The sequence below is a fragment of the Glycine max genome, chromosome 17 (genome assembly GCF_000004515.6).
Source record: "Glycine max cultivar Williams 82 chromosome 17, Glycine_max_v4.0, whole genome shotgun sequence".
Lineage (NCBI taxonomy): Eukaryota > Viridiplantae > Streptophyta > Magnoliopsida > Fabales > Fabaceae > Glycine > Glycine max.
In genome coordinates this window covers 32,080,330-32,140,060 of record NC_038253.2, presented here as the reverse complement: position 1 = coordinate 32,140,060, position 59,731 = coordinate 32,080,330, and the positions used below count along the sequence as shown (strand labels likewise).

General features: G+C 34.6%; 3 protein-coding genes and 1 pseudogene across 4 annotated transcripts in view; 1 reads left to right on the top strand and 3 right to left on the bottom strand.

The window, feature by feature from the left end:
* Positions 1-7,593: 7,593 nt before the first annotated feature.
* LOC102669354 (glucan endo-1,3-beta-glucosidase 5-like) lies at positions 7,594-12,009 on the bottom strand (annotated as a pseudogene).
* Positions 12,010-24,347: 12,338 nt separating this feature from the next.
* LOC100775918 (glucan endo-1,3-beta-glucosidase 5) lies at positions 24,348-29,752 on the bottom strand. Its single transcript, XM_006601046.3, has 2 exons — positions 28,796-29,752; positions 24,348-25,627 (listed from the first exon to the last, which is right to left on the bottom strand). The coding sequence occupies exons 1-2, from the start codon at positions 29,134-29,136 to the stop codon at positions 24,526-24,528; spliced, it is 1,443 nt and encodes a 480-aa protein (XP_006601109.1). The 5' UTR covers positions 29,137-29,752; the 3' UTR covers positions 24,348-24,525.
* A 26,956-nt stretch (positions 29,753-56,708) lies between these two features.
* Positions 56,709-57,565, top strand: LOC100820288 (uncharacterized). The gene has a single exon (XM_003549177.5). The coding sequence runs from the start codon at positions 56,736-56,738 to the stop codon at positions 57,039-57,041; it is 306 nt and encodes a 101-aa protein (XP_003549225.1). The 5' UTR covers positions 56,709-56,735; the 3' UTR covers positions 57,042-57,565.
* Positions 57,566-58,520: 955 nt separating this feature from the next.
* Positions 58,521-59,731, bottom strand: part of LOC100819754 (protein ACTIVITY OF BC1 COMPLEX KINASE 1, chloroplastic) — a 9,351-nt gene continuing 8,140 nt past the window's right edge. For both annotated transcript variants that reach the window (XM_003549176.5, XM_006601044.4), the window contains exons 12-14: positions 59,707-59,731; positions 59,553-59,622; positions 58,521-58,854 (exon numbers count right to left, since the gene is read on the bottom strand). The exon at positions 59,707-59,731 is cut by the window's right edge and continues 123 nt beyond it. In XM_003549176.5, coding sequence (XP_003549224.1) covers positions 58,790-58,854; positions 59,553-59,622; positions 59,707-59,731 — 160 coding nt within the window. In that variant the 3' untranslated portion in view covers positions 58,521-58,789. The remainder of the gene's footprint in view (positions 58,855-59,552; positions 59,623-59,706) is intronic.

Sequence of the window (59,731 nt, the reverse complement as noted above, 5' to 3'; positions counted from 1 at the left end):
ACACAAGAAAAAGAAAACACAAAGGATAGATAATACCGAATTTCAATAACCTAAATTTGATACCAAATGATAAGAGAACACTTAAGATTGTCTTGAAAATAGGTATAAGAAGAAAGGAACTTGACTCTAATCACGATTTGACGGTAGAACCAAAGTTATCAAAAGGAGTGTGACCCTAACTGTTGTGTACCGGTAGAACCAATACTATCAGTTCTTAACCCAAGAACAAAGGAAAAACTCTCACAATAGAGAAATTCTCAAATTTCATTAATCTTCAAAATCTCCCAACAAAATGTTTAAGGAGTCTATTTATACTCCTACTAATAACCCTACTTTAGGCTCAATAACTAATCTAATAATTAAAAGATTTTAAAATAACAATAAAAGGTCATGGTAGCCCATTACAAGTTCGAAAATAAGTGCAAAATACAATTAAAAATGAAAATAAATCCTATCCTAAAAGTTGGCTAAAATTCATGAGCTTTGGCTCTCCTCGAAATTTTTTATTATCTAATCAATCCAATATTAATAGTCCACCAAAATTTACGAGCTTTGCCTCTTCTTGAAATCTTGAAATATGAGCTCTAGTGATTGGATCCATGTTGGACTTAATTATTATCAAATCAACCCAATATTAATAGTCCAACAAAATTAATCAAATTAGCTCATGGATGCTTCTTATCTTGTAAATTAAGCTTTCCAAAGTGATTCTTCAAGTTGGACTCAAAGCATCTTCATCAATTTGTAGGAAAGTGACCTAATTAGGTGCAGTCCTTAATTCACATTGGTATTCTATCTATTTCTATTTGATCTTTAGAATCAGGTCTTGCAATGCTTGTTTCATCCTCTTAGTCTTTGACCTTGTCATAGGATCTTCAATCTCATGTAAAGGATCATTAGACGGGCTGGTTGCAACTCCATCATAAATCTACAATGGTCATTATCAAATGATAGAGTCTTCAAATCTTTAGGAAAACATGCAATTCCCAGCTCTATCACTCAATTGAGTAGCTTATGCTTCCACAATACAAAACTAGCGTCCAAACGTGAGTTTTGCCAATAAAATATATGAAAATGACACAAAAATTCAAAAGATTACTCAAAAAGTGATTTATCAATGGGTATTTATGGATTTTTGTAATGCCTACAAGTATCCGCAGATACTAAAAAAACCAATAACAAAAAAATAAATAAAATTATTAGAACAAGTTTTTTTTATTTATAGAATAACAATTAAGTGAATTGATATTACCACTATTTACGTATCAATGTCAATTATTGTAGAAAACTAATAATTATTACAACAAGTGTGTTTATTGAGATATTATGGTAAAATATATGTAAGTTCAATCTAGTCTAATGATGTATAAAAGAGATTTTTTATTTTAGTAATTTTATTGGGTAAATACTTTTATTCATGTAAAAAATAGGCATAATTTATTTATATATAGGTAAGGATAGCGGATAGCGGGTATGAATAGTATAATATCCTTCTGCGCCCATTAACATACAGGTAGGAAAAAATCTGCTTAAATTACCAATGGGTATTTGGGGATACGGGTAGTATGATATTCGTAACAGATTTTTTCCGTGGATATCCGCTGGTGCAATTTTTTTTTTTTTTTTTGTCATTCCAAGTTGAGAGTTAATTTTTCCTGTTATAAAAGTCATATATTATACATATGATATGATATCTATAGTAATATTAATGCTAAAATGTCCTTTTAGTCCTTTACGTTACTTTGATCCTTTTATGTTGTAAAATTTTTTATTTTGGCTTTTTTTCTCTTAAATTTGTCCATTATAGTCCTTTGTATGATAACTAAAGAGTTGATGTGATATTGACTTGTCCTGTAAAGGGTTTTGAAGTCTTACGTGACACATTTATTCTCAGGTTCATTAGGAGAAAAGAATCCAGCCTAATTCGAAATTTGATTAGAAGATAAGTAAAGTCCAACAAAAAATTATTTATGTCAATAATCAAACTCTGATAATATCCAAACAATTTAACCTTAACTTCAACACATTAATCACGTGTGCATATTTAGTATAAGGACTTTGTTATGGTCTCATTTGTGGGTATGCCTTGCAAATTAAGAAAGGTAATCGAAAAGGCTGCTTCTACAAAGGAGTTTGTGAATCAACTCCTTCACAAAGATAGCTTTATTGCCTCTTGGCTTTGTTTTGGCAAGCAACCATCTATTTTTAGCAAATTAATTAAACAATTATCTCTTATGTATGAAATAAAATTTATATGTATTTTTTTCAAATAAAAAATCTTTTGGCAGTTGGGCTCACTCATCCCATCTCTATTTGTCTTTGGGGTATTGTATATGCACTCTCATTATTATATCATGCACCTCCTATTATTTTTCAAAAACCTCATTCTAAAATATAAATTTGTATTCCGAAATGAACTTTTCATAATGCAATGAGAAGTGCCCAATACAATAATGAGAGCATAGGATATAAATGCCTTGTCTTTGTTCAAAATTGATGCGGAAGATGACTAAATGCTGGGACACAGATGGACCTACTGGGTTATGAGGACAATTGCCTCACTAATTTTTTTTTACTCATGTGTAATAAAAAAAATTACTCCTATAAAAAATAGATATTTTCATTATAAGATAATTTTTAAAAAAATATAAGAAATAAAAAAAGAGAAATTGATTGATACTAATTTTAATATTTTATTCTTTTAATTTTAAGATTTAATTACTATTTTAGTTATCTAATTTATTTTTTCGATTCAATTTGGTTCATTTAGTTAAAAAGGTTTAGTTAGGCTCTTTATTTTTTTTTAAATGACTTAATTTGATCTCAGTTTTCTTCCACCATCTCTGAATATTAATAAAAAATGAGACCAAATTAAACACATTTTAAAAATTAAAGATCTAATTAAAAATTTAAAAAATAAAAGGACTAAGTTGAATTTAAAAAAAGATCCACTTACTCTAAGATTAAGAATTTAAACTTACTCTCAATCCTCACCCTTGATTATTTTAAAATCTAACGGTGTCAAATAAAAGAGAATTTTATCTCTTGCATCTTCTCCCTTCCCTTCTTTGTCGATTCCTTTTCCTTGCCATATGCAAGATGAAAAATAGGGAAATTGGATTTACGTGAGAGAAAGAGAAGAATTGTGATTCTGGATTCTATGGCATTTTGAGAATGTAATCAAAATAGAAGATGCAATTTCCCACCGTGTAATTTGTCCTACTATGGTTGGTTATTTCTTGCGGCATGACTCTGGTTCTGCAAGTCTGAATGCAACTTCGTCCACATAGGCTCTTTCTTTAAAACCTTGAGTAAGCATTTTCTTGTGTAAGATTGAGTTTTTTTCCTATTAAAAAACGCAACAATCAAACCTAAGTCAGACTCTTTTAACAAGATTGGATGTTTTATTGATACATATACTATTGAAAAAAATCCAACTAGTAGTTTTCAATGGTATAAATTTATCAAAAATAAGATAGCAATACAAAAGCAAACATTATTGATGTATAAATGCATAAGGGGTTGTGTTTGTGGCCTTCACTTACGAGAAAGACGAATAAAAAGTTGGTTCAATTTCATTTTGTAAATCAGATGACAAGGAAAAGGAAACAACAAAGGAGGGAGAAGGCACGTGAGATAAAATCCCCTTTTATTTGACACGGTTAGATTTTAAAATAATCAGGATATATATATATATATATATATATATATATATATATATATATATATATATATATATATATATATATATATATATATATATATAAACAATGAAACAACCATAAAACATTTCAATGAAAATGCATGCAAATAATTGTAATTTTTATAAACTTTAGTATTTTTTTATTATTCTTTTGTCATGACATTATATATTTTGTAAAAGCTTATGATATTTTTTTTTTGTAAAAATATTATAAGTTGTTTCTTGTCCCCACTAAGAAAAATTTATGAATCTGTCATTACCTGACTACGAAGGCACTGATAGATTATAAGAGCGTGATGGATTATAAATTTTAAGATGAAAAGTGAAAAGAAAAGGAGTGAGTAAGGGACACGGAAGAGCATGAATGACAAGAATAATTGCAAAATACAAATGAATGAAATGGGCATTAGAAACATGGTAGAATTTTGTTAATTTTTAACAAAAGAATTCATTGATGAACTAGCCCTCCAAAAACAAGTTGGGACAGTTGATATGCTCAGACTTGACGGGTTGGACATGCTGGTCCACCCCACTTAAAGGTGAGTTAACCAACCCTTTGAAAAAACTCTTACCAAATAATTGACAATACAAAGTATTTATAGTAATAGTCTTTAAACCATACAAAGTATTTAAACCACACAAAATACTAATAGTCTTCAATAATAACTTATAATAATAAGTCTTTCAAGTAGCTAAATCACAACACAAAGTCATAAACACTAAAACTAGTCTTATAATTTTAAACAATACAAAGTAAATAAACACAAACCAAACTAAAAGACTCTTCTTACCCCCTTTTTTTTAGTAGTCTCATATATCAATATAATTATTATTTGTAAAAAACAATTAATATTACAGGCTAGCAGGCCAACTTGTCGTGCCCTGCTTCTGGCCTGACAAGCTGGCAGGTTAGGCGAGACGGGCCATAATGGGCTAGTAGGCCAAGATTTCCACCCCATCCAGCCAAATTGATAGTCGACTAGTGGGTTAGCCCACCTAGCCCGGACCATTTTTCCATCCCTACGAATGTCATAAGACTAGTGCCTGAATGTTAAAGATAAAATTTTCTACAACTCTCGTGAAGACATTGAAAGTCAGTTTGGTCATTCAAAAATTTAAAGAAATCTAAAATAGAAGCAAGCATAACATGTTACAACGAGCTCACACCATAATGTTTGGAATACAAGTTTGTCATATCATCTCATCAAAGTATTCCTATAAGAAGAACATTTAGTAGCTTTCCATCTACGTCAGAGAACTCTATGAAAGAAGAACATCATATACAGGAAAGCTATGTAAGCCAACATATTTACTAATGGTTTAGTGAAAGATATACAAAGAACATATCAAAAGAAAACATTTTGATGAGTTGAGAACAAACTCAGAATGAATGTCTTAACTATACTTTCAAGTGAGAAGCTTCAAAATATTTGAAAAAAGTTCATCTGTTGATGAAGTGAGTGCTTCCCTCTAAAGATGTTAATCTTATCATGTTGCAAAAACATCAAGAAGGTCTTACACAAAAAATTTATCAAAGGCTACAATGAGCATACAACATTAGAAAGAAGTTGTATCAAAGTTTATATCAGAATGATAAAGATCTTGACTCTGAAGACTAAAGTTCAAAATGAAATTCATAATGGTTTCACTAATTCACCTCAAAGACAACATCATGTCTTTCATATGTTGTCACACATACAGAGGGCACATTAGAAGACTGAAGTTGATAACATCTCACTTTTCATATGTTGCTACACAAAGAAAACACATCAAAAAGTGAATGTTAACTGCATTAGAAAATACATAAGTGGAAAGTTGAGAATGCCCTTGAGAAGATCTGGTGTGCAACATCAGAATGAAGACTGAAAAGACTTTGTGAAGTTTGAACCAAGGACAAAACACTAACACAACAACAACAACAATCACCTTCACATGTAACCTATGTTGAAGCATTTTACTTTAGAATGACCTATGTTGTGATGAAGTGCTTGGATTAATGAAGTTGAGCTATCTATATTATCATATTATGTTATATTCGTCAGAAGAAACCTACATCAAAATAGGTCATTCCTCAACAACATCAGAATATATTTATGAGAGACCATCAGAAAGATACTCAAAATTTGATCATCAAAATGGACTGATTAGAATGGACATTGACAATTGTAAAGTTAAAAGCAGTATGTCTATTTCAAAAAACGTCAGTCAATTGTCATAATAGTTAGATAACCACTAGTTTGACATATGGAGCCTATAAAAAGATAGAGGATAGCTATTTAAAAAAATAATAAAGAAAGAGAAGGTAAGAGACAACCTACATTATGTAAAAATACGATTCAACTCCTATCCTCACTTCAGATGCATTCTAAGTTCATAATGGTTATAGCAGGAGTGCTTACAACTTAGAGCTACAAAGAAGATTCACTTCAATGAGTGTTGTAAAGTTGTAAAACCTTCTCTAACCTTTCTCCTAGTTTGTAATAATTATGTATCTCAAATTAACCATGTGGGTTAAGTTTGGTTATGAGAGAAGTGATAGGAAGAACCCATGGAATGTGGGTAGCTTGGAAAGAGTTGCTAAGGGTGTAGCCTGAAGAGGTGAAATTAAAAACTTGTATTGCCTCTCCCATGACAAAGTGTAGTGTTGTGGTTAAGATGGATTGCTTCCCAAGAATGAGGAAAGTTTTGTGGAGAGAAACACCTAGTGAGAGGTAAAGGTTGTCTACCAAGAATCAAGATGGTTCTATGGTGAGATGTCTTCCCTTCTAAGAATTAAATTACTCTGTGGATTAAGTCCACCTGAAGATGTGAAGAATACTTGGTTTGTCTCTCCCATGAATAAGTGGGTGTTGTGGTTGAGTGAGTGATCTCCAAGCCAAGACTAAGGGTGATGTTGTGATGAAAAGATGTTGAAAGTCCAACAGGTGGCTGGCAAGGAAAGTCCAATAGAGAATTGACAAGGAAAGTCTAACAAGAGTGTCGACAGTTGTAAAAATCAAGCCAACAAAATCCAACAGTTGGCTGGTCAAACACGTTGATTGTGTTAGTAGAAAATCTCATTTTGAAGAGTGAGAACTAGACATAACACAAGATTATGGTGAACCAATATAAAATCTTTGTGTTGAATCCTTTGTTCCTTTCCTCTTTACATTGGTATTTGTTATCATATATACTACATCTACCTCAGAACATTCTGAGCATTAGAATGACTTTCATTAGAATGCATATATAAGAGAACTTTCATAACAAGCATAGTTGTTTTGTACAATGACATATTTGTACTAAATCAAGTTTGTGATATTAAGATTTATTTTAAATCACTTCAATTATATGCATTAGAGTATGAATGCTTTCATAAAAAATGAAAACAATTTTGTGTATGAAAAACTAAAGATATTCTGAACAATAACTTTCTGAACATAACATTTTGAGTACTGCATTTGCATAACATAATCTGAGATTTTTCATTATAACAATATTATGATAAATATTTTTTATTTAAGTAATTATCTTCTGAACTTGAACAAATGTGCATTGACATTAGGTTCACATAATCATCTCAAACATTTAACAATGAAGGTTATGTCTAACCACTTAACAAGCTTGGTTGTCTAAGTGTTTAAACCTTTATGTCAAGGCTTTTTGAACACCAAGATAATCTTGAGTAAAAGTTCAGAAAAGTTAAAATTTCAAGAAAAGTTGATAAAACCACAATTCAACCCCTCTTCTTGTGACATTCTGATCACTTCATATATCTCTTTAGAAACAATTGTCCACCAAGTAAGGAAAGTGACCTTAGAATCCTTATCCACCACGCAAATAGTTCCTAAGACTTTCTTAAATGTCTTATCCACACCCATTTTTATTACTTTCATACAAAGAGTACTATTCTAAGAACCAAATCCACCCATTCCCATGTAGGCCCACAGAAAATTTGTCTGAATCATGATTCTAAACTTGTAATCTCTAGTTGAAGGATCTTCGTCGGTGACAATAGAAAGGCCTCAGAATTTGCATGCACTTTGAATATGGTCATTCACTTGGTAATAGTTGTTGAATGCATAAGAGATGTTACCACGAGCATCTAACCCACCACATGAAGTTTGATATCCAAGACTTGTGCAATCTGCATTTTTTTACTAGCATAAGACACACTTGGTGCCACTTGATCATCATTGAGGTTTTTGCTGGGGTTTTCATAATGCACCACTTTTGGGGCATATATGCCACCCCAATAGCACCAATAAGAAATTGACTCTTGATCTATGTTAAGTTGGTACTTTGGTTTCCCATCATAGTAAAACAACCTCTGTGTCTTTCAAAAATTAACTAGCTAAATGCTTTTGTTATCTTCATCTGTGAGACTAAACAAGTAAGCATCCATAGGACCATGCCTCATTGGTGTCCCCTTTCCGATGTAGCACGACATGAAGCCTTGGTTAAACCGTTGTCCATATCGAAGGTTTGCAATTCTCTCTCCATATGCAGGCCACCCAACTTCTCTTACAATTATGTGCATGTTTCCAAAACCATTCTTCCATAGTGCCTGTACTAGAGTATCATGGTTGGTATCAAAGACATTGTCATAAATCCTTCCATCTTCATTTATGGGAGATTGAAAGCCATTGAAGAAGGCATAGTCAATAGGAAAACTACGGTCTGAGTAGAGGCTGATGAAAGGATGTCCTAACAATATGTAGCATTGCTCTAGCTCAAGAACTTGACAATATGCACCATGATATCATGGATGTCTTGCCTAAAGTCACCATTAGAAGGTACTTCTGCTACATGTTGGCTTTTAGAGGGACTGTGACTTTAACCTGATTACCTAAACCAGCTTTCACAAGGGCTGATTGGATGATTTGAAGATCTGGAACTATCATAGCTTCAAAGGTACCATTTTAAGTTGACAAGGTTCATTTCCCACTGCAACATACCTTGAAAAAATTACAAGAAATAATGTTTTGTTGGGATTTAATTCCAAATATAGGGATTTAGTCAATCAACCTAATTTTATTCTATCAGACAATCGTCAATCCTAACCACATGCTTTCTATTCATGTAGAGAAAAAGTACTGTACAGAGATAAATAGAACCCCTTTGTGTTCCCATACCCAAAATCATGATTAAAACTATATGTGAAAGCCTACCTGGATTAGCCATAATGGAATGATGATGATGAAAGGTTGATCGGAAAATTGGTTTTATGATCTTCCAATTGTAGAGAGCCCTTCAATTCTTTCTCTGAATTTTCTCTTCTGATGGGATAAATAGAAATTGTACACATTGCGCTGCTCTCTATAAATGGGGACCATAACCTCTTATATTGGTAGTTGTCATCAGTTACCCCAAATTCGATAATTATAATTTGGCCCCTCATCAAATTATAATATCACTGGTATCTACACAATTATCCTTTCATGACATATATGTCCTTAGCCATACTTCTATATTGATTAGACCACTTTAATATTCTTGCTAATTATATAATGACCCTAACTCATTCAATTATGTGATATATATATGTATGACTCAAAATTGCTAACAATCTCCCACTGGTCAAATATATATATATATATATATATATATATATATATATCCTTACAATCCTTGTGAATGTGATAGACTTTATGAGCTCAAAATTTGCCATTACATGCCTTGAGCATATTCCAAAAATCTTGTCCATTGATTACATCCTCATGTAGAAGCAAAGCAGTTTTCATTGTATCAATCACAACTAAACCTATCAATGATCACTAATGTTGACAGAATCAAATGACATAGACTCATCATGAAATGTGTAGCATGAAAATTACGTGAAGTTGGTCTGTACACGTCTATTTTCAAATGGTCCTACTTTACCTCAATAAGATCATTTAATAACCTTAATGTACAAAGTGTAATAACTAAATAATAAACCATATTTATATATATAACCAAATATATCCAAAAGTCAATGTATGCATACATAAAATCTAACATAGAACATAAAATAGATAAAAGTGACTAACTCCCACTAAACCAAAGATTCCTCGAAAACACCCATGTGAGCAACATGCTCATGAAAGCCCTAGGGTGGAAGTCCCTTAGTAAGAGGATCTACTATCATGGAGTTTGTCCCTAAGTGTTCTATGGAAATCTGTCCACTCTGTACCATTTCCTGAACAACTAGGAACTTGATGTCAATATGCTTTGACTTGGTCGAGCTCCTATTGTTATTAGAATACAATACAGTTGATTTACCAAGAGTGAACTAGTTCCAACAATATCTGAATTAAAAGAAAACCTGAACACATTGTTTCCGAATGAACACAAATAACCCAATTTGTCCAAATAAGAAACTGAAATCAAATTCTGTCTAAATGACGGTACAACAAAAGTGTCTTTCAAATCCAAATAAAAACAATACATAATAATAATTTAAAGTGCCCTATAGCTTCCACTTCCACCTATTTACCATCTCCAACATAGATCCATCTTTCAGAATCAATTGGCTTCCGGTAGCTTAGGCAACCCTGCATTGAAACACTGATGTTAGTAGTGGCACCAAAATCTAACCACCAAGTGTTTCTAGGTACTGAAGCTAAATTGACCTCAGAACAGACCAAAGTAAGAAACATACCCTTCTTTGCACGCCAAGCATGATATTTGGTACATTTCTTCTTTACATGTCTAGGCTGACTGCAAAAGAAACAGTTGTCACCCTGATTTTGTTTCTTTTGTGTTGGACCCTTAGCAGCTTCATTCTTGGGCTCCTCAGTTCTTTTCCTTTTGCCCTTGTCTTTAAAGGTACTCACAACATGAGCACTTTTAGTTATTTCTTGCTTCAGCCTTTCCTCTTCTTGCACAATATGAAAGGAGTTCATTAAGAGACCATTTCTCCTTCTGACACTTATAACAGATCTTAAACTCAGTAAACTGTAAAGGTAGAGAAATCAGCACTAAATGAATAAGCAAGTCTTCTAATGGCTCAAGCTTTAGTGCCCTAAATTTTGAAGCAAGATTTGACATTCCTATAATGTATTCACTGTCATTTCCTCTGCCTTGATACTTCATGGAAATCAAGTTCTAAAGGAGAGTACTTGTTTCCGCCTTATCGCTTTTTGCATAGCGCTTTTCAATTTCATCAAGGAATTCTTTGGCACTAGTTATATCATCTGAAACAGTACCCCTAACGACCTCAGGAATGCCACGCTTAATGATCATAAGACTCATGCGATTTGAGTGATCCCACTTCTCATGAAGTTTCCTCTATTCAGAGGTACTTGAATCCGTAGGAGAAGGGGGTTTCTCAATCCTTAATGCAAGGTCTAGATCCATGCAGCCAAGAAAAATTTACATGTTCTCTTTTCGGTCCTTAAAATTTGCACCATTAAGAACTGGAACTGAATTTAGATTAGCAGATATAGAAGCAACAACTGAAAAGATCAAAACAAAAATACAATAAGCTCACATAGCAGTCATCAATGCATTTAAATAATGGTATATCTCATCTCAAGATATCTAGAGCATCGTTAATATCAAGTCTTTGGACAGTGGTATTAATTACTAGTGATATCCTTCTTGTAATGTTTAAACATTGATAATAAAAGCATGTCAAATAACCTGATAATTATCACATGCTTAACATCTCAGAGGTGTGTAGGTAACTGAGTTAAATGGTAACTTTCCTTTGTCAATCATCATTCATACAAATAATCACACACGTTAACATTTAACATTTCTCATGAACAATCTACACAAGAGAGGTCACTTTGGTGATATCTTGATTCAATTATCTCATTTATATGCTAAATAATTAAAATGATATACCTGAATTTTGAACACTGATGCACCAAATTCAATATTAAAATGTTTCTTGAGTAAATTATTTTAACTTTATTTATTTATTTTAAATTTTAGAGGCCCATGATTATTATTTTAATATACTGCAGCGACCTCTAAAAGTAAGAACAAACACATAAATGATGCATTTAAATTTATACCAAATGCTTTGTATCATTGTTCATTCTGCAATAATGTGATAATCTTATTTTGTTTCCTCAACACATTGTACCTAATGTGTGTATGTTGTCCAAACATCATACATGAATCAAGTATGAGATGCTCTTGGGATTTAATTCCAAATATAGGGATTCAATCAATCAGCCTAATTTTATTTCTAACAAACAATCATCAATCCTAACCACATGTTTTATATTCATGTAGAGAGAAAGTACTATACAGAGATAAATAAAACCCCTTTGTGTTCCCATATCCAAAATCATGATTAAAACTATAAGCAAAACCTTACCTGGATTAGCCATAATGGAATGATGATGATGATGAAAGGTTGATCAGAAAATTGATTTTATGACCTTTCAATTGTAGGAAGCCTTACATTGTCATCTGTAACAGCCGTAACTTTAATAAGTAAATAAGAAAATAATAAATTAATACATAAATAAATAAGAAAAAATAAAATAAAAATTATTAGGTCATAAATTCCCACTATATAAGCCAAATGTTAACCTAGAGCAGCTTTTTGGAAAACACATTCTGTTCCTTTCTTCTTTTCTGACGCACAAAAACCCTAACAGAGCAATCAGAGGAGGAGCTCTAGAGAGCACCAGAGACGTCACCATTGCTAACAGAGAACATTTAAGCGACTACCTCGAGGTAAGGGATGAGTTACTCACGCTTGGGGATTAGAATGAACATGTGTAGGGATCCCTAGAGGATCAATTTTTGGGTTATTTTGGGGTGTTTATGAATTTAATTATGTTTTCATGTTTAATCGCGGATTGAGTGTGTTTGATGAACCAATTGGTGTTCTGTTGCGAGTTTGTTGTAGAATTGATGTGTTCTGTTGCGAGTTTGTTGTAGGATTGATGTGTTTCTGTGTTAGGTGTGTACCTTAGGAATTAGAATTCTTTATAATTAGCATAAAAATTGTGTGGTGGTGATTTTGTTTATACCAGATATGTTGGCCTTTCAATCTTGTTCTTGTGCTAATGTATATTGTGTCCAGATAATTATTTTTACACCACAGTGTATACGTGTACATATATATTGATACTGTTTTTTTTACAAACTGTATATTTTATTTCACGTGGGTGATTTCTTGTCATGAAATTCATAGGTGTAGGGATTGTTGAATAATTGAATTGGCTAAAATCATTTAAAGAAATTAACTAAAGTTGTATTCACATTGTAATTAGGCATTTTCTTGATGTTGGCAACTTAGTTAAAATATATTTAAAATATAGGTATACATGTTGTTCATAGAAATCAATATGAGTATATATTTTATTGTTATATATAATTTGTATTTACTTAATAATATATTTGATATTATTGTGATTACTTTATATTAATATATATTTAATACTTTTTATATGTTATATATAATATGTACGTTTACGTTTACGTTTACGTTAATATATATTTTGTTATATATTTCGAATATAATATACTTATATATATATATATATATATATATATATATATATATATATATATATATATATATATTATGTGTATTTTATAGTTACTTGTATATAAGCCTTGAAGTTAAATATTGTATGTTATTATTATTATGATACATTGTTATCTAATTGTTGAGTATATTTTGTAATTAGTTAGAGTGTGAAATGTTAAACTGTAGACATGAAACATGGTTGTGAATGAGTGTGTGATTGATATTTGTAGTGATATTACTTGTCATGTGAGTTATGAGTTATACAGTAACCCGATCAGTGTGTACCTTGAGAGAACTTTTATGCGCAGTGTTAAAGAAAATTGTAGGATTCCTAGTTAGGATCCTGAATGGTTAAACTATAGCGCAATTTGTTAAATATGTTTGGAATATAAGAGTAAGGTCGTGGGTATTATATAACTCATAAACAGTGTCTGCGTGCAAATAAAAAAAATATTTTAGGGGTTGGACCTGAATCAGGAAGGTGAGGCCCAAACGGATTCTTCGGAGTCTAGGCCTTGGGGGTAAAGATACTCGGTTTGAGTGCTCCTTTAAGCCCATGTTGATCCCATGTGGTTGGGGCATTCTCGCAAAACAGAGTAATCCTGACTGGTCACCTTATGATGTTACTTAGTGAGAGTGACCGAGTATACCCATTGTGTGGTGTGCTTTGTCATGTACTCCTAAGCGCTCCAGTGTTGTTTTTTCACTGACATGGTACCACATTGCATATAGGCTTGAGTCTTAGTATAATTGTTGCATAACGCTTGTGTTTGAATTTCATTGAGTTAACAATTGTGGTTGATGTTATTTTATGGAGTGTGTAAACTTGAATGGGTGTGAATAATGTGTGCGATTTTGTACAGTAATGTTATTTATATAAATTCAGCTTTAAGTATTATATGTTTCACATGCTCTAATGTTTTATTATATACGAATGTGATAACTCACTTCCGGTGTGTGTTTGTGTTTGGGCTGATTGCCACTTTGTTTCAGGTGAGCCTTCATATGATGAGTCACATGCTAGAGATGGAGAGACTTAGTCTGTGATAGGGATTATGATTTACTGAATGATATAATTGTGTTATACTTTTCTACTTTAGTTTCTTTTTATTATTTATTTAGAGTGGACGACCTTGTTTTGAGCCGGGATAATCTTATCTTTTATTAAAAAAAAAAATATTCTATTATGTTTTCACTAAGTGGATGTGAACCTTTATCCTTTTGAATTGATTAAATTAAATGTGTTTAAAAAGAAAAATTATTAATTAATTTTGCATGTTTTTTTTCCTTCTTTTATTATTATGTGTTTATAATCTTTTAATTAAATTTTTTTATGATTTATTTAATTAGTTAGTTATAATTGTAAGGGTAGAGGGTGTCACATTTAGTGGTATCAGAGCAGGTCGAACCTTTCGGCCATGTGTGTTATGAGCTTTCTGTGTTTCCTTGTGTACTCTGATGTGTTGTGTTTGTTTTGTTTGATTAGAGGTGTACTCTATTGTGTTGGTATATTTTTATTTTATTTTTTCTTCTTCAAAGTTTTGTTTCTTGCATGACATAGGAAGTAATGGCTGCGAGAAATGAGCGAGAATGACTTCTTACCGAGGCCTTGAACAACTTGGCGCAAGTTATGGCCAATCAGGGAGGCGGTGGAGGAGCAACTATGTACCATGGGTTAGATTGCTTTCAGAGGAACAACCCACCTACTTTCAAAGGGGGTTATGATCCTGAGGGTGCTGAGGCTTGGCTGAGGGAGATTGAGAAGATCTTCCGGGTGATGGAGTGTCAGGACCATCAGAAGGTGTTGTTTGCTACTCACATGCTAGCAGATGAGGCGGAGTACTGGTGGGAGAACACTCGCCCATGTTTAGAGGGAGCAGGTGGTGTTGTTGTCCAATGGGAGACTTTCAGACAAACTTTTTTGGAGAAGTATTTTCCAGAAGATGTGAAGAATAGGAAGGAGATGGAGTTTCTCGAGCTGAAACAGGAAAGTATGACGGTGGCAGAGTATGTGGCGAGGTTTGAGAACCTTGTAAGGTATTTTCCTCATTATCAGGGGGAAGCTAGGGAGAGGTCCAAATGCGTGAAATTTGTCAATGGCCTTCGACCATAAGTAAAAATGATGGTAAATTATCACGGTATTCATAACTTTGCACAGTTGACCAACATGTGTAGAATCTTTGATGAAGATCAGCGGGAGAAGACTGCTTTTTACAGGAATGCCAATGCTAGTCATGGGAAAGATAAGAAGCCTGTGACTCACAATCGTGCTAAGCCATATTCTGCCCCTCCCGGGAAATATGGAAACCATTCTAGAGGACAGAGGACTAGTGGAGGACTTCAACCAGTTGGTGGGAGTTCTCAGCCAATTAACAGGGTGTCTCAGTCTACGGGTAGAAGTAGTGGTGGTAGTGGTGCTCCTGCTATTGTTACTACACCACTCAGGTGTGGGAAGTGTGGTCGGCTTGGGCATATTGCACGTGAGTGCACAGATAGAGAGGTGACTTGTTTTAACTGCCAAGGTAAGGGCCACCTCAGTACCAGTTGCCCATATCCGAGGAGGGAGAAGAGGAGTGGAAGTCTGAATAATCAGAGTGGACGACCAAGGACCACAGGGAGAGTGTTTGCTCTTAGTGGTGCTGATGCCGCATAGTCTGATGAACTCATCCAAGGTATGTGTTTCATAAGTCAAGTTCCCTTGGTTGTATTGTATGATTCAGGTGCGACCCATTCATTTATTTCTCGTGTCTGTGTTGAAAAACTTGCCTTGCCTGTGTCTTCCTTGAAATTTGACTTGATTGTGAATACACCTACTAGTGGGTCTATTTTAACTTCTGATGTGTGTTTGCAATGTCCTGTCTTAATTTCTGATAGACAATTTCTTATTGACTTAGTTGTTCTACCTTTGAGTCAGATTGATGTTATTCTTGGTATGGACTGGTTATCTTCCAATCATGTCTTATTAAATTGTTTTCAGAAATCTGTTGTCTTTCCTGAGTCTGGTGTGAGTGAAGGTGATATGTTTTTGTCTGCTAACCAAGTTGAGGCATCTTTAAGGGAGGATGCACAGGTATACATGATCTTAGCTAGTATGAGTGTTGAGACCAAAACCCCTGTGAGTGATATACCATTGGTGAGAGAGTTTCCAGAGGTGTTTGAGGAGGTGTCAGGATTACCACCTGAGAGAGAGGTCGAGTTCTCGATAGACCTAGTGCCCGGTACTGGACCCATATCCATAGCACCTTATAGGATGTCCCCTGTGGAGTTGGGTGAGCTTAAGAAACAGTTAGAGGAACTTTTAGAGAAACAATTTGTGAGGCCTAGTGTGTCACCCTGGGGAGCACCGGTGTTGTTAGTTAAGAAGAAGGATGGGACCATGAGGCTATGTGTAGATTATCGTCAGTTGAATAAGGTAACCATTAAGAATAGGTACCCTTTGCCTAGGATAGATGACTTGATGGACCAATTAGTAGGGGCTTGTGTGTTCAGTAAGATAGATCTTAGGTCAGGTTACCACCAGATTAGAGTGAAGCCTGAAGATGTTCCGAAGACTGCCTTTAGGACCCGTTACGGTCATTATGAGTACTTGGTTATGCCTTTTGGTGTGACCAACGCCCCTGGTGTGTTCATGGATTATATGAATAGGATCTTTCATCCCTACCTAGATAGTTTTGTAGTGGTCTTCATAGATGATATCTTAGTGTATTCTAAGACGAGAGAGGAACATGAGGAGCATTTGAGAGTTGTGTTGCAAACCCTTAAAGACAATAGACTGTATGCTAAGTTGTCCAAGTGTGATTTTTGGCTAGAGGAGGTGAGCTTCTTAGGGCACGTTATATCTAAGGGAGGGATAGCGGTAGATCCTTCCAAGGTAGAGGCAGTGATGAGTTGGGAGAGTCCTAAGTCAGTGTTTGAGATTAGGAGCTTTCTTGGCTTAGCAGGATACTACCATAGATTCATAGAGGGTTTTTCTAAGCTAGCCTTACCTTTGACTAAGCTTACTCGTAAAGGTCAAGTTTTTGTGTGGGATGCCCAATGTGAGAGTAGTTTCCGTACCCTTAAGGAAAGGTTGACCACTGCACCAGTCTTAGTGTTACCTAATCCGAGTGAATCTTTTGTGGTGTATTGTGATGCGTCCAAGATGGGTTTGGGTGGAGTGCTTATGCAACGGGGACAGGTAGTGGCCTATGCTTCTCGACAGCTTAAGATACATGAAAGGAATTATCCCACACACGATCTTGAGTTAGCAGCCGTAGTTTTTGCTCTTAAGCTTTGGAGGCATTACCTTTATGGATCTAAATTTGAGGTGTTTAGTGACCATAAGAGCCTTAGATATTTGTTTGATCAAAAAGAGCTTAACATGAGGCAGAGGAGATGGTTAGAGTTCCTTAAGGATTACGATTTTGAGCTTAGCTATCATCCAGGTAAAGCCAATGTAGTAGTTGATGCCTTAAGTAGAAAATCCCTTCAAATGTCTGCTTTGATGGTTAGAGAGTTGGACCTCTTAGAGAAGTTTAGAGACATGAGTTTGGCATGTGAGATCACCTCTAGTAGCATTAAGTTGGGTATGTTGAGAGTCACCAGCGAACTCTTGAGCGAGATCCGTGAGGGTCAGAAGTTTGACCCATTCTTGTCAGCCCAGTTAGAGTCCATAGTCGCAGGGGGAGAGAGTAGTTTTAGAGTGGGAACTGATGGAGTCTTGAGGTTTCAGGATAGGGTGTGCGTTCCTAGTGTACCCAAGCTTAGAAGAACGATTTTGGAAGAGGGCCATAGAAGTAGTCTGAGTATCCACTCGGGAGCGACTAAGATGTACCAGGACCTTAGGCAGATGTTTTGGTGGCCGGTCTGAAGAAAGAAGTTAATGAGTTTGTCTTTGCATGCCTAGTGTGTCAGAAAGCTAAGATAGAACACCAGAAGCCTTCAGGGAAGTTGCAACCTTTAGAGATACCTGAGTGGAAGTGGGATAGCATCTCCATGGATTTCGTAGTGGGGTTACCTAGGACCCCTAAAGGTTTAGATTCCATTTGGGTTATTGTAGACAGGTTGACCAAATCTGCTCACTTCATCCCAATAAACATCAGATATTCTTTAGAGAGGTTGACTAGCTTGTACGTCAGTGAGATAGTTAGACTACACGGTGTTCCTTCTAGCATAGTTTCTGATAGAGATCCCAGATTTACCTCTAGATTTTGGGAGAGTCTTCATAAAGCCTTGGGGACCAAGCTTAGGTTGAGTTCTGCTTACCACCCACAGACTGACGGTCAAACCGAGCGCACCATCCAATCCTTAGAGGACCTCTTGAGAGCCTGTGTGTTGGAGCAAAGGGGTAGTTGGGATAGTTTCTTACCCTTGATAGAGTTTACCTACAACAATAGTTTTCACTCCAGTATAGGTATGGCGCCTTACGAGGCATTGTATGGTAGAAGATGTAGGACACCTCTATGTTGGGTAGATTCCAGTGAGAGCATTGCCTTAGGACCTGAGGTAGTTCAGCAGACCACAGAAAAGGTCAAGTTAATCCAATAAAGGATGAGAGCAGCCCAAAGTAGGCAGAAGAGCTACTATGATAAGAGAAGAAAGGATCTTGAATTTGCTGTAGGTGATCATGTATTTCTGAGAGTCACTCCGTGGACTGGGGTTGGTAGGGCGTTGAAGTCCCGTAAGCTCACACCTAGATTCATTGGTCCTTTTGAAATCCTAAAGCGTGTCGGCCCAGTTGCGTATCAGGTGGCTTTGCCACCATCTCTCTCAAATCTCCATAGTGTCTTTCATATCTCTCAGCTCAGAAAATATGTCCATGATCCATCGCACGTGATCGAATTAGACAATGTCCAAGTGAAAGAGAACTTGACATATGAAACACAACCACTGAGGATCGACGATCGTATGATTAAGCAGCTAAGGGGGAAAGAGATTCCCTTGGTCAAAGTAGTATGGGGAAGTGCTTCGGGCGAGGATGCCACCTGGGAACTAGAGGGTCAGATGCGTGATGCATATCCTACCTTATTCGATACCGGTAAGTTTCGGGGGCGAAACTTTTTTTTTAGGGGGGTGGAATTGTAACAGCCGTAACTTTAATAAGTAAATAAGAAAATAATAAATTAATACATAAATAAATAAGAAAAAATAAAATAAAAATTATTAGGTCATAAATTCCCACTATATAAGCCAAATGTTAACCTAGAGCAGCTTTTTGGAAAACACATTTTGTTCCTTTCTTCTTTTCTGACGCACAAAAACCCTAACAGAGCAATCAGAGGAGGAGCTCTAGAGAGCACCAGAGACGTCACCATTGCTAACAGAGAACATTTAAGCGACTACCTCGAGGTAAGGGATGAGTTACTCACGCTTGGGGATTAGAATGAACATGTGTAGGGATCCCTAGAGGATCAATTTTTAGGTTATTTTGGGGTGTTTATGAATTTAATTATGTTTTCATGTTTAATCGCGGATTGAGTGTGTTTGATGAACCAATTGGTGTTCTGTTGCGAGTTTGTTGTAGAATTGATGTGTTCTGTTGCGAGTTTGTTGTAGGATTGATGTGTTTCTGTGTTAGGTGTGTACCTTAGGAATTAGAATTCTTTATAATTAGCATAAAAATTGTGTGGTGGTGATTTTGTTTATACCAGATATGTTGGCCTTTCAATCTTGTTCTTGTGCTAATGTATATTGTGTCCAGATAATTATTTTTACACCGCAGTGTATACGTGTACATATATATTGATACTGTTTTTTTTACAAACTGTATATTTTATTTCACGTGGGTGATTTCTTGTCATGAAATTCATAGGTGTAGGGATTGTTGAATAATTGAATTGGCTAAAATCATTTAAAGAAATTAACTAAAGTTGTATTCACATTGTAATTAGGCATTTTCTTGATGTTGGCAACTTAGTTAAAATATATTTAAAATATAGGTATACATGTTGTTCATAGAAATCAATATGAGTATATATTTTATTGTTATATATAATTTGTATTTACTTAATAATATATTTGATATTATTGTGATTACTTTATATTAATATATATTTAATAAATATATATTTAATACTTTTTATATGTTATATATAATATGTACGTTTACATTTACGTTAATATATATTTTGTTATATATTTCGAATATAATATACTTATATATATATATATATATATATATATATATATATATATATTTTATGTGTATTTTATAGTTACTTGTTTATAAGCCTTGAAGTTAAATATTGTATGTTATTATTATTATGATACATTGTTATCTAATTGTTGAGTATATTTTGTAATTAGTTAGAGTGTGAAATGTTAAACTGTAGACATGAAACATGGTTGTGAATGAGTGTGTGATTGATATTTGTAGTGTTATTACTTGTCATGTGAGTTATGAGTTATACAGTAACCCGACCAGTGTGTACCTTGAGAGAACTTTTATGCGCAGTGTTAAAGAAAATTGTAGGATTCCTAGTTAGGATCCTGAAGGGTTAAACTATAGCGCAATTTGTTAAATATGTTTGAAATATAAGAGTAAGGTCGTGGGTATTATATAACTCATAAACAGTGTCTGCGTGCAAATAAAAAAAATATTTTAGGGGTTGGACCTGAATCAGGAAGGTGAGGCCCAAACGGATTCTTCAGAGTCTAGGCCTTGGGGGTAAAGATACTTTGTTTGAGTGCTCCTTTAAGCCCATGTTGATCCCATGTGGTTGGGGCATTCTCGCAAAACAGAGTAACCCTGACTGGTCACCTTATGATGTTACTTAGTGAGAGTGACCGAGTATACCCATTGTGTGGTGTGCTTTGTCATGTACTCCTAAGCGCCCCAGTGTTGTTTTTTCACTGACATGGTACCACATTGCATATAGGCTTGAGTCTTAGTATAATTGTTGCATAACGCTTGTGTTTGAATTTCATTGAGTTAACAATTGTGGTTGATGTTATTTTATGGAGTGTGTAAACTAGAATGAGTGTGAATAATGTGTGCGATTTTGTGCAGTAATGTTATTTATATAAATTCAGCTTTAAGTATTATATGTTTCACATGCTCTAATGTTTTATTATATACGAATGTGATAACTCACTCCCGGTGTGTGTTTGTGTTTGGGCTGATTGCCACTTTGTTTCAGGTGAGCCTTCATATGATGAGTCACATGCTAGAGATGGAGAGACTTAGTCTGTGATAGGGATTATGATTTACTGAATGATATAATTGTGTTATACTTTTCTACTTTAGTTTCTTTTTATTATTTATTTAGAGTGGAGGGTCTTGTTTTGAGCCGGGATAATCTTATCTTTTATTAAAAAAAAAATATTCTATTATGTTTTCACTAAGTGGATGTGAACCTTTATCCTTTTGAATTGATTAAATTAAATATGTTTAAAAAGAAAAATTATTAATTAATTTTGCATGTTTTTTTTCCTTCTTTTATTATTATGTGTTTATAATCTTTTAATTAAATTTTTTTATGATTTATTTAATTAGTTAGTTATAATTGTAAGGGTAGAGGGTGTCACATCATCAGTTACCCCAAATTTGATAATTATAATTTGGCCCCTCATCAAATTATAACATCACTCGTTTCTATACAATTATCCTTTCATGACATATGTCTTTAGTCATACTTTTTTATACTGATTAGACCACTTTAATATTATGGCTAATTATATGATGGCCTTAACTCATTCAATTATATATATATATATATATATATATATATATATATATATATATATATATGACCCAAAATTGCTAACATGTTTGAGAACAAAACTATGAAGGCATTGCAACCATTTAATTTTACAAATGGAATAGAGTAAATAATCATATTATGATTTCATACCAGCTGACACAGTGATACTGATGGAATTTGATAAACATGTTGTACTTTTATTTCCCAATTTCATCAAACATTGGCCATGACTTAATACTAGTGGAAAGAATTTAGCATCATATTTGAATCACTCTTGTTCAACTATAATCAATTCAGTACAGACAAACAACAGCACAATAAAAGCAAGCGAGCAAAGACATGAAGTGGTCAATAAATTCAGATTTCAAATTATAATAAGTCAAAACAAGACTAGAAACAAGTTTGGCAGCAAGGGACACAAATGAACATGATAGAACCATCACAATTCATCCAGTGGTTAGAAACAATGCCAGAGCCAGTGGATTTGCTTATAGCTTCATTGGATGATCCACTTCACCTCACAGGGGTACATAAGTATTTAGCATTCCATCCATTAGCATAATTATGTCTAAACCACTCAAGTAAAAAATGATGATATATACAATCAAATCGCTCTCAAAATAGAACTATTTGCTAACCAGCATTCTGTGTAGTGTAGAAGCAGAATTTTCATTTCTGATTGCCTGATGAGAAAGTGCTAGCAACATTCTTTAATACATTCCTTGTAATACTGTACTATTAGTTAAAGTTTATTAGAAACTATTAAAACATGAGTAAAACTTATTAAATAAGAAGTGCAATCCATAAAATTGTGACTTTTATCATTTTCAGACAATAGCAGTGGTAAAAAAAAGTGTTTTAGAGTGTGTTGTTAGTGTTTCTCTTGTATGACTATCAACCCATGAAAAAAGACCAGTGACATTTGTTGAATGCTTGAGCCATGTATTTGACTGTCATTCATTTACGTTGCTTTATGTATTTGAGAAAGTGACAAGATCGGGAAGCATCATTTATTTTGTCATAAAGAAAATTCAGTAGTGTGTAGTTACAATTAGCTGGGAATTGAGTGTCATTTTCCACAGAAGTCTTGAATTTATTGTGAAAACTAATAGCTTGAGAGCATATAATGAATTCACATTTGACTGTTAGTTGAATTTACATTACGCACAAAATATTGTTTTTAGGTTTACCTTGAACATCTACAGTTTAGATTCCATATTTTAAGGAAATGTTGTCGACATTTGTTTTAAGTTGTAGCTTTCACGAGATATTTGGAATCTAGAATCCAGATTTTAAGGAAAGGGAAAAATGAAATTTAGCAGTGTGAGGTTTTTGGTCATGTGTGATTTGATCACTATGGACTTTAAAAGGGTGTTTTTTCAACGTGTTGAATAATTCTTCTGATAATATTTTTGGTTCAGAGTTGATAGAATCAATCACATAACTAGAACATGAATAATTTATTTTTAAAACTACCCTTAAGATAAATGTAAATTAGTACCTTGACTTAAATTGTGACTTAATCAGAAATTTACAAAAATGTATATTTCAGTACTTAACATTTTATAAGTGTTCAGGATAACCTATAGTTTTTTTTTTCTATTATCAATTAGTAATCGACTATGGAACTAGAACATGACTCATTTTATTTTAAAATTATTTCTATTACTTAGACTCTTTTATTTGTTGAGAAAAAAAAAACAAAATGAAGAGACACCTCCAATACGATTGGATAAGACACCAAAGGTATGTTAGGATTATTATCAGAAATTCACTTAGAAGATTACTCCATTGACCTAAACTATTCTATGTGATTTTAACTACTCAACTAGACGTAAGCGTCAAGAGATCTCTTTAGAGAAAGTTGTCCACAAAGTAAGAAAAATAATCTCATGATCTCTTTCCACCATGCAATTAGTTGGTAGAGAACTTCCTTAGATTTCTTATCCAACACATTTCTATTCACTTTTTATTTACTTTTTATCCAAAAAAATTGATCTTTATTTAATACTCTTGTTATAATTTATTAACACCTCAATAATCAAAATGCACCTTTTTAAAGTCTACGGATTGAGTCCCAAATTTCAAGATATTAATTTTACGTTTGTACAAGAATAAATGTTTCCATATTTGCTACAATAGAATAAAAATATTTCCTAAAAAGATTCTTAGAATATTTATGAAGTGAAAATTAATAATTCTCACAATAATTGAGTGAATGATTACTAAAGTTTCTCATCATAATTTCATTTATGAGAAAAATGACTATGCATTGATACAATAAAAACATTTTACATTGTCCAATCAAAAATTATTATTTATAATAAATTTGTTAACTTTATAGACAATAATTTAAATTTAATGACAGTGTAAAGCTATTTTACATCATTAGTACATTCCTAACTAACTCATTATTTTTGAAAAAGTGAAATAATAACCAAACAAAAAATCCCTATTCTAGAGAATCTCATCCCAAAAGAATAACATAGTTAGAAATCAAAGATTCATGTACCAAAAGTACTTTAAAGCAAATATTGTCAACTATTGATCACAGCAAAGAAGTTTCTGTGATCTTCAACAAGCTTTACAAATATTAGCTCCGACCCACATGATGAATATGAAAAATGAGGCACTTGTTGACACTCTCCAAAAATAAATCTAAAATCTAAAATCTTTAAATGTCACATAAGAGTGAAAAACAAAAGTACAAAGAGTACTATTCTGAGAGACCAAATTCTCCCATTCCCATGTAGACCAGCAGAATCTGTCTGAATCATGATTTTGAACTTGCAATCTCCAGTTGAAGGATCTTTGTCAGTGACAACAGAAAGGCCAGGGAATTTGCATGCACTGTCAATCTGGTCATTCACTTGGAAGTAGCTATTGAATGCATAAGAAATATTACCACGAATATCTAAACCACCACATGAAGTTTGATATCCAAGACTTGTGCAATCTGCATTTTGACAAGCATAAGACACACTTGGTGCCACTTGATCACTATTGAGGTTTGCTGAGGTTTTCAAAATGCACCACTTTTTGGGCAGATATGCCACCCCAGTAGCAGCTACTAAGCCATTGGCTCTTGATCCTATGTTAAGCTGGTACTTGGGTTGTCCATCATAGTAAAACAACCCCCAATGTCTTTCAAAATTACCCGGCTGAATGCTTTTGAAATCTTCATCTATGAGACTAAACAGGTAAGCATCCATAGGACCAGGCCTCATTGGTGTTCCCTTTCCGGCAATGTAGCGCGACATGAAACCTTGGTTAAACCGTTGTGCATATTGAAGGTTTGCATTTCTGTCTCCATCTGTAGGCCACCCAACTTCTCCCACAATTATAGGCATGTTTCCAAAACCATTCTTCTGCAATGCCCACACTAGAGTATCATGGTTGGCGTCAAAGACATTGTCATAGATCCTTCCGTTGTCACTTATAGGAGACTGAAAGCCATTGAAGAAGGCATAGTCAACAGGAAAATTGGGGTCTGAATAGAGGCTGATGAAAGGATAGATGTTCACAGTAAATGGAGCGTTGTTCTGGCTCAAGAACTTGACAATCTGCACCATGAGATCATGGATGTCTTGCCTGAAGTCGCCATCAGAAGGTACTTGTGCGCTCTGATACACGTCAGCGTTTAGAGGGCAAGTGACTTTAACCTGATTGCCTAAACCAGCTTTCACAAGGGCTAATTGGATGTTTTGAAGAGCTGGAAGTGTTGTGGCTTCAAAGGTACCATTGTAAGTTGACAAGAAAGGTTCATTTCCCACTGCAACATACCTTGAAAAAATTACAAGAAATAACGTTTGAGAAAATATAAGAATTGCAACATTGACATACGAATAGTCATAATTTGAAAATTGAGGAAATAAACATTTCTAAAGTAGAAGACAAGGTTTCCTTGATTCCTCTCCTTCAGAAGGGAAATATTTCAATCTTAACTCCCAATGAAAATGAGATCTAACTACGCTTGACCTCTAACAAAATTGCCAAGACATTGCAACCATTTATTTAGTCTTACAAATGCAACAGAGTTGTTGTTGAACATGCCTTAGATGTTGTCAAGGCAGTTTTGATTTTTAGTTTGGATTCGTTATTGTGCTGTTAGTGAATAAGTCAGTTTCAAATTTTAAATTAGTTTCTGAGTCTGTTTTTTGAATTATTAATAGGCAATAACAGTTCCTAAAATAATGGAACATGATATTTTATTCAGTTATCTAAATGTTTTTAAAGGAGGCTTATTTAATAAAAGATTGTATCAGTAGTTCCAAATTAAACTCACGTTCTTCTCTATTATTTTTGTTCTTTTCTATTATTTTTCCTTCTCTCCTACCTTTTCTTCTCAAATTAAACCCAGGAATTGGTATCTAGAGCTCTCTTCTTGAGGGACATGTGAAATGGATGTTGAATCTAGTTTCTCGCAAATTGCTCCTCTTGTCTTTGATGGGGAGTGTTATGACCTATGGAAGGTGAAAATGAAGTCCTATATGGAGTTTTTTTATTTGTGGGATGTTGTGGAAGAGGATTATGAAGTGTTTCCGCTGCCTGAAAATCCCACCATGGCCCAAATAAAGCATCACAAGGAGAAAGAAAACCAAGACTAAGGCAAAAACATGCCTAGTTGCTGGTGTTTCTCGGACAATCTTCACCAGGATCATGACTATCAATTCACCCAAAGAAATTTGGGATTATTTAAAGGAAGAGAATGAAGGGGATGAGTATGTTTGTGGCATGCAAGCGCTAAACCTAATGAGGGAATTTGAGGTGCAAAAGATGAAGGAATCCAAAACAATTAAATGGTACTCGGACAGATTGCTTGACATCACTAACAAGGTTAGATTGCTAGGTACATTTGCAGAATCCAGAATTGTTGAAATAGATTGCTAGGTACATTTGCAGAATCCAGAATTGTTGAAAAAATTCTGGTTACAGTGCTTGAGAGATATGAAGCATCAATAACCACTTTGGAGATTACAAAGGATCTGACCAAGATCTCTTTGACAGAGGTGATACATGCCTTGCAAGCCCAGGATTAGAGAAGATTGAAGAGGGAAGAATCAACAGTTGAAGGAACTTTACCAACCAAGCACCAGAATGCGATCAAATACAAGAAAAACAGGAACTTTGATGGAACGGGATCAAGTTCAACATCAAACGCAAAAGGAAATTGGAAGAAATCTTATCCGCCTTGCCAACACTGCAGAAAGAAAGGACATCCTCCATTCAGATGCTGGAAAAGGCTTGATGCTAAGTGCTATGATTGTAATCAAATGGGGCATGAAGCTATTATTTGCAAAAACAGGAATCAACCACACAGTGAAGCTGCAAAGGCTGCTGATCCGGAGGAGGAGTACCTGTTTGCTACTACATGTTTCTCTAGTATTGAATCAAGTCAAAATTGACTTATTGACAGTGGTCGTACTAACCACATGACAAACAACAAGGATGTATTCAAGGAACTGAGCAATATAAGCACATTGAAAGTTTGAGTTGGAGATGACAAGTTCATCACTATGAATGAAAAGGGAACTGCAACAATCTCAACCAACAAAGGTACAAAACTCATTTCTGATGTGTTGTATGTTCTTGAAATTAATCAAAATTTGTTGAGTGTTGGACAACTAGTTGAGAAAGGTTATAAAATGTTGTTCGAAAACAAAATTTGTTTGATTAAAGATGCAGAAGACAAGGCTTATTTAATAAAAAATTGTGCCAGTAATTCCAAATTAAACTCATGTTCTTCTCTATTATTTTTTCTTCTCTCCTACTTTTTTTTTCTCAAATTAAAACTAACAAGAATAAATGATCATATTATGTTTCTCGCCAGCTCATACTGATGGAATTTGATTAACAATGGCCATGGCTTAATGCTAGTTGACAAGAATTAGCATCATATCATATCTGAATTTGATAAACAATGTTCTACGTTTATGTCCTCATTTCATCAAACATTGACCATGGCTTAATGCTAGTTAACAAGAATTAGCATCATATCATATCTGAATCCCTCTTGAGCAACTATAATCAATTCAGCACAGGCAAACAACAGACAATCAAAAGCAAGAAAGAAGAGACATCAAGTGATCAATAAATTTAGATTTAAAATTACACCAAGACAAAACAAGACTAGTTTCAAGAAATGGAGGATCATTAGTAGTACACATAAGAAGAAAGAATATCTATGAAGATAACATGCATAATTTTACTCATCTAGGACTGCGAAATTCATCCGAGATGCCAAAAGATAGTGGACTGACCATAAAATCCTGTTCAATAAGGGCGAGACTTTATGTGCAAGTTCTCATGTTGCATAATATGGACCAAAGAAGGACAACCACTCATCTTACATTGACTTGCATAAACATAGAAACTTATTGCTGTGAAGATTATTAAAAAAGGATGGTTGAACACCAACTCCAAAGCTTTAAATAGCATGATCTATTCACACAAATATTCATTTGTAAACTAGGGGCATGCCGTGTTTTGCAGAGATTGACACTAGAAAGCCATTCATGAAGACAGAGAATAGAAAACAACCCAAATAACTCCAACTTGGTCATATTTGAGGGGATTTGATTTCTAAATCAAAGAAATTAGAATTGATTTCTTAATCAAACCAAAACAATTCTATAAAAGGAAATAAAATCAATTCTACTTTCTAATTATTCCCAACACATTGGAAAGGATTCCGTGGAGTATTCCACTTCCAGTTGCAATGATTTCTTCTAAAATTGTTCTTCTGTACCATTACTTCTCAAAATCATTTAATCAGATAATAACAGTTCTCAAGAAAACCTCGAAACTCACGGCTTAACAAAGTCCATCCACAACATGAAACGCAGAATTACATAGCTGAATCACTCAATTACATGCATTCATATCCAACATAAAGCAATGGTTGATTGAACTCGACATAAATCAATCAATAGAAACAAAAGGGTAATTTACCTGATGTCCACCGAGACATGTGCTGAAACATTCTTGGAAACCCATTTTTCAGCTGCTTGCATACTGTTAGCTAGTGTGTAGAGCATGTCATTTGGTATACCCACCATCACCTGAATCCCAGACTTCTTAAGAGCATTTAGAATATCAGGGTCAGCATCAAAAAGCTTAACCTTCTGAATACCATTGTCCTTCAGCATTTTCACTATAGTGGATGCTGGCAAAGGGTGTGTTAATTGTGTGCCCCAATTAATTCCAATTCCACTCACTAAACCCACCAACAGTGCACCAAATAACACAAGAACAAGGCACCCCCTAAGCTTTCCACACCCCATCAACTCCATAAAAAACTGAACCAAGATAAACACCAATAGAAAAAAAAAAAAACAAATCTATGCTCTTTTGTAAGAGTATATATCAAATCTAAACCTCAAAGGTGGTTTTTTTATTCCTGGGTTTCAACAAGTTTGTTGTTTTATTCTGCAACCAGGCATGCATACTGAAAATAGCAGACTCTGAATAATAATAGTTCAACAACCACACAGTGATTTGATAGCAGAAGATTACTAACTCCACAGGTGAAGAAGTTAGATTAGAAAACAAAGGGTGAAACAGTGACACAAAAGCAAGATCAACAAGTATGGAAAGTGCCAAAGAGAGACCCTCCCCCCCAAATGGAAAATTCTCAGAAAGTAACAACCAAAAGATGAAGCGGTTAAAAGGCAAGCAGAAAGGAAATTAAGAAAGAACAGATCGGTTTGGATTGCAGAAACTTTTTTGCTATCCTAAGCACTTTACTGTTCTGTACAAGCAGCAAAGAGAATGAGAGAAAGAGATGAAGGGGTGAGTGAGTAGTGAGAGAAAGGAGGAGAGAGAAAGTCGCATTATTGAATTATGTATGAGAGAGAAGAGTTTTATGGTGGAGAATCTTTTTTTTTCTTTGGGTGAAGAAAGTAGCCAAGCATGCACGGCAAAGTGGTACACCACACTTTGTTAAGAAAAACTACAGAAAATCCCACGTAGCTACTCACTTATTACATGTAATAAATGAATGTTATTATTTTTTTCTCCTAAAACAAAATTCACATTGACTTTTGAAACTGTTTTTTTGTAACTGCAATTAAAGTCCCTAGGTGTTGAAATTGTTTTTGGTAGTAGTATAAGACTAATTTTCATACTAGACTTAGATCTGTTTAAAGTGTTTCGTCCTTCTTTAATGGAGTAATATGTTTTGCTGAAAAAATTTATTATCTCACACAAATTATAAAATTGATTTGATGATTAAAAGAAGAAAAAAAAATATAAATTTGAATTCATTGTACTAACAAAAACTAATAGTATTTGTTAATAATAAAACTTTATAATTCTGTAAAAAAAATATTATAACAAAACTAACATTGACTGATTTAAAAAACATAAACTTAGTACATATGTGTTATTAATTAAGTCACATTTATTAAATTGTTGATTAAACTTTCCAAAAATTAATAATGAACCAAACTAGATAAGCATTAAAAATTTGAACCATTTTTAACCGTATAACAAACTAAAGAAATAGATTAATACTACCAACTGTATAAAAAAACATTAATACTACCAAAAACAATTTCAATTTAGATAAGGTAAATTATTTTTCATTTCTTTTCAGGCTGAGGAGAACAATTTTAAGGGTCCTCCTAACCCATACCTTTAGAAGTCAAAAACTAAAAGAAATATATTTATTGTAAAAATCATAAGAAAATATAAAAAAAAGTCATGAATAACAAAATTTTGGGTGTTTCAATAAAAAAAATTTCTCTTTTTAATTTCTTAATCAATATCTCAATGACACCGATTAAGATTTGTTTTTTTTTTCTTGAAAAAAATTGATTTGAATTGATTCAATTTTGTTTGTTAAACCTAACTATAAATAAACTCAGCCAAAATTAATGAGCTTTTCTTTTAATATTTTGTTTTTCTCATTTCTTGCTCAATTCAATTCAAAAGTACAAAACCAAATTGATTTAGTACTAGTAATAAACTCATTCAATTAAAAAATTAGAATATAATACAGGATGATTGTGGTCTTTCCCCAAAGAACCAGTACTTTCTTTCACTCAAATGTTGTTGACAAATGTTATTTGTCAAAGTTGTTCATTTAACCAATCATTTTTTTGGCTCAATGACTATTTATTCATCAACAAAATTTTCACACTTATAACAAGAGTTAAACTTTTTTTTTTATATAAGATATGAATTTGTTCCTTATCAACTAAACTAATTTTTAAATGATTATTCTATTATGTTTTATCAATGGGTTGTTATGGTGAAGTAAGCAAGTTTACTAAGCATAGAAGAGAGACAAAAGAAAGATCACGAAGCTGGATGACATACTTTCCATTTTTTATCCTAAAATAGTTAGACATACCATGCGTATGTAATAAGAGTATAGGACTTAATAATCTTAACGTTTAAGGCTTTAAGGAATTTGTCTCCCTCCTCGATCGTTGTCGAAAGCCTCTCTGTCCTACTGTCATGTTCCGCTTATCCAAACAAAAAGTGTCTTACTCTTGAGCTAATCCAAATTCCAAAACAACCTCATTGGGTTGTTTTTCCCACAGTCATATATGCTTTATTTTTTTTTCTCTCTCTACTATTAAGATGTAAAGATAATAATTATGTTCCAATTCTCAAATTGAACACTTTATTTTCTTAATCTTTTTTTAAAATAAAAAAGGTTAATAGTCATTTTCTTCTCTAAATGGGTAATTTACTGATAAATTCATTTCTAAAATATTAAAATTTATTCGACTGTTACCGTTAATAAAATAGTCTACGTAACACATGGACGAATTTGTCATAAAATTAATTGTCAACATGGTCATGCTGAATAGATTTGATGGAAATGTTAGTAAACTACTATTATTAGATCTATATGTCAGTAATTTATTTATTGGACGAAAATATCAATAATTATTTTTTGGACCAAAACGTACCAAAATGTCAGTAAGTTATCATTATTAGACCGAAATGTTAGTAATTTTCCATTGTATCGAAATGTTAGTAATTTTTTATCGTACGTAAATGTCAATAATTTTTTATTGGATGAAAATGACAATAATTTTTTGTTTGAGAAAAATGTCAGTTAATTTCTTTTTTGAACCAAAATGTCAGTACATTTTCATTGGACCAAAATGCCAATAAGTTACAATTGTATCAAAATGTTGGTAATTTTTTATTGGATGTAAATGTCAACAATTTTTTGTTGGACCTAAATATGAATATGTTTCTATTTGACTAATTTGTTAAACCCCAAATTTCGTTTCATTTAAGGGTAAAATATAATTTTAGGGTAAATTTTTGCCCTTTTTTATCTTTTATTTTTAGTAAATTGTGACTAATTATTATAATTTGGATAAATTTGTAATGATTGATACATTGTTGTAATGTTTATTTTGGTAAACTGGTAGAATGTTTATTTTGGATAATTTCTATTGCGACAGATAAATTATGGTTATTATTATGTTTGTTTTAAATTGTTTGCCAAATTTTTTTTTTAAATGATTATTGTAATGTTATGCTTGTAACGATAAAAAAAAGGGCAAAAATTTATTCTAACAAATTAGTCTAATAGAAACATACTCATATTTAGGTTCAAAAAAAAAATTAGTGACATTTACGTTCAATAAAAAAATCACTAACATTTTGATACAATGAAAAATTATTTACATTTTGGTCTAATAATGATAATTTACTGTCATTTTAGTCCAATGAAAATGTACTGACATTTTGGTCCCAAAAGAAATTACTGACATTTTTCTCCAAAAAACATTACTAACATTTTCATCCAACAAAAAATTACTAACATTTAGATCCAATAATGGTAACTTACCAACATTTTCGTCCAATCTATTCAGCATAATGGCATTGACAATCAATTTTGTGACAAATTCATCCATTTCACGTAGGCTATTTTATTAACGATAACGGACGAATAAATTTGTCGTATTTTTTATACTTTCGAGGACTAAATTTAGAATTTTAATCTTTCAAAAATGAAATTGTCCGTGAATTACATATTCAAGGACGAAAATAACTTTTCATGCATAAAGAAAAGATGCGACTCACTTTATTTTTCTACTTCTAATGGAAATTATTGTGAGGATGTCAAAGTTAGTTCCTAGATCAAGATCTTTGTAGCGAAAAGAAAAAATTAATTATAATTAAAAGTTTAATTTATTCTTTCAATTATTGGAAAATTAATTTAGATCTTTTAATTATTTAAAAAATTCAATTAGGTTCCTCAATTGTTAAAATATTCAATCAGATCCTTTAATTGTTTTAAAAATATTCAATTAGGTCCCTCAATTATTAAAAAGTTAAATCAAAATTTCTATATTTCATTATACAAAATGACCTAATTGTATTGTTTTAAATAATTAAATAACCTAATTGAACTTGTAAATAATTAAGGGACTCAATTGAAGTATTTTAAATAAATGAATGATTTAATTGAATTTTTAGTAATTAAGGGACCTAACTGAACTTTCGATTATAATTATGGGACCAATTATATAATTAAGTCATCAAGAAAAAAAATGTGAGAGCATTTTTTTTAAATTGTTTAAATTTTAATAGAAAATAAAAGTTCATATTTTTTTATTTAATTGTGTAAAAATAAATAACAAAACATATATAAAATAAGATACTAATTTTACCCTATGATTTAATTATGAAGTATAAAGTATGATAAGTCTATTGACTTTTATAATAATTATTTTTAAAATCATTTCAATAATAATTGGGTCCCTTAATTATTAAAATATTCAAGGTCCCTTAATTGTTAAAAATACCACAATTATATCCTTTTTGTTAGAACTGTTAATTTGAATGTCTTAGAAATTGGTAATTTTAAATAAGATAATAATACAATCGATGTAAAAAGTTGTATTTTTTTAAATGGGTTACTATATCAATCAATGCAAACTTCTTTGTTTGTATTAGTAAACAGTTCCACACCAAGATCACCCTGGAATCTTTTTTTTTTTTTGCAAATACCTTCAAATTTGTAAACCAAAAATAGTATTTTTTGGATTGATTTTGTTTGAAATTAAATGATCCTCAAAAATCCACAACCAATTTCGCAAAAGACAATTTCAATAGAGCAAAATCAAGAGTTAGGTCTATGGTGGAGGTTGGATCTGGATTCGTGGAGGAGGTTGGTTGCACAATGGTGTCTATGTACGGTTAGATCTGGGTTTGTGGGGGAGGTTGGTGGCGTGACGATGCACGATGGTGGTGGTGCTTGTTTGGATTGAATTTATGGAGGTTGGTGGTGGCTGAGTTTATGGAGGTTGGGTTAGAGAAAGGAAAGAAAGAGGGAGATGGATCAACTTTAATCAACATCACAAAACAGGTATAAACAAAAAGGAACTTGGCCATAAACGCGACCTGTCGGTAGAACCAAAGTTATCAAAGGAGTGTGACCTTAATCGCGACTTGCCGGTAGAACCAATACTATCAATTCTTAACCCAACAACAAGGAAAAAGTTAAAATAAAGAAACTCTCAAATTTTATTAATCTTCAATCTTCAAAATCTTCATAAAAAAGTGTTTAAGGAGTCTATTTATAACTTTTACTAATAATCCTAAATTAGGCCCAGAGCCCAATAACTAATTTAATAATTAGAAGACTTAAAAATAACAAGAAAAAGGTAGTAGTCCATTACAAGTCCTAAAATGGGCCAAATATGTTGGGCTTAATTATTATCTAATCAGCCCAATATTAATAGTCCACCAAAATTGATCAACTTAGCCCTTTGGGTGCCTTTTGTCATGTAAATTGGGCTTCCCAAAGTGATTCTTCTAGATGGCCTCAAAGCATCTTAATCAATTTGTAGGAGAGCGACCCACTTAGTTGCAACCCTTAATTCATATTGGTCTTCTTTCTCTTTGATCTTTAGAATGAAGCCTTGTAAAGTTTGCTTCATCCTCTTAGTCTTGGACCTTGTCATAGGACCTCAATCCCATGTAAAGGATCATTAGAGGGGCTAGTTGCACCTATATCATTCCCTCCCTCTTCGAAAGGATTTTTCCTCGAATTTGATTCGTTACCTGTATCAAAGGAAGATAGATCAACCACATTAAAGGTAGCACTTATGTTACCATATTCTCTTGGCAAGTCTAGCTTGTAAGCATTGTCACTTATCTTTTCTAGAACTTGAAAAGGACTATCTCCTCTTGGTTGCAACTTGGATTTTCTTTGAGCAAGGAATCTTTCTTTCCTCATATGAACACAGACCCAATCTCTTGGAAGCTTTTCACTAAAGTATGCAACTAGTTTTGAGTCCTGCATCGTACAACCCCTATTCCAACACCAAAATCCTCACATTCAATTTCAAAAGCTTTATCAAAATTAGGCAAACAAAGCAAAGGTGCATTGGTTAGCTTATCTTTCAATAAATTAAAAGCTTTCTTATGCACATTAGTCCACTTGAACACCACATTCTTTTTGACAAGTTCATTTAAAGGTGCAACAAGTGAACTACAGTTCTTCACAAATCCTCTATAAAAACTTGCTAAACCATGAAAATTTCTTACCTCATTAGCATTCTTAGGTACAGGTCATTCCTTAATTGTCTTTTTCTTTTCTTCATTCAAACTTATTCCTTTTGAGCTAATGACAAAAGAACACAACATATTCATGGCAAAAGGAACACTTTTTAAGATTGACATACAATTTATTTTCTCTCAAAACATTAAAACAACATGTAAATGATCAACATGTTTCTCTAATGTTTTACTATAGATCAAAATGTCATCAAAATACACCATAATAAATTTCCCAATGAAAGCATGCAAAACATGGTTCATTAACCTCATGAAGGTACTGGGTGCATTAGTTAAACCAAACAGCATCACCAACCAATCATATATACCATCTTTTATTTTAAAATTTGTTTTCCATTCATCACTTTCTTTCATGAGGATTTGATAGTATCCACTCTTTAAATATATTTTAGAAAACACACACGAACCATACAATTCATCAAGCATATCATCCAATCTAGTGATAGAATATCTATACTTTACAACTATTTTATTTATGGCTCTATAGTCTGTACACATGTGCCATGTCCCATCTTTCTTTGGAACCAAGATCACAAGAATAGAACATAGGATAAGACTTTCTCTTAGAAATTCCTTTTGTAGGAACTCATCAACTTGCCTTTGAATCTCCTTTGCTTCTTCTGGACTTGATCTATAGGTTGGCCTATTTGGAAGTGAAGCACTGGGAATGAAGTCAATTTGATGCTTAATACCTCTTGAAGGAGGTAATCTATACGGAATTTCTTCTAGAAAAACATCAACAAATTCCTCTAACAAAGGAAACAACCTCACAAGGCAAAGAAGAGTTAAGATCGTTAGTAAAATAAACAGTACATGAGTATAAGTAGCTGCTCTCTAGCCATCAAAACACACTCAACCTCTCTTTTCTTTGCAAATGCACTCACTTTGTTTTGTTTTTTATTCTTTTCTTTCTTTTGCTCACTCTCATTTTTCTTTTCTTTTCTCTCTTTTGTTTGAATGCTCAATTGTTCTTCTCTCAACTTACGCTCTCTTACAATTCTAATTTGATCAGCATAGGCCTCAACGGGCCGGAGATGTGCTAGCACAATGGTGTGATTATTCAAAACAAGAGTATATCTATTTTTGTAATCATTATGTGTAACCTTCCCATCAATTTGCCATGGACACCTTAGAAGTATATGCCCAACATGCATAGGTACTACATCACAAAGAACTTCATCATTGTATTTACCAATGGAAAAAGAAACCAACACTTGTTTGGTCATCCTTAGGTCTCCACAATCATTCAATCATTGAAGTCTATATGGATTAGGGTGCTTTAATGTGGGCAAACCCAATTCCTCAACCAACAAGGTGCTAGCTACATTAGTACAACTTCCACTATCAATGATCAAATTGCATACCTTGTCTTTTATGTGGCATCTTGTATGAAAAATATGCTCACTTGCTCCTAATCACCTCCTACCTTAGGCTGCATGTTAAGAGCACGCCTAATAACAAGCACATCTCCATAAACAGGTTCAGTAACATCAACATCACTGCAATCCTCCAATGGTGGCATTTCATCATTACTTGAGCTCTCACTCTCTATGTCTCCATTATCCAGTGATATCATGGCTCTTTTATTTGGACATTGAGAAGAAATATGTCCAACTCCTTGACACCTAAAACATTTTATATCACGAGATCTAAAAGATGAATTAATTTACATTTTACCTTTAGGCGCAGAAAATGAATTTTTGGATTTAGCTTCATCTTTTGACTTTATCACAGATTTGTTGTTTTTCCAATTTGACTTCCATGAAGAAGTGGAAGAAAATTTGGAAGTACTCTTAGCTTTGAATTGCCTCTCCACTTGACTAGATTTGTGTAGCAAGTCCTCCATCTCTACATAATGTTGCAATTCTACCACGTTGACTATCTCCTTTCTTATACCTCCAATGAATCTAGCCATAGTTGCCTCACGGTCTTCTTCAACATTGGCTCTAACCATGGCTATTTCCATCTCCTTGTAGTTGTCCTCCACACTCATGGAACCTTGTGTTAGAGTTTGCAATTTTCTGTGCAAATCCCTATGATAGCGGCTAGGTATAAATCTCATTCTCATGATAGTATTCATCTCCTCCCATCTACTAATAGGCCTTTCACCATTCCTGCGCCTACTAGTCACAAGTTGATCCCACCAAATACAAGCATAATCGGTGAATTCAACAACAACTAGTTTAACCTTTTTCTCCTCAGAATAATTATGGCAATCAAACACATGTTTAAGATTCTCTCCCACTCCGAATATAATTTAGGATCATTTTTACCTTGAAATGTAGGGATTGTCATCTTAATGCTCCCCAAATGATTATCTCTTCTTGGTTCGCCTCTTCGCTTTCTTCCATGACTTCTTGCATCTGAATACTCTTCCTCTTCCTCTTCTTCTGAAGTTGATTGTCTATGACTTCTAAATCGAAATAGAGATTGCAAACTATCCAATCTCAAGTTTAAAGCTTGAAATTGTTCATTAACAGCTTTAACAAAAAACTTGAGATCCACTCATTCTTCTTCACTCATGATTAAAATTGCTGCAAGAATTGTGTTAGAAGTGATCGTAAATGGACAAATAAATATCCTCACACAAACACTCTCTCATGTGTTTTCACTCAATAATATTTTTTTCACTCGTGTTTCACTCTTTTTTGCTTTTTCCCTCTAATAGTCTCACCACTCTTGCCTTTTACCACTCAACTTCTCCTTATGAGCTCTCAAGTAAGAACCTTTGGGGTTGATTATACACGACAAGACACAGTAAGGGATTATTGATAACTTAGTGAATAAGAACAAACAAAGGACAAGGAACAATGGATTTAAGAAAAGTGTTTTTTTTTTCAACTTGGAAACAAATGTAAAAACTGCCCAAATTTGTTTTTTCTCATGTTTTTTTTTTGCACAAAATTCAAATTTAAACTTAAATATGTGATTGGGCATATCCAAATCTAGACTGTACCTGAATTTTGGTTCCAAATTTGAAAATCAAATTCAAATCCTAACAACTTTAATTATCCAAGTATGGATTGTAACAGAATTTTGGCTTCAAATTTGAAAATTGAATTTTTTTAACCTTTTTTTTGCACAAATTTTTTATAGTAAATATATAAAATAAAAAGAAGACAAAAGGATATTGACACTAGATAGAGTTCAGAAAAGAAAGATAGACTCAAAGAAATAGAATAACGGAAAAGGAAATAATAATATAAAGTTGAACAAAAGGAAAAAAACAAACAAAGGAGGAAACACATAAGAAGAAAGAAAATGCAATGATGAATAACACCTGATTCAAGAACCGAAGCTCTAATACCAAATGATAAGAGACCACTTAGGATCGTCTTGAAAAATAGGTATAAATAGAAAAGAAGTTGACCCTAACCACGACATGCCGGTAGAACCAAAGTTATTAAAAGGAACTTGACCCTATCTGCGACCTATAGAACCAAAGTTATCAAAGGAGCGTGACCTTAACCATGATCTGCCAGTAGAACCAACACTATCAGTTCTTACCCCAAGAACAAGAGAAAAACTCTCACAATAAAGAAACTCTCAAATTTTATTAATATTCAAAATCTGCATAACAAAGTGTTTAAGGAGTCTATTTATAACTCCTACTAATAACCCTAAATTAGGCCCAAGGCCTAATAACTAATCTAATAATTAAAAGACTTAGAAATAACAATAAAAAGATAACAGTCCATTACAAGTCAAAAAATAAGCCCAACAAATTGGGCTTAATTATTATCTAATCAGCCCAATATTAATAGTCCACCAAAATTGATCAACTCGGCCCCTGAGTGATTCTTGTCTTGTAAATTGGGCTTCTCAGAGTGCTTCTTCAAGTTGGCCTCAAAGCATCTAAATCAATTTGTAGGAGAGCGACCCACTTAAGTGTAGCCCTTAATTCACATTGGTCTTCTTTCTCTTTGATATTTAGAATCAAGCCTTGTAAAGCTTGCTTCATCCTTTTAGTGTTGGACCTTGTCATAGGACCTCCAATCTCATGTAAAAGATCATTAGACGGACTGGTTGCACCTCTATCAACAACCAAAACCAGAATCATGCAAACAACCAAAACACCAATAAATCTACAAAACAAACAAAATAGACCAAAACACCAATAAAAGGCCTACACTGTTTGCTTTGTAGTATGACTTAGATACTTAGGAAGGCCTACACTGTCGAAAACAACCAAAACATCAATAAAAGGCCTACACTGTCGAAAACAACCAAAACACCATTAAAAGGCCTACACTATCAAAAATAACCAAAACACCAATAAATATGCAAAACCACAACCAGAACCATTATTTCACTCTTGAAAAAAGCTTTCCTTTGACCATTTGACACTAAAACCTCGTCAACACTTGCAATGATTATGCACTACTTCTTTAACACTCATAGTAAAATTTCATAAATTTATAGTGCAGAACAAGGAAGATACACACAATCCACAAAGCTTTGAGAGAAAAACATACTGTGAGAGCGAGAATGAGAGTGACACCTAGACCATGAGCGAGAGTGAGACCGAGAGCGAGACTGACACTGAGAGTGGTTTCACTGTGAACGGGACTGACTGATAACTAGATGACCGTGAGTGCGAGTGACACCATGAGCGAGAGTGATGACAGTCGTTTCAGTGTCGCGAAAGTGAGAGTGATAGTGACAAAGGGTTTGTGACAGAGAGAAAGCATGAGGGAAACGAGTGAACTACCAGAAGTGCGAAAAATATTATAAATAGGACAATACAACGTTGGTTTTTTCCCAAAACCAATGTTACGTGAGTTTGTTAACATCGATTTTTGCATAAACAGATGTTAACAAAGCCACATTAACATCGGTTTCTGAAAAATCGATGTTAACCAACTCATGTAGAAAAATCGATGTTATCAAACTCACATTAACATCGGTTTCTGGAAAACCGATGTTAACAAATTCACGTTAACATCAGTTTTTAGGAGAATCGATGTTAACGAAGTCATGTTATTTATGATTATGCTACCATGTTTTTATTTACATCGGATTTTTATAAAATCGATGTTATTCTAACGATGTTAAAAGTAAATTTTCTAGTAGTGTAAAATAATTAAGGGTAACATTTTGTGTTTCCAATGATATGAGGATGTGTAATCGTCTAAAGACTTTTCCTTGATTTGCCTCATGTCCAACAATCTTTCTTTTATTTGGTAATGAGTCATCAAATTAGAGTATAAATTTATAATTCAAGGGGGTCAGGTTGAGTTGTTGTAAATCCTCTAATAAATGTTTTTGATTTCTACAGATTAAAAAAAATCACTCGATAAGCTTATATGTTTATGCTTTGAAAAAGAAAAGGCTTATATGTTTGACTCTTTAGGTAGGTTAACATGCTTTCGATGTTAAAAAGTTAAACAAATATATGATTTTGATACATTATAATAATTTTAATATAATAATAATACTAACAAAAAAATAATTTATATTTACTTAAATAGACTTGCTTGTTAGGTCTAAAAGACATTTTAAATGGCCTCAAGTCTTATCTTTTTAACTAAATAGGCTTTTACAAAATCTTGAGTTCGGTTTATTTCCTAAAAATTCTAACTTAGTCTTAGTTTGCAGTAGGCTAGGCCATAGACGCTTGTCTTATAACCCATCCCACATTCAAATTAAGTGAAACCACCCAAATAATACATAAGCTACACTAAAAACATCTTCTAAAAGAAGTAAATTAATTGTGACAGTAAAATAAACAAGCAACAACTCATAGGATTGACGTAGTGATGTAAGGCATTGCTCGATTCATATGTGGATGAACAATCTATTTAGTGGAAAAATCTATATTTGATTTTCTTCGTGTGTGAAATTATCTTGAACAAGTTGCAATGAGATTTGTTGGTTGCGTATTATGCACTGAAGCGTTTGACAAGGGCGTCGAAGCTATCTATGGACCTAGGTGGGAGTCCACCGTACCGGGTCAATGTCGTCCCCTTGTTAGACGTTGGGAAGACACAACATAGAATTGTGTCATTATTAGTGTATAGGTTCGCTTGAGTCAGTAAGTGTAGAAGCAAGTTTCATGATGGTGATTCAAGTACAAATCAAGTAGTTTTGATGATGACAGAAAGCCAAAAAGAATGATTTCAAGATTGAGTCAACAAGTTCAAGATCAAGGTTAATTTCAAGATTCATTAGAAGAAATCAAGAAGATTCAAGATTCAAGAGAAGTTGATTTCAAAGATTCAAGAGAAGATGAATTCAAGATTCAAGAGAAGAAATCAAGAAGACTTCACAAGGGAAGTATTGAAAAGTTTTTTCAAAAACCAAACATAGCACAGTTTTTTTTTACAAAAGAGTTTTCTCAAAATTTTCTAAGTTACCAGAGTATTTACTCTCTGGTAATCGATTACCAGTTTCCTGTAATCGATTACCAGCGATAAAGTTTGATTTCAAAAGCTTTTAATTGAATTTGCAACGTTCCAAATGTTTTTTAAATGGTGTAATTGATTACAATATATTGGTAATCGATTACCAGTGTATCTGAACGTTGAAATTCAAATTCAAGTGTGAAGAGTCACATCTTTTCATAAAATGCATTGTGTAATCAATTACATGATTATGGTAATCGATTACCAGTGGCACATTTGGAATAAAAAGTCAAGAGATGTAACTCTTCCAATGGTTTTCTCAAGATTTTCTCAAGGTTATAACTCTTCCAATGGTTTTCTTGACCAGACATGAAGAGTCTATAAAAGCAAGACCTTGACTTGCATTAGAATATCTTTTGAGAACTTTTGAACATCTTTTTGAAATAGTTCTTCTTCTTCTTCCTTTTCCAAAAAGCTTTCCACGTTTTCTGTTTTCCAAACCTTGTTCTTCTGCAAGTGAGAATTATGCAGAAAACAAAAGTGTGTTATATCTTTTCATTCTCTTCTCCCTTTGCCAAAAAGAATTCGACAAGGACTAATCGCCTGAATTCTTTTTGTATCTCTCTTCTTCCTTTTTCCAAAAGAACGAAGGACTAACCGCCTGAATTCTTTTGTGTCTCCCTTCTCCCTTTTCAAAGAATTCAAAAGGACACAGTCTGAGAATTCTTTTGATTCTTCCCTTTCCCTTAAACAAAAGATTTCAAAAGACTAACTGCCTGAGATATCTTTTGTTTCCCCTTTATAAAGTTTCAAAGGACTAACCGCCTGAGAACTTTGTCTTAACACATTGGAGGGTGCATCCTTTGTTGTACACGTAGAGGGTACATCTACTTGGGTTATTGTAACTAAGAACAAGAGAGGGTACATCTCTTGTGGATCAGTTCAAGTGGAGGGTACATCCACTTGGTTGTTCAAAGAGAACAAGGGAGGGAACATCCCTTGTGGATCTTTGCTTGTAAAGGTTTTTTACAAGGTTGAAAAGAAATCTCAAGGACCGCAGGTTGCTTAGGGACTGGATGTAGGCACGAGTTGATGTCGAACCAATATAAAATTCTTGTGTTTGTTTTCTTCTTCCCTACACTTTTTAAGTTCCGCTATGCACTTTAATTATCGCTTTTACTTTTGATTAAGTTTCTTTTTCTATTCTTTACTTTTTTAACTTAGTAGTAAAAGCCTAATTAAATCTAGTAACATTAAGAAGGATTGATTTTTAATTAGTCAAGGTACATTAACCCCCCCCCCCTTCTTAATTATTCTGAGGCCACTAGATCCAACAAGTGGTATTAGAGCAGGTATCTTGTAGAAAGTTTAACAACTTCAAGATTCATGGCCTCTTCAAATTCTTTGTTTCCTGAAGGAAATTCCATCCATAGGCCACCCATCTTTAATGGTGAGGGTTACCACTATTGGAAAACCCGTATATAGATTTTCATTGAAGCCATAGATTTAAACATTTGGGAAGCAATAGAAATAGGACCTTACATACCCACTGTAGTAGATGTAAGTACTAGCACCACAACTCAAAAACCTAGAGACAAGTGGACTGAAGAAGATAGAAGAAGAATCCATTATGATCTTAAAGCCAAAAACATTATTACTTCAGCCCTAGGAATAGATGAGTATTTTAGAGTGTCAAATTGCACAAATGCAAAGGAGATGTGGGATACTCTTCAACTTACACATGAAGGCACTGCTGATGTGAAAAAATCTAGAGTCAACACCCTTACACATGAATATGAATTGTTTAGGATGAACCCTAATGAAAACATCCAAAGTATGCAGAAAAGATTCACACATATAGTCAACCATCTTGCCTCCTTAGGAAAAATCTTCCCTAATGAAGATTTAATTAATAAAGTTTTAAGATGCTTAAGTAAGGAGTGGCAGCCCAAGGTAACTGCCATTTCTAAAAGTAAAGATTTTTCTTCTATGTCTCTTGCCACTTTGTTTGGAAAATTGCATGAACATGAAATGGAACTCCAACGACTTAATCAAAATGAAGAAACTGACAAAAAGAAAAGAAGCATAGCACTTAAAGCCTCCTCATCAATGCAAGAGGAAAATGAAGAAGACTTCTCACTCTTTGTGAAAAATTTTTCAAAAGTTTGTCAAGAAAAGAAGAATCGAGAGGCGTCAAAACTTCAACAATGGAAAAAGATCTCAAGAAGACTCTCAAATTCTTAGATGCTACAAATGCAACCAACTTGGTCACATCAAAGCAAATTGTCCCTCAAATGAGGAATGGCCTGAGAAGAGTGATAAGAAAAGGTATGAAGAAAGAAGGACCAAGAAGGCTTACATTGCATGGGATGACAATGACTCATCCGATGGTTCAGAGAAGGAGATCAACCTTCTAACCAAGGACTATGAGAGTGATGAGAACATCTCTCAAGAAGATTAAGCAAAAAGTAAAAGTATGACTTCCATCTTTAAAGATCTAGGCACTTAACTCATGAAAAAGGTAACATCAAAACCATTCTCTTTTAAATTTAGTTGATTGAAATTTTATTTTCAATTAACTTGTTATAGGATGACTAACAAAATTTTATTTGTTTGTCTTGATTGATTGAAATTGTGAGTATGTGTTTATATGTCTTGATTGAGTTAATTTTCTTTCTCAAAGCATGAAGTTTTTTTTTTAATGTTTGATAATGACTATGATCTTTTTTCTTCAATACTTGTGTTGATTATTTTGATATAATTGAATACATACAATGACTATTTTTTAAAAAAATGATTATGCATGATTTTGAATGTGATATGTGAATTACTTGCTTAAGGTTCTTTCATAAAGTATTTTCAAAAAAAAATTAATGTTATATATATATATATATATATATTTAAAAAAATATTTTGATTTTTATTCAAATCCTTTTTCCCTTAAGAGTCTTTCAGCATTTAGTTTTGGCTGAAATGCTCTCTGGTAATCGATTACTACAATAGTGTAATCGATTACAGGCAGTTAAGAAGGGTGTAATCGATTACCAAATGTTGTAATCGATTACAACATTTGGTAATCGATTACAACGCATCCCTGCCCTTATATATTCAAATTCAAAATCAGAAATTTGAAACTCCTCATTTTCTCTCACGAACCCTCGTTCCCAAATCTTGTTTCTGCCATATATTGCTCATTTCTTGTCCAAATCAAGTCCCACAAAGCCTAAAATTCTTCTTTTTTCATTCTCTTTCACTTCAACCGATTGAAATTTCAAATAACTTCCTCAAATGGTGGAACCATCAAAGAAGCGCAAGGGATCTTCAAGTCGAAGCCAACGACATTCCGAGGCTCAGGAAACACAGATTCCCTCCTCCATTTCCTCTTCCTCGCTGTTCTCATCAGAAGAACAACGGATACGGTACACAAACCTTATTCTCCTCTCGTTCCATTATTGATCCTAAGTTCATAGACATGGATTTATTTTCCAATGAGAGTTTTGAATGCATTCAGGCATTTCAGAACTCAAATCTCATTCCTTTTATGTCTTTGAAATTGCCTGTCTATTCTGAATTAGTTAAAGCCTTTTATTCTAACCTCGAAACTCAAGAAAGCACTTTGATTTCTGAGGTTTTTGGGATAAAAATGGTCATTGACCAATCCCTATTCTATGACTTGACCCAATTATCTAGTGAAGGTGTACCATTTGAAGGTACACTGAATGATGATTGGAAATTTGATTTCTCTGTGCATGATGCCCGCCAGTTGGTTTGCACCAACCAAGCGGATATGACCGGAAGGCTGCTTGCCGGTTCATTGGCTTTTGAAAGCCACATCCTTCACTATCTTATTGTGCGCATTTTACTTCCAAGATCTTCAAACCTTGCACAGGTTTCTGAAGAATATCTTATTGTCATGTAGGCTTTTCATACTGGACAACAAATTGATTGGGCACACTTAGTCCGATATTGCATGCATAAGGCATTGCGATTAAATGCTCATTTACCATATCCACATCTAGTCACTCTTTTCCTTCAACACTTTAACATCCGTCTTGATTTTGAATCTTATGTTCCAATCAAGAGATCATTTTTGATTGGTGCTGCTGTAATTGCATCTTTTGGTTACCGCAAAGAGCATGATGGCTCTTGGGTAAAAAAGGGTGCTCAACCTCATGATGATGAAGGACACTTACCGGTAGAAGAGGATTCCTCTCTCCTTCAGAGTATCTTGGACAGGTTTGACGGTCTTCAAACCTATGTTAGTGAAAGGTTTGATGCTTTGGAACTACAAGTAGACATGCGATTCGACGAGATGGACTCAAGGATCACCAAGGTTGAAGGAGATGTCACTTACATTCGCACATTCTTTGATCTACCACCACCACCACCATCATTTTAGATTTTATTATTTTTAATATTATTAGTATTTTGATTTCAAGACGTGTATTTGGCTATGTCTTAAAAACACTTACTAGTATTTTTCTTCCTACATTAGTAGTTTTATTTGGTTATTATGAATGACTTTCTGGATTATATGACATTCTATGAAGTAGTATCTTTCTAAGTGTGATGAATGGTTATGATATCTTGTTTGATTGTTTTCTATACTCTTGTATGATTAGTCATTTATCTATGTTTTATATTACTTACGAACTTTGGCATTTTGTTGATGCCAAAGGGGGAGAGAAAATAGGGATCAAATCAAGAACTCATAATAAAATAACTTAATTTCAAGTGAAGCTTAAACTAAAAAACAAAGGGGGAGAATATGGAGAATTAAGTGAGTGATCGACTAGGAAAAAGAATGTGTATGTGTTTCTTGATTTCAGGGTTGTCATCATCAAAAAGGGGGAGATTGTAGAAGCAAGTTTCATGATGGTGATTCAAGTATGAATCAAGTAGTTTTGATGATGACAGAAAGCCAAAAAGAATGATTTCAAGATTGAGTCAACAAGTTCAAGATCAAGGTTAATTTCAAGATTCATTAGAAGAAATCAAGAAGATACAAGATTCAAGAGATGTTGATTTCAAAGATTCAAGAGAAGATGAATTCAAGATTCAAGAGAAGAAATCAAGAAGACTTCACAAGGGAAGTATTGAAAAGTTTTTTCAAAAACCAAACATAGCACAGTTTTGTTTTACAAAAGAGTTTTCTCAAAATTTTCTAAGTTACCAGAGTATTTACTCTCTGGTAATCGATTACCAGTTTCCTGTGATTGATTAACAGTGATAAAGTTTGATTTCAAAACCTTTTAACTGAATTTGCAACGTTCCAAATGTTTTTTAAATGGTGTAATCGATTACAATATATTGGTAATCGATTACCAGTGTATCTGAACGTTGAAATTCAAATTCAAGTGTGAAGAGTCACATCTTTTCATAAAATGCATTGTGTAATCAATTACATGATTATGGTAATCGATTATCAGTGGCACGTTTTGAATAAAAAGTCAAGAGATGTAACTTTTACAATGGTTTTCTCAAGATTTTCTCAAGGTTATAACTCTTCCAATGGTTTTCTTCACCAGACATGAAGAGTATATAAAAGCAAGACCTTGATTTGCATTTGAATATCTTTTGAGAACTTTTGAACATGTTTTTTAACTTCTTCTTATTCTTCCTTTGCCAAAAAGCTTTCCAAGTTTTTTGTTTTCCAAACCTTGTTCTTCTGCAAGTGAGAATTCTGCAGAAAACAAAAGTGTGCTATATCTTTTCATTCTCTTCTCCCTTTGCCAAAAAGAATTCGACAAGGACTAATCGCCTGAATTCTTTTTGTGTCTCTCTTCTTCCTTTTCAAAAAGAATAAAGGACTAACCGCCTGAATTCTTTTGTATCTCCCTTCTCCTTTTTCAAAGAATTCAAAAGGACACAGTCTGAGAATTCTTTTGATACTTCCCTTTCCCTTAAACAAAAGATTTCAAAGGACTAACCGCTTGAGATATCTTTTGTTTCCCCTTTACAAAGTTTCAAAGGACTAACCACCTGAGAACTTTGTCTTAACACATTGGAGGGTGCATCCTTTGTTGTAAAAGTAGAGGGTACATCTACGTGGGTTGTTGTAACTGAGAACAAGAGAGGGTACATCTCTTGTGGATCAGTTCAAGTTGAGGGTACATCCTCTTGGTTGTTCAAAGAGAACAAGGGAGGGTACATCCCTTGTGGATCTTTGCTTGTAAAGGTAGTTTACAAGGTTGAAAAGAAATCTCAAGGATCGCAGGTTGCTTGGAGACTGGATGTAGGCACGGATTGTTGTCGAACCAATATAAAATTCTTGTGTTTGTTTTCTTCTTCCCTATACTTTTTAATTTCCGCTATGCACTTTAATTATCGCTTTTACTTTTGGCTAAGTTTCTTTTTCTATTCTTTACTTTCTTAACTTAGTAGTAAAAGCTTAATTAAATCTAGTAACATTAAGAAGGATAGATTTTAAATTAGTCAAAGTACATTAATAATTAATTCAACACCCCCCCCCTTCTTAATTATTTTGAGGCCACTTGATCCAACAGTAAGGAATCCAGGTGCTCATCTGGATCTGTGGTCCCATCATACCGCTTGAGGTTGAGCGATAAAGAAGGTAGTCTGTGGTCGACAAAGGGATGCTAACGAGTAGTCTGCCCTACTAGATTGTGCATGTGGGAGAGACTTAAGTCAGCTGGAGTGTTGACCGTGTGTCGGGGGTGTCATTCCCCTTGGGTGCGCCCAGGCAATGTGTGAGTAGAGTGCTCATTGCCCTGAAGACGTCTGACACGAGCCTCTAGCTGATCATGGTCAGCCTTTAGCTTTCTCAACTCATCCTCATGGTGATGCTCCATTTCTGCGATGTGGTTTTGGATTTGTTATAGAGTATATGTGTTTGTCATAGCTGCCAGATGAGAATGAGAGTCTGCAAGAGAGGTCTTTCATTTAAGATCTGACCTAGTGCTAACCATGGATGAACAAAGAGAGTTGACAAGAGACCATAGGATATGTTTTATCATGGCCTCGTGGTGGGCACCAAATGTACTTAGCAAAATCCGGACCTAGGGCACGTCAAGGTGGACATGGCCAAAGTGGGTTATTGGATTTCACATGTCGACTTTAAGAGTGTCCTTTGTCAAGAGGACAATAAGGGGACCTGCAAAACAAAGGACTCTGACGCTCAAGTAAGTTTATGAGTGAGGAGAATAAAGCAAGTATATGCTTAAATGAAGCTCGAGTGAGCAATAGAGAGAGATGTGCATAGGCTTGTTGCTCGTGTGCTGAAGTGTGTGGATGTGTTTAGGGTTCCATGCAACCTATTATTTATAGGATTTGAGCGTAGCTACGAGTCCTTATTTGTAGGGGTTGTTATAGCCTTTGCAGATAATTCCCCACTTATAAATAATAGCCAATAGCTTGCAGATAATGTTAGAGATAAATTGTAGCTTATAAATAAACGCCAGAAGATAATTGTACCTTGTAGATAACGTATGACTTTGTAGATGATTAACTACCTACCAATAGATAAAGATATCCAAATATTAATAAGTAAGAGATAACCTGTTAGTTAGGAAGCTCAGTTGCTAAGGGCCAAGTGTTCGCGCTCCTATTGCAGGACTGGCGTGGAGGGTTGACACATGTCTTAGAGTGCAATGTAGGGTTCCACATGTATTTTGTAGACCCTGGACAGTACATAAGCCCCCAAGCTCTGAGCCGGCTTGTGGGCGAAAGAAATTGTCCAGTGTCGAAGAAGAGTATCTGATGTCCGGGGTAGTAGTCTTGACAAGTAGAAGACAATGAGTTTGTCGAGCCCCCAAGAGTGGATGAATGTTGTCCAATGTCGAGTGTGGTAACCTCAACAGGTGAGAGAATTACAAGTCGATGTGGCTTGTCAAGCCCCAGTCCTGGACAAGTGTTGCCCGGGCTGCTTTTGTCAAGTTGTTTGGGATGGACATGTCTTTGGCATGTCAAGTGAGGGAAGTCTCTAGATTTGACAACTCTGACCTTTTATGACCGTTGTAGGGTGCATTGAAGACAAACGTTACATTCTATCTGCTACTACAGGCATGTGCAACGCACACGCAGTACTCTTACATATGTGTCACTTGCTAAGTGAACACGTACTAAAGATGCGGTTCGTGAGTGAGTGGAGGTGCGTCGTGGTGCAAAATTTTAGGACACCAATTCAATTCCACCAGTTAGTGAAGAGTATGCCCCCTTTTAAATTGAGTGGATGTTTTGGGTTGCGATCACCATCATTGCTTTTTCTCAAAATTTTCTTGTTTCCTTGCTTTCTTGCTTATAGTTTCCCCTTTCTTCTTCATTTGTCTCTTCAAGGTATTCATTTTCTCTTATTATGTCTTCATTCTTGTTTGACTTTGCCATCATTATGGGTGACAATGATTCTGGGGGCTCAATTGAGCAACCCATGATGGACCGGGAGGTCATTTCCATCGGCGGTTCCTCCTCAAAGGATACTAGCCATCGTGCCTTCGACAGCGAGTGCTCCTCTTCGAAGAGGGTGAGGGCTTCACACTGTACTAGTGGGGGATAGTTGTTGTGGTAGTTCGTTAGGTTGGACTTGGACCCTTGGCGGTGGTCGTCATAGTTGCTATGAGTAAGCAAACCAAGGGGATGCCTTGGGTTTTGTAGGAGTGTGTACCAAAGGTGGACCTTAGGTTTTGGAGGAGCACGTACCGAGGGCAGACCTTGGGTTCACTACCAAGGGTGGACCTTGGGTTTTGATAGACTTGTATTCTTACACAAATAAAAATTAGGAATAAAGAAGATTGTCAAGGGCAGGCCTTACGTACCTTGAGTTCCCGTGGAGATGGAACTTAATAACCGAAAAGGCTCACTAAGGGTGAACCTTAGGTTTGTTGAGCCTTGGACTGAGGACATCTTTGCCTTGGGTTTTGACAAGCATGTAGAGCTGTGTCCAGGCTTACCAAGGACAGGCCTTGGATTTTATGAACCTGTGAGGATCACCAAGTGTAGCGCTTGGGTTTGACAAGTCTCATGTGCAGCGCATGTGCTATGCTCTTGCATACGTGTCACTCATTGTGGGTGGCATATACTGGAGACGTAATGACATACTCTTGCATACATGTCTCTTACAAAGTGGCACATACTAGAGACACAGTGGTGTGAATCAGTATGACTCACCAAGCGCGGACCTTGGGTTTTGCAAGCCCTTTGGAGGATCAACCAGGGAATTGTCTGACCTGGGTTTTAGGCATCGTGCTCTTAAGTACATGCCATTCATCGTGGGTGATACACACTGGAGGCATGGTGGTATGCTCTTTCATATATGTCACTCATCGTAGGTGGCATATCTAGAGGCATGATGGTAGTATGCTCTTGCATATATGTCACTCGTTGTGGGCGGCATATACTGGAGTCATAGTGGTGTGTTCTTGCATATATGCCAGTCGTCATGGGTGGCATATATTGGAGCCATAGTATTGTGATCATGCGTACATGTCACTCATTGTGGGTGGCATGTAGTGGAGTCATAGTAGGGTGTTCTTGTATATATGTCACTCATCGTGGGTGGCATATACTGGAGTAATAGTATCATGCTCTTTCATATATGTCACTCATTGTGGGTGGTATATACTGCAGTCATAGTAGCATGCTCATGCGTACATGTCACTCGTTGTGGGTGGCATGTACTAGAGTCATAGTAGCGTACTCGTGCGTACATGTTATTCATTGTGGGTGGCATGTACTGGAGACGTAGTAGTGTTCTTGTGTGTACATGTCACTCGTCGTGGGTGGAATGTATTGAAGTCATAGTAGTGCTAAAAGGAGGGCTCACCAAGGGTGGTCCTTGGGTTTTAAGAGCCTTGGAGCTACAACTATGGATGCCCTTGTCTTGATAAGAGAAATATGAAAAAGGGTGTAGAATTTTTGTTCAATGTATTTGATTGAGTACAAATTCCATTCATTATCCCAAATGTGCCTCTCTAAAACCTCTCAAGCCAAAACCCTGATTTTTGTATTTTTGGGACAAACGACTTGAGTAGGAAAAAGTTTACAACATTGGGTTTGCATTTAGGTCAACTAAAGTAGAACTTCAGGTGGGTGGCGTTCCACCTTCTTGGAATTATTTTGCCATCCAATTTCTGTAGTATGTATGCTCCGTTGTCAAGGTTGGTTGTGACCCTGAATGGTCCTTCCCAGTTGGTCGAGGATCTTTTCTGGCTTCACCTTGGGCTCACCATACGAGGTCACCAGGTTTAAAGGCTTATGGTTGAACATTTGTATTGTATCTCCTTGTTGCTCAGAGTTTGGCAACTTTTTCCCTGTTCCTCTCCATTTCTTGGACTTTGTCAGTGGCTTTAAGTTCTAGCATCATATTTTCTTCATTTTGTTGTTGCTAGAACAACAACCTCCTTATTAACGATTCCCCGACTTCAATGGGGATCATGGCGTTTGAGCCATATGTGAGTCAGTAAGGAGTTTCATTGGTTGTTGTCTGAGGTGAACAGTGGTACACCCAAAGTATGTTGGGGAGCTCCTCTTTCCATAGACCCTTAGAATTGTTGAGTCTCGTAGGCAGGGCCCTAAGGATGACTCTATTAGCTGCCTCTGCCTGACCATTTGTCTGAGGAAGTTCGACAGAGGTGACTAGGTGCTTGATGCCTAGCTTTGTCAAGAAGTCTTCATAAGGTTGAGCTTTGAACTGAGTGTCCTTGTCCGTGACAATGGCGTATAGGAGGTCATACCTAAAGATGAGGTGTTTTCAAGTGAATTTCTCCACCTCGTTGGTCGTAATTTCCCGCAGTCATCTTGCTTCTATCCACTTGGTGAAGTAGTCAATGGTGACTAGTAGGTATTTGATTGTTCTTGGGGCCTTTGGAAGTGGTCTTAGTGTGTCCATTCCCCATATGGCCAAGGGCCAAGGGGAGCTCAGACTGTGAAGATTATCAAGAAGAGTGTGTGGCACGTCTGTAAACTCTTGGCATCATCTACACCTCCTAGTAAAGTCAAGGGCATTTGCCTTGAGTGTTGATTAGTAGTAGTCAACTTGTACCACTTTAGTGGCTAGGGAACATCCTTCGATGTGGAGACCATCGATCCCTTCATGAAGTTCTCTCATCCAAGGAAGGAACAAGCCCAAGGAATTTTGGGGGCTGCACCTTCTAAGCCCAAAGATGATAAGGGGAAGACAATAGAAAAGCAACCCCCTAAGGCTAGTATGCAAGAGAAGACTAGCTCTATAAAGTGCTTTAAATGTCTTGGAAGATGACACATTGCTTCTCAATGCCCCACCAAGAAAAGCATGATTATGAGGGGCCAAGACATTTATAGTAGCCAAGATGAGGTTACTACTTCACCTTCCTCTAGTGAAAGTGAAGAAGTAAAAGGGGAAGAATCTAGTGAAGAAATCTACTCCCAAGAAGAAGGGAACCTTTTAATGGTAAGAAGGCTTCTAGGAGGCCAATCTTGTGACTTACCCAATCTCAAAGAGAGAATATTTTTCACACAAGGTGTAAAAAATTTTATAACACATGCTTTCTCATTGTAGATAGTGGTTCATGTTGTAATTGTTGCAACACAAGATTAGTTTCTAAGTTGAGCCTTGCTATCACTCCCCATGCAAAGCCTTACAAACTTCAATGGCTCAATGAGCAAGGGGAGATGATAGTAAATCAACAAGTGAAAGTGCCCTTCTCAATTGGAACATATAAGGATGAAGTGATTTGTGATGTAGTTCCTATGGAGGTAGGACACCTTCTCTTAGGTAGACCATTGCAATATGATAGGAAAATCATCTATAATAGCCTAACTAATGAGATAACCTTCACCTATGCAACAAATCCTTGTGCTTTGTTGGTGCCCAAAATAGGTATTATGAGGCAACAAATCCCTATGATAGGTGGTATGATGAATGTGTTGAGTGGTGCAACCCTCTTTTGTAAAATCACCTATGCATCCAACATCTTCATGATTCACATACATAAGGACTCATTAGGTAGGTTTGTTCTTATTTTTTGTTTCAATACAAACCTAGGTGCTAATATAGGACACCTTTGGTTTGTCATACTTTTTGGTAGGAGTAATCAAAATGAAAATATAAAAAAGGTATGTTTTATTGCATTACTTTCCTTAATTTTTTAAATAGTGATCAAGGGGTTCTCACAAACCCTAAGAGAATAAAGATCATTCCAGAGTGACCCACTCCACCAAGTATAAGGGAAGTTTGGGGCTTCCATGACTTAACAAACTTTTACAAAAGGTTTGTCCCATATTTTTCTATACTTGTAGTACCACTCATTGAGTTGGTGAGGAACCATGTTCCCTCATGGGAAGATGGTCAAGAAAGGGGTTTTCAGACCTTACCCTACTCTAACACACCCAACACCACTAACATATATGTTTTTATTCTTTTTACAAGTGTCGAGGAAAAAAGCCCAAAGTTTCAAGAACCTTTGGATTTAAGCTCAAATCCTTTTCAAGGGGGAGGGGATGATGCAATCCTACCCCCCAAGGGCATTGGACAGAAGACTCCAAGAAGATTGGGCTAGAAATGTTGGAGAAGGCCCTAGGGTTCTCACAAGCCTTAGGGTAGATTCTTGGCCCATGGGCTAAGTATGAGCCCACTTATCTTTGTTAGATTGGGATTTCATTGCTTTTGAGCCTTGTATTTAGGGCTCCATAGTATAGTGAGAGTACCCTAGTAATGTAGGATTTTTCAGCCCTTGTACTATAGGGTACTTAGACTAGTTTTTTATTAGCGGTAGTTTTGTAATTTCATATGCATTAAGTGCACTATTTGATGTGTGTGTGTTGAGAGAGAAATTTAATTGAATTGGGAGAAGCCCAATACAATTAAATTTTGGACCTTCCTAAAGAGGAGGTGAGCATTTGCTTGCTACACCCCATTGCCACATCATATAGTCACACTTTGTGCATGTCCTTTATGTTTTACATGTCTCATGACACCTAAGCACACTTAGTGGAGAATCTTGGACTTAATCTAGGACTAGTGGGCTCAACCATAGCTAAAATTCACTAATCATAATTAGTGAAATTTTGGCTCCAAATTTGGCTCCACAAATTCAAATTCAAATTCAAGTAAAATTTGAATAGAAATTCAAATTTCCCTCCAATTTTGTGACACTTAGGCTATAAATCGAGGCCTTGTGTGTACATTTTTTCAACTTTGATCATTTGATAATTACACTTCAAAGTTCAGACCTCATTTGAAGCATTAAATATTGTGCTCCTTCTCTCTTTCTCCCTTCACTCATCTTCTCCTACTTTCAAGCTATTATTCATGGCTTCCTATGGTGGTGGACTTGTTCTTGAATCATCTTCTTCTTAAAGTGGCGTCTCCAATCATCTTTCTTCCTTCTCCATTCCGCTGCCATTGATCTTTAACAAGCAAAGGATCCCATTGATGAAGAAGATCCAAGGCCTACAAGCTCCACATGGAGCTACACCATGTTGGGCTTCATCCTTGTTTGGTGGTAGTTCCCCCCGAATTAGGAAGTTCTTGTAGGGGGTTATCTAGTTTAGTTCCTCCACTTCTCTGGCCATAACTTCCTCAGCATCTATGGTGGGTGTTTAGAATTCTCCTGGATGATAGTCTTGAGGTGCCCGGCCTTTTTGGTGATAGCCAGCTCAGAGAATAGGTCCGCTCTGGTGTTGCTTTCCCTGAGAATGTAGTACAGTTTGAAACATTCGAAATTGTCAATGAGAGTCTTTGCAATGTGATAATACTTGAGCAACACTATTTCCTTGGTCTGGTATATGTTGGCAACCTGTCCTTGGACAAGCTGCGAGTCTATGTAGCATCTTAGCTTCTTAGCTCCAACCTCTTTTACTAGCTTCAAACCTGCAATGAGTGCCTCATACTCTTCTTGGTTGTTTGAGGCTCTAAAGTTGAGCTTGAGGGCTTGCTCTAGGGTGATATTGTTGGGGCCTTCGAGGATGATCTCTGCCCTGCTTCCCTTTAAGTTGGATGCACCATCAACGTAAAGGTTCTACCAGTCTAGGGTGGTTGTGTCGTTTTCAACGAATTCTACTAGAAAGTTAACCATGAACTATGTCTTCATGGGGCTGTGATGTTCATACTGGATGTTAAACTCTGAAAGTTCTATAGACCAGACCAACATCCTTCCTCTGAGTTCTTGTTTTCTCAAAACTTGCTTGATGGTGTAATTCATTTTGACTACCACTTAATGACTCTGGAAGTAGGCCTGAGACATCGAGCCGAGGTAATGAGTGCTAGCGCCACATTTTTCTATCATCTGATAGCGCTTCTTAGTGTCATGGAGTTTGCGGCTGGCGAAATAGATAGGGAGCTGGTGCTTCCCTTCTTTTTGTATAAGGGTTGAGCTAACGACTTTGTCAACTACTAAAAAATACAAGAGTAGGGATACTCTAGGCCTAGGTCGACTCAAAACTGGTGGTGTGCCTATGGTCTTCTTGAAAGCCATGAAAGCTTGTTCGCAAGTCTCGTCCCATAGGAAGGGCTCAATTTTCTTAAGCAAGTTGTAAAACGGCTTCGCCTTTTCGGCGAGCTTCGGAAAGGACCTGGACCGGGATGCTAGCCTACCATTCAGCTTCTAGACTTCTTAGATGTTGGTTAGGTTGTGCATTCTAGTATGGTAGTACATTTGTCGAGGTTGGCTTCAATCCCCTAGTGAGTGATCATGAAGCCGAGGAACTTGTGTGTTGGTTCAAGTAGAATACACCTACTTTGTGGACATGATAAATGTAGAATGGTAAATAGACGAACTTCTTTTCATAAACAGCCATGAAAAAACTTTGCAAAAGATTATACTGTGGATCATAATGGCATCATTAGTTGCACTTGATGTTGGAAACTAACTTGTACTGCCTGGAAAAAAAAAACATAGGTAATATGGTTTTGACTTTTGATTAATGTTACTTCAAAATGCGATGACTATGAGTGTTTTTTTTGTGTACAATAGTCGCACTGAGGTTTGAACCTAGGACCTCATGTATGGGTACTATAAGTTTGTCATGTCTATTATAAATGACTTTTCTTCTGTGCAATGGTGTCTTCACTTAGGTTCACCGCTGGATTAGCTGCAGCTATGCTGTTATGGCCAACAATCACAGAACACATTCACCTGACACGCAATGTGCACCAGAATCTCAGCTATGAATGCCCTACAGCCAAAACTGGTCTCCTCGGAGGTGGCGCCTTTCTATCCCTTGATTCATCTCTCCTTTGGTTGATTGCCCTTATGTTAGCTGACAATGCTCGTGAGGATTTCTTTGGAGAAGAAGAAGAAGATGGTGACAAGGGTGAATTTGGCGCAGCCTCCTCTGATTCAGGACTGAAGGGTAGTGCCTGAAGTGTGCTGCAGAGTTGAAATAAGTGTTGCATCCGGTATTTCTGTAGTTCCCTTTTAATCATGCCCTACAATTCCGTGAAATATTGAATGTATACATATATTTTAAATGGTGTTCTCGGTGAACATTTGTTGTGTGCTTAAGCACTAGTACTGCAGAAGAAAAAAAATAGTTGTTTATAAAATGGATTCATTGTCAGTAAGTCTCTTATTTTATTCTTTGAATTTAACACAAATTTATTTAAGGGCTACCTTGTGATGGCGTGGATCTTTTTGCCCCTTTTTTTGGTAGTTTTAAGGTGACTGGGGTTGACTGCGACAATCACTGGATCACATAAGTTCTGTAGGCTAATTAATTATGATGGAGATTCTATTCTAGTATTTTCATACATTTATTTATCTATAGCTTACTACGATTATTATGTTAAAATTAACTTTAATCCAGAATATAGCGTGCGAATTTTGTTCTTGTACAGATATGCGTACTTGTTTTAGCTAAAAGGAGGTAGAGACATAAAATATATCCTAATTATATATATTGAGCAATTAGTTTATTTTTTATTCTTCAAATATACTTTGTAACCAATATTTTAACATATGAATTGCAGAAAATAAATGTTTATTTTTTATAAATGAATTTTTTAATAAATAAATACTTCTAAATAAATAAATTATATAATAATTAAAATTTACAATAAATTAATATTATAAGCATATTAATTATATTTTAAATTTATGATAAATATATTAAAAATGATAAACTGAAAGATATAAGATTAAAAAATAATTTAATATTTATACATTGACTGACAGTGTAAAATAATTTTACACTCTCAACAAACTAATTATAAGTATAAAACATTTCACACTATATAATCCTTTTTCTCTAAAGAAAAAATCTCTAAAAACATTCTTAATATTCTCGTTAAAAAAGTTATAGCTAAAACCGCCCTTCTTTTATCGTTCTCCATATACTTAATTTTTTTAGCCGTTTATATCTTTCGGTTTATCCTTTTATCTTATTTTAAAATTAAATTTAATATTTAAAAAACAACTTTATATAATAATATAAATTATTTATCATAAATTTAAAATATAATTTATATGTTGAAAAATATTTGTTCCAGACACCACGGCGTCCCACCTCCACCCAACACCACACTACAACTACACACAAACACCACTGTCCACGATTGTTACGTGCTCAAAGCTCAATTGTTCAACAAACAAAAGGAGGAAACTATCGACAGTAACACCTTAAGTTATAATAAAATTTATACACACAAATTATGAGTGACGTTTTCTTTTTTTCCACTGATAAACGAAAGCGACGTGATACAGAAGATCAACCAAAGGATTTTCCAATTTTACAAATACATTAGCATAAGCTATTACTGTTCTGAATTTTGAATAACTAAGAATCTAAAAGTCATACAGTGATTTTTAATTAGTTGATGTGAAAAATTTTACACTAACAGAATATGAAAATTAAACATAAGCTAGATTTATTCAATAAACAAAGTTGAAGGAGGCCCAAAGACTACATGAATTTTTTGGACTTTTCCCCGTGAAATTACAACTTAATATTTACTCATTTCCTACACATTCATTCAAAATTTCATATAGTAAACCTTCGGCACTATAGAAAAGGCAAAAGAAAAATGAAGAGGAAATATAGAACATGTGTACAGTATACTCATCTGACTGAAACAGTATTGTATTTGCTATGTGCAGGTAGTCCAAAGATTTAGCTATCTATCAGACAAGATTGATTCACTCCATGAAAGTAGGAGATCCCTGACAACTGTTGGAAAGTCTGCACCAAAAAGATATTTGTATTCAACATGCGTCGAGCCATCATGCAGTAATGGCAGATTACAGCTTCATCATCTAATGGTTAAATTATTGTTTTGGAAAATATAATGGTTTTCTCCTTTGGTTCCTATTGTTAAAAGATACAATCTAGTCTTCATAGAATTTTTTTCATTTTTCCATATAACTCGTCTTATTCTTTGGTTAGTTTGTCCATTGAGTATTATTGTTTTTTGTCCAGAAAAAATAGTTTATGCACTATCAGTTCAAAAGGTTTTACATTGTCATCCAATCACACATTGTTATATGTGACAAGTTTATTGACTTTTATAGTAACAACCTTTAAATTTATATTTACCATGATTTCTGATTGGTTGACAATGCAAATTTTTCTATACTGACACTGCAGGGAAATTAAACTTGCTTGTTTAATTCTCTAATCCCTTTAAAATCATGACTTGTCTATATTCCCGTCTTTAAATATCACACATTTTGCATTTGATTCCTCGTTTTTTAGAGCCATGCAGACACTCAACAGATAAACCAAACAAAAATCTAAGTGACTATACGGGGAAAACACTTCGAGAACTAAATAACAACAGAAAAATGAGGGACCAAATGAAAAATCATGATATTTTGAGACAAAAAAGATAATTAAATCTAATTGAACTAAGTCATATTCAAGGTTCACAAGAACTTTACCTCTAGCTACTTCTACAGCCACAGAAGGTATGTCTATCTGATCTTCAACCAACCTATACACATCGACAAGCTGTAAAGAACACAAGTCAGAATTCTCCAGCACAAGATTATGGACTTTTAAGGAAGTGGAAAGGGTCATATTATCATCATAAACCTCTTCAATATGAAGCTTTGAATCT

Excerpts from the sequence above, each read along its gene's own strand:
- LOC100820288 (XM_003549177.5), top strand. The coding sequence starts at position 56,736 with ATGGTGTCTTCACTTAGGTTCACCGCTGGATTAGCTGCAGCTATGCTG.
- LOC100775918 (XM_006601046.3), bottom strand. The coding sequence starts at position 29,136 with ATGGAGTTGATGGGGTGTGGAAAGCTTAGGGGGTGCCTTGTTCTTGTG. Across the intron at positions 25,628-28,795 it reads CATGTCTCGGTGGACATCAG|GTATGTTGCAGTGGGAAATG; the intron begins GTAAATTACCCT and ends AATTTTTTCAAG.